This window comes from Macaca mulatta, chromosome 6 (genome assembly GCF_049350105.2).
Source record: "Macaca mulatta isolate MMU2019108-1 chromosome 6, T2T-MMU8v2.0, whole genome shotgun sequence".
Lineage (NCBI taxonomy): Eukaryota > Metazoa > Chordata > Mammalia > Primates > Cercopithecidae > Macaca > Macaca mulatta.
Window position 1 is genome coordinate 30,850,279 of NC_133411.1, and position 72,089 is coordinate 30,922,367.

The following is a 72,089-nucleotide window of genomic DNA, read 5'->3' on the forward strand; positions in this document are numbered from 1 at the left end:
ACTATGTTAGCCAGGATGGTCACAAACTCCTGACCTCGTGATCCACCCACCTCAGCCTCCCAAAGTGCTAGAATTACAGGCATGAGCCACCATGCCTGGCCCCCTTTTGTCATTTTTAATCCTGTTTATTTCTATCTTCTCTGTTTACTTCTTTATTAGTTTAGCTAGCAATCTATCTCACTTTTTTTCAAAAAATTATCTCCTGGTTTTGTCAATCTTTCGATTTTTTTTTATCATTATTATTGTTGTCAATCTCCTACAGTTCAGCTCTTGTCTTCTGATAGCTTGGGGATTTGTTTGCCCTTGAGTCTCTAGTTTTTTTATTTGTCATGTTAGGTTATTAATTTGAGATCTTTCTAATTTTTTGATGTGAGCATTTGTTACTATACATTTCCCTCTTAAGAGTGCCTTAGCTGTGTCCCAGAGATTATGGTATATTTTACCTGTGGTTTTATTAGTTTCAGAGAACTTCATGATTTCTCCTTTAATTTAATTATTTACCCAAAAGTCTTTCAGGGACAGGTTAATTGTACAGTTTTGAGTGATTTTCCTAATCCTGATTTTCAAATTTTTTTTTTTTTTTTTTTTGCTGTGGTCCAAGAGAGTGGTTGGTATGATTTCAGTTATTTTGCATTTGCTGAGGATTATTTTATGTCTGATTGTGTGATTGATTTTAGAGTATGGTCCATGTGCTAATGAGAAAAATGTATATTCTGCTGGTTTTGGATATATAGTTTTCGAGATGACTATCAGGTCCATTTGGTTTCTTGTTGAGTTCAGATCTTAAGTATCTTTGTTAATTTTCTGACTTAGTGTTCTCTTTAATGCTGTTAGTGAAGTGTTGAGGTCTCCCACTATTACTGCATGGAAATCTAAGTCTCTTTGAAGGTCTCTAAGAACTTGCTTTATAAATCTGAGTGCTCCTGTGTTGTGTGCATATATATATGATAGTTAGGTCTCCTTGTTGAATTGAACTTTTTACCATTATGTATTTCCTTCCTTTGTCTTTTTAAAATTTTTGTTGGTTTAAAGTCTGTTTTGTCTGAAATTAAGATTGCAACCCTTGCTTTTTTCTGTTTTCCATTTACTTGCTAGATTTTCTTCTGTCCCTCTATTTTGAACCTGTGGGTTTCACTGCAGGTGAGATGGGTCTCTTGAAGGCAGCATATCATTAGATGTTATTTCTTTATCCAGCTTGCCATTCTTTTTGCCTTTTGATTGGAGTATTTAGCCTATTTATATTCAATGTTAGTATCGATATTTGTGAATTTGATCCTGCCATCCTGTCAGTATATAGTTCATATCCAGGCTTGTTTGTGTGGTTGCTTCATAGTGTGACTGGTGTGGATATCTAAATGTGTTTTTGTATAAACTGGTAACAGTTTTTCCTTTTCATATTTAGTGCTTCCTTCAGGAGCTCTTATAAGGAAAGTCTGATGAAATTTCTTTCCTTTAATTATATTGGAAAAAGGGCCTCAGTCTCTTCTGGCTTTTAGAGTTTCTGCTGAAAAGTTTGCTTTTGGTCTGATAGACTTCCCTTTGTAGGTGACCTGTTCTTTCTAGCTGCCCTTAACATTTTTTATTTTATTTTGACCTTGAAGAATCTGATGATTATGTATCTTGGGGATAATCTTTTGTGAAGTATTTTTCAGGGGTTCTCAGCATTCCCTGAATTTTAATGTCAGCTTCCCTATCTAGGCTCAGGAAGGTCTCATGGATAATATCCAGAAATATGTTTTCTAAGTTTCTTCAATTTTTCCTATCTCTTTTATGGATGCCAATGAGTCACAGACTTGGTCCCTTTACATAATTCCATTTTTCTCAGAGGTTTTCTTTATTCCTTCTTCAAATACTGAGATTTTTTCTACAGATTGTTCTGTTCTGCTATTAATGCTTGTAATTGCATTATAAAATCTTTGTAGTTTATTTTTCAGCTTTATCAGGTCAGTTATGTTGTTTTCTATACTGACTATTCTGTCTGTTAACTTCTGCATCTTTTTATTGTGTTTCTTACCTTCCTTAGATTGGTTTTCAACATTCTCTTGAATTTTGATGGTCTTTATTCCTATTTCTATTACTATTCTGAAACCTATTTCTGTCACTTCAGCAATCTTAGCCCAGTTAAGAACCCTTGCTGGAGAACTAATGCTCTCATTTGGAGAAAAAGAAGACACTCTGGCTTTTTGAGTTGTCAGAGTTCTTGTGCTTTATCTTTATCATCTTTGTGGGCTTATCTTCCTTCACTCTTTGAAGTTGCTGTCCTTTGGATGGGTTTTTATTTCTTTTGATCCTATTTGATGACCTCAGGGATTTGATTGTTGTATAAGGTGGGTTTAGTTGACTGATTTCATTTGGGGAGGATTTTAAGGGACCAAGCCTCAGTTCAGGACTCCTGCAGTGCATGCTCTAACTCTGCGGGACTTGTATCACCCCTGCCCTACTTCCCTCCTGCTTAGTTCTATAGCTCCTCAATGTAATGAACCTGCTCTGCTTGAAGAGCCCATGTGCTCCGAGACTATTCCTCACAACACTCTGATGGGTGATGCCACCCAAGGTACTTTGTGGATTACTGGCAGCAGAAATCTTCCTCATTTGCACGTGCCAGTAGCAGCTACAGCTGCAGTGAACTGTGAGTGCATTCTCCTAGGCTGCAGCAGGATCCTAGTGGGTGAGGGGGTGCTGGCCTTCACACAGCCCTTCACAGCAGTGGCTGGCATTGACAGCACAGTTAGAGGGAACACACCCCTTGCTTTTCTGGTAACTGTGTGCTAGTTCATGCTGGTGGTTGTGGTTGCCCCCTCTGTGCATGTTCCCATGAATGGAGGTGGTTGATCAGGGTGGGAGCAAGATTGCTTTTCTCTATGCCTACTTTGGTCTGATGGCAGTTTTGGTGCAGGAGAAAGATGCTGGCAGAAGTAATGGGATGTGGTGGGGGAAGGGAGTCACAATGCACTCACATGCACACTGGTTGCAGTGACACAGCAGGGTGCACATGTACATTGCCCTGGTGGGAAGGGAAGCCAAGGTCTGCCTGCACACACATATGCACTGGTAAAGCAATGCAAGTGGTGGCTATGGACAAATATGTGTGGGAAAAGTTGCACAGAGGAGGCTGCATTGTGGGGAGGTTGCATTATGTGGGAAGGTGGGCTAGTGCATGTCAGCTAGGGCTTGTCTGCTGGAGCGGTCTACTGGTCAGGCACAGTCGGCCAGTGCAGGAGCTATGAAGCAGGCCTGCAGGAAGTATCGGGGGTTGCACTACAAGCAGAAACTGCCAGGCTGGATCCCCAGGAGAGGCCAGGAGATTAAGGGGTGGTTGGATCCACTGGCCCCATATCATGGATAAAATCACCCTGCAGAGCTCAAGTCCAACAATTCTCGTAAGGTTAAAGTCTCCTATGGGAGCGAGTCGAGCCTAGGGGAATAGGTAATCATGGCCATGATCCACTACAGATGCTCCTGCACCGAACCCTCTGTGCTCTCCTCCAGCTGGAGTTCTGGCTCTGCCATTTCTCTGAGCAATTCTCCTTGTGGATTCCAGAAGCCCAAGGAGAGAGTGGGCCACTACTTGCTTGTTCAATTCACCCCTTCCCCAGGAGACATACAGGGCCAGGAACCACGTCCTGCTGCATGGTAGCCCTGTGCAAGGTTCACAACTTCCTCCCTCTTTAGCCTAGCATCTGTGTCTTCGCTCCATCCACTTCATTGCCTCCCCTCAAAAGATATTCTAAGAGTGTGCCAGGCTTTCTTGTGCCCTTTCTATCAGTGGGAGATGTTTCTCCTGGTTATGTCTAGTCAGTCATCTTATCCCCCATCTATATAAACATTTTAAAGGTACTCTAACATCGTGCAATTTCTTTTTCAATTTTACATCATCTATTTTCATATAGTTTTGGCTATATGATCTACACATCAAATTCTTCTCATGATGGGTGGGTTACTCATTCCCTGCTCTTGGAAATACGTAGAAATACGTTACATATTTGATGGAACACCTATAGATGGCATTACAACATCAACTCTTACCTGGGGATTTAGACTCAAAGAATAACGGTGTGCCTTTTGACCCACTTGGCCCTATCTTTGTAGGTGATTTCATACATTTCTATGACAGAGTTCTCATATATTAATCTAGATTCTGACTACTGACTATAGCCTCTGAGATCTCTTTTTTTAATTTATGCTTTCTAGGATGATGATTTAGAGCTAATCAAAAACAATTAAAATATGCAAAAAACAAACCTGGACAAATAAGAAAATAAATATGTTCATTGTCCAAAATATCCTATTCTTTAAGCCTGTCTTAGAAAGTTGCCTCTGGCTCCTAAACATAAATCTGGGACTAATGGGTACTGCTTCCTGGATAGTCTCATAAGTAACATAGATATTGCTACATCAGAAGCATCTTGGTTTGTGGAGACAGTCTATGCCCTATCAATTTCCTAATGCTATTTGCAGACTTATATAAATTTGATGTGTGAAGTATATATAGACTTCAGAACCCGAAATCTATTTCTCTATGTGACTTGAAGTGTAACAGTGGATCTCTATGTGTAATGTTCTATCCCACCCACTACACGTCTAGTCACTAGATCTTTCCCTCTCCCAATTTTAAAATAAATTCTGGACTTTATTTTCCTTTTTATAAATTTCCTTATCTCTAATATCTATCTCAATTTTCTTATCTCTAGAAAACTTTAAATCTTCACTAATGTGTGTGTGTGCTATTATGGTACAAATTCCTAGAATTGGTGATAGTGGCACAATCTGTCAGTATCAGGTCCATGCTTTACAAGACGATGGATGTATATTGAAAATAGCTATTATTTTTACCTACAGATGCTTTATGGCCTAAGGAGAACACTTGGTCCAGGCTCAGGGCAAGTCAGAGTCCTGCACAGTAAATGCCCCAGAAGTGATCTTCATTCAGTTACAGATTTGGTGGATAAATACCACATACTTCTTCTTCCTCAGTTGGGATAAATTGAGGGTATATATTATACTGTCACCAGATTACTCTGGAGAAACTAACTTCCAGGTTCGCAAATGGTAACTGGTTTACTAATGCATACTTTACTGCTTTCTGTTTTACCCTTACCATTGTCACTTTTTCATTACCTTGCTTATCATTTATTGGACCATGTTTCAAATAAGCAAATTGCACTTAAATCTTTGTCTCAGATCTGTTTCTGAGAAAAGCCAAATCCAGAGAGTTGGAAACAAAAGAGGCGTTAGGAAGTGGACTGTGAGGATGGGATTTGGAGATCAGATCACTTATTGGCCAGATGAAAATAAAGACTCCATTGGTGGTAGTATGTGGAGTAGTTAACAGCCTTGGCATGCTGAAATATTTCACTCCTTGAATCTATAAACCATGTGAATCATGACAACATATTTATAGAAAGGTATAACCTGGCTTAATAAATATTTTAAGCATTTAAGAAATGTGGGGCCGGGTGCGGTGGTTCACGCCTATAATCCCACACTTTGGGAGGCCGAGGTGGGTGGATCACGAGGTCAGGGGTTCGAGACCAGCCTGACCAACATGGTGAAACCCCGTCTCTACTAAAAATAAAAGAATTAGCTGGGTGTGCTGGTGGGCGCCTGTAATCCCAGCTACTCAGGAGGCTGAGACAGGAGAATTGCTTGAACCCGGGAGGCGGAGGTTGCAGTGAGCCGAGATTACGCCACTGCACTCCAACCTGGGCAACAGAGTGAGACTCCATCTCAAAAAAAAAAAAAAAAAAAAGGAAATGTGGAAAATGTTCTGATAAGAATCACAGAGTTGTCTTTCTTTTGTTAACTTGCATCAAAACCATTAAGTGATGCCAGTGAACTGTCGACTCAAGGTTTTATCCACATAAGAGATGGGATCTATCACTTGGTGGGTGACAGTCCAATGACCACAACAAAGGAAGATTTAACATGAAAATTTTATTACCTGAAGCTAGTAAGGAGGGCACGAGGAATAGTTCCTAAAGCAGTGCCTTCCAGAACAGTGATGAAAACATGGCTTTTATTGGGTTGATTGGCTCAGTCATCCTATGTGGAGGTGGAGCAAAGGCAGTGCAGGTAGTCACTGATCACATGTCTACATATTTGCATGTATAGAAAATGATAAATAAGGCAGAGCGCGGTGGCTCACGCCTGTAATTCCAGCACTTTGGGAGGCCGAGATGGGCGGATCACGAGGTCAGGAGATCAAGACCATCCTGGCTAACATGGTGAAACCCCATCTCTACTAAAAATACAAAAAAATAGCCAGCGTGGTGGCGGGCACCTGTAGTCCCAGCTACTCAGGAGGGTGAGGCAGGAGAGTAGCATGAACCCAGGAGATGGAGGTTGCAGTGAGCTGAGATCACGCCACTGCATTGCAGCCTGGGCAACATAAAATGATAAATAAGCTCCTCCTTGGGCAAGGATTTTAGTATAGTAATGAGAAGAGTTCACCAAAGTTCATCTCCAACACAGGCATCTCTGGATCCAACTTTTTTTTTCTTTTGTTTTTTCTCCAGGGCTGATCTCTTTGCTGGAAATTTTTGAAATAACAAGAACTCAAGGAGCAATAGGTACAAGTAGATACTTTTTCGCAGTACATACTCAAAAACTTGGGGATCCTGGTTTACAAAAGCATGGCCTGAAAGCAAGAATGTCTCCATGCATGCATTTGAAGGGACCTGATTTATTATAGCTTGTAAGAACTGATTATATTAGTAATTGGGTTACCAAAAGAGTCTTGTATTTCAGCACCTGAAAGTCTCCTGTGATAAAATCAACATGAGAGTTAGTCGGATTACTTAAAATTTAGATTGCAAAATCAGGATGAAAATTTTTGAAAACCTTGAACTCCACAATTGCACTAAACTCTGATTAGGAAGCATTTCTCTCCTACTCTTTATTAGAAGATAGAAGCCTCTCATTGCCCAGAGATCATGGAATGACCTCAGCTTAAACAGGTGCCCTGCAAAATGGTAATAATTCTTCCGCAAATCTGCTCATATATTTACATATTACTATGACACTAATAACTAGAGTTAAACATTTATGGTCAAGGGACCACTGAGGTTGAATTTGCTCTGCTATTGAAAGAAAGAGGTTATTTACAGAATGATCTGTGAGACTTCGCCAGGAAGCACTGGCTACAACCTAGAGAAAACAGTTAGACAGATCTTGAGGGTGCTGGCCTCAGTGGGCAGAATATAAGGCTGAATAAGTTTGTTGATAATCAACTTAAAATATAATGTATTGGTATAAACACCTGGATCCAGTCTTAATTTGCTGCTGGGATGCCTCTTTGAAGCTTGCCAAATACGGACTCTAAAATTGATGAATTGTTAGAATTATTTGAGTTTATTTCAAATAAATCTAAAATTTACTTAAATAAATATTAGAATGGATTTATTATTGGAATCAGAAAATCTGTAAGGACATTAAGTTCCTCAGGAGGGCACAGAAAACTTTCTTTTCATTATGGTGATATAGAATATCCTAGTCAATTGTCATTGTTAATGTAATGTTCAATGATGACTGTCCTGTGTGTGCCGAAGTTAATGTTTGTTGGAATGTTGAGATGAAACTAAGCTTCCTAGTGTCAGTGAGAAACAGCAGAGACCAAGTAGCAGTTAGTAAAGTTTATAGGGAAGATGGACATACTTAACATAAGAATGACAACGGATTGCCTTGGTCTTGGTGAATAAACAATATTCCTAGTGGCTAGATAAATGAGGACATTGCTAGGCCTATGAAACAACAACTAAAATATCTAGAGTATATAAAGCACTATCCCAATTTCCAGATACAAAACAGTTCTCAGATTCAGAACACATACATGGAAAGGAAGTATATATTCTCTTGAGGAGCAACCTCCTGCGAGGATTGCTGCAAGGATATTAAGCATCAATTTTCCTAATCCTGCCACAAAGGGACATAAAACTATTCCAGAGGAATTGTATGCTGTCACACAAAAAACTACTCCAATTTTTCACACTCTGTTGAAGGATCTGCACTGACACTAACACAAGAGCACCCAGACACCACCATTTTCTCACTGTAAGAGAGGGGAATTATTCAGGCCAGGGGAAAGTGGAGTACTGTCCTGACTCTCTCTCACAGTAGAATGCTCATTCCTCAGTGGTTGAGTCCATAATCAGGAAGGATATACTTAGCAGCTTGAAGAACTCTCATATTGATTTCCTATTCACAAGAGTTAGCTACATTACTTTAGGAGAGACCAAATGGAAGCCCCTTGGAAACTGTCCCCCAGTCTTTCACCACAGCTAATAACAAGTTTGAAGCAATACTCCATTCTGAATAGAATGGCAGGGATTAGTGCCAGATTCAAAGACTTAATGCAGAAGTGTTGGTCCTGATCACATCTCAGTTTAATTTATTAGTTATCCTCCAGAAAAAAAAATCAAGATGAATTTTGATACATAGAAGTTGACTACCACAATGTAACCAAACCATAGCCTCAGACCAGCTGTTTTGCTGCATGTAGTATGATTAAGTAGAAAAGTTCAGTGCACCTTGTAGCATAGAGTATTCCACTATTGATTTGCAAATAAATCCCTTTCAATTCCTATTGAGGAGCAGCAGGAACATTTCACATTCCCTTGCCATAAAAAGCAGTTCATATTTATGACTGTACACCAAGAACATATTCACTCTCTGTGGTACAAAGGACATTTATCATGTAGACATTCCACGGAGGATGACGCTGGTTCACTCTATGGATGATATGTGCATTAGACTTGGTAAGTAATAAGTGGCAACTAGTCTAGGTACCCTCAGAAGATACATGAACATGAGAAACTGGGGAGAGAAGCTTACAGAAACTCAGAGAGATATCACTTTGGGTTAATTTTTCAGGGGTGGGAGTGGTTCTAGTTGTCTGGGTCATGCTGGTATGCCAAAGTCAAGTCACCGTATCTTGAAACTTCTATTATAAAAATGAGGAACAACATTTAATAGGTCTATTTAAGTTTTATAAAGAGCCCATTGAACACTGAACATTCTGGAATACAGATTGGACTCATTTAGAAAGTAACTTGATAATTTTTCATTGTTAAATAGGGGCCATTGTTCAGGCTGCAGTAAACCTGGTACTGCCTGTTGTCTCAATGGAATCATCGGATCCCACGGCGCCAGAGGTACTAGTGGTACATAGGATGCAGTGCAGGAGTTCCTCACAAGTCTTAATAGGAGAGTTCCAGCATCAACTTTAGTCACCTAGGGTTTCTGGAGCAAGATCTAATTCTAGATTGCAGATAATGCTATCTGAAATAGAGAATTACACACTATTTAAACTGCAGCTTGAGGCCTGCTTACATTTGATAATTGAACTGCAAATGTGTAAATGCCCTTGATGAGCTGCATAGTCAGGCCCAACAGGTCATCTGATTGATTGTAAATTATACCAGGTTGGGCATGGTAGCTTACACCTGTAATCCCTACACTTTAGAAGGGCAAGATGGGTGGATCACTTAAGCGCAGGAGTTAGAAATCAGCCTGGACAACACAGTGAGACCATGTTCATACAAAAAAAAAACATACAAAAAAATTAGCTGGGCATGGTGGCATGTACCTGTAGTCCTACCTCTACAAGAGGCTGAGATAGGAGGATCACTTGAGCCTGGGAGGTCAAGGCTGCAGTGAGCTATGATTGTGCCACTGCACACCAGCCTGAGGAATAGAGTGAGACCCTATTTCAAAGAAAAAAGACAAAGAAAATTTTATCAGTATCTTGGTCTTACTGCGTTGTGTGCTGCCATAACAAAATACCTGAAGCTAAATAATTCACCAAAAACAAGTTTTGTTTAGCTTATAATTTTGCTGGTTAGGAAGCATGAAAAACATGATACTGGCATCCACTTGGCTCCTAGTGAGGGCCACATGCAAGGTCATAACATGGTGGAGAAGGCCAAAGGGGAAGTGGACTCAGGTGAAGATGAAGGCAAACTGAGGGGCAGCCAAGCTTCATCATAACCCCCTGTAGTGGAAACTAATCCATCCCCGCAAAAACTAATCCAGTCTTACCACAGTGAGGACTCACTACCTCTAGAAAGGCACCAAGCCATTCATGAGAGATCCACCCCCATAACACAGAGACCTCTCACTAGGCTCGACCTCCCAATACTCTCAGATTACGGATCAAATTCTAACACGACTTTTCATGGGGACAAATAAACCATATCTAAACCCTAGCACCATTGTACAATAGAAATACTACATTTGTGAAGAGCATGGAGAATGCATACTGGATATTAGTAAATTATATGAATAGTTTAGAGCCCATTTCACAGACATTTCCTGCACTGATGTCTCTCCCTTAGCTTGTATCTATGACCTCATGAAGTTTCCCTCTGACCAGCTGACAGTGGAGGAAAAAAATCATTGATCTAATATACAGATGATGGGCTTGATATGTTGACGTAGGACAGAGAGTGGACTCCGACTCCATAGCCTGCCTCAGATCTGAACATGAAAAGCAGTGTTCAAAAGAAATTCCCCCAGAGAGCAAAGTTTTGAATAGCATGCTTGACCATCTACTATGGACAGAGTGAGAATTGTCCTGAAATAAGTTAATACAGATTCCTGAGCAGTGATTAACATCTAGGCTGGGTAGGCAAGGACCTGGAGAAAGCAAGACTTGAAGAATGAAAAAATGGGGGATTTGGCATATTTTGAATATTTGAATTTCACATTGATGTTCTCCAAAAAGTGATAACCGCAGTCATATAGGCTACTGAAAACAAACAAGCTTGCATATTGACTGTCCAGCTTAGTAGAGGTCAGCCATTTCCTGTCCTAAATGACCCAAATGGATGCACAGTAGAAGCTTGAAATGGATGACATATGGTGACAGAGATGGGACTAGGGACATGTCCACTCTGCTGCGGTATGTTGTACCTGCCGACATCCAAGACTAATACAGTTTCTCAGGCAATACTACTGACTCAGGACTCAGAAATTGCCTAACTAACACTACTTAACATTACTTCAGGCTAAAGGTGAATGAGACATGACAATGGCACATGCCTATGGGATGCTACAGTTCTATTATAAATGGTATTACCTAGAGGCTGATAAGCTAAGAACATTGGAATAAGCTTAAAACACATCCAAGTTGTTGTGAAGACATTCAGAAAGATTTGAATGCGATCCTCAGGATGAGGCATAAACTTTAAACTGATGGGCATCATGTGGTTCTGAGACCATAATAGTTAGAATACTTGAGTTTGGGAACTGAAGACTAAGAGAGGTGTAACTGTTTCCGTCATCATCTCCAATGAATCATGTGGACGATTTGTATGTCCCATACTTGTAACTGTGGGCTGTATTGGACTGGAGATTCTGGTTCCCAGGAGTAGATACTTCTACTAGGAGACAGAGAAAATTTCTCCTAACCTATAGTTATTTCCTCTAACATTTGAGTACTCATACCAATATAAGAGCAACGTTTATTCACTCTTGTTATTATGAGAAAATACATTTGCTTTTACTATGTCTACTAGGGAGGAAAAATTGTATCAGAATTCAGATATTATTGGGATGCTTCAGGATGCTTCCAAGCACAGTGAACATAAAAGGACAGTTGAAGCGACTATGTTCCAACAAGAACACGATAATTCTAGTTTACCACCGGGGGAATTGTTACATTGTTAATCATAGCATAACAAAATAATAAAATATTCTTTCAAATAAATTTTAGGGCAACTGATATGGTTTGGTTTTGTGTCCACCACCCACATCTTACCTTAAATTGTAACAATCTCCACAAGTCAAGGGTAGGGCCAGGTGAAGATAACTGAATCATGGGGGTCATTTCCCCCATACTGTTCTTGTGATAGTGAATAAGTCTCATGAAATCTGATGTTTTTATAAATGGGAGTTCCCCTGCACAAGCTCTTTTGCCTGCCACAATGTAAGACATGATTTTGCTTCTCACTCACCTTCAGCCATGATTGTGAGGCCTATCCAGCCATGTGGAACTGCGAGGCAATTAAGCCTCTTTCCTTTATAAATTCCAGAGTCTCAGTTATGTCTTTATTAGTGGCATGAGTGTAGACTAATACAGCAACTAAATGGAATTGATATGATTTAATGCTTTCTCTGAAATTTTGTTCTTTTTGGATTATTTTCCTATTAATTTAATTAATGCATGTATATATTCTCATAGAATAACAGAGTAACATAGAACGCAATATGAAAACTAGAATTTTTTGTTTCCTTTTTTTACTCTACTATTTGTGAAATTAGTTGGGGGATAGTCACCTGCTACAACTCTATTTCTAGTGCTTCCAGCAACTACTATTTTATTGTTACATAATCTATTTCACAACAAGTTGTTGAACTAAATATCTTACGTAAACTGAATCCATTGTATACTGTTTATTAATTACAAAGAATTTAGCTCACAGTTGTTTTCATAATTCACTTCATCTACACATTTTTTGTTAATTGCCCTTATGTCTTTAAATATTTTCCACTATCATCTGTTTAATAACCAACCAAAAAGAGCATACTTTTTTTTTTCTTTTAGGCATATTAAAAATGCCCCTGTCAGAATTTAAGTAAAGTGCAACAATTTATGTTTGAAATTATTGATTATTACTAATTTTATGTTTTACTTATAAAAAGGAAAACTTTCATGTGGTCTCTTAAAATAAGTTGTATTTTTTATAACTGTGCTCATTTTTTAATGTTTTATTTCTTTTAAAAATGTGTTATCCTTGAGTTTGGATATTAAGTACTATAGAGATTTCTATTTTTCTATGGTGTAGAAAAGTACAGTTTCTTCTTTTCCCATATATTTAGTCCTATTCACTATTTTGTTTTCATTTATTTCCAAATATTTAATGAACTCAGTGGGCTTGTTTCTATTTTCTAGTGCTTGAAAGATGGATAGATATTTAGAATGATGGATAGATATTTAGAATGATGGATGGATAGATAGATAGATAGATAGATATAGACAGATTCTTAGACTTGTTAAAGAAACATTTCAAAAGGGAGAGATGCATAGACATTAAATCAGGCTCTCATTTGAAAATTAGGATCAGTATTGGTCTTGAACCTCTTCCCACTTGTTTATTCGAAGAAATTTTTCTGCCAATAACTTCTTTTCTTTGCAATATTATGCATGTATTTTTCATAAGATAATTAACAGTAATTAATGGCCAAATCCACCATTTGCTTATTCAGCATTTGACATGGAAAATCTCTTTGACCTTTTTGCTGTCCACTTTGGCTTCCAGAGAGAAGATAAACATTCTCTGTTTGATCACCTGTTTTTATTTGGATTCTGTTGTTGTTTTTTTTTCTTTCCTAATCCTATTCCCCATACCTGTAGTTAGTGTTCCCAGAACTGGCACATGTCTTCTCTCTTGTGGATCTGGAGAGGCATCATTTACAAATTATTTATACCAATAGTTTATACCACTGGCCAAACACTGATGAATTCTAACTCTGTTGAGGGAGTTATGTGAAGGTGTGTGTGTCCGTGTATGTATGTGTGTTTGCATGTGTGTGCATAATTTTGTCTTCCTCTGGTAGACACAATTCTAAAAATGGTCCCCACCCTCCAACATTCCCATCTTCTGGCTTGATATAGTTTTAATATTTGTTCATGTCCAAATCTCATGTTGAATTGTAATCTCCAGTGTTGGAGGTGGGGTCTGGAGGGAGGTGTTTGGAACATGGGAGCAGATCCCTCATCAATGGATTGGGCCATCTCCATGTTGATAAGTGAGGTCTCCTTCTGATTTCACATGAGATCTGTCATTTACAAGTGTGTGGTAACTCTACTGGCTATTCTCTCTCTCTTGCTCTTTTCTTGCCACTTGATGTGCCTGCTCTTCCTTTGCCTTCTGCCATGAATGGAAGTTTCCTGAGGTCTCCTCGAAGTAGATGGCCCTATGCATCTGTACTACCTGCAGAATCATGGGCCAATTAAATATCTTTTCTTATCTATTACCCAGTTTTGAGTATTTCTTTAAAGCAGAACAGGAACAACCTAATACGTGATTATTCAGTTATACACCAACCTTGGTACTGCTGTGAAGGGGATTTTGCAGATATAATTAATGTCTAATCTGAATTGATCTTAGCATATACATTATCTGGTTTGGCACTTTCTAGTAAAATGAGCCCACAGAGCAGAAACATTTCTCTGGGTGGTGGCAGAAGAAGAAATGCAGAAAAGGCAGTCAGAGAGATGCAGCAGCAGAAGTCAAAGAGATCTAAATAATGAGAAGGTCGCAGCACATATTTCTGGCTTTCACTACTGAAAGACAACGTGAAAAGGAGTCCATAAGCCTCTAGGAGCAGAGAGGGCCACCCAGCTGATAGCCAGCATTAAAGCAGAGATCTGGGACCTGCAATCACATGGAAGTGAATTACGTCAATAGACAGAATGAGATTGGAGGCTGGGTCTTCCTCAGATCCTTCAGAGAATGGCTCAGCTGGGGACAACCTTTTGGCCACATCAGATCCAATCCAGTCACGTGGTTTCAAGATTTCTGAGCCACATAAACTGAGAGGTGATATTCTCACAAACAATACATTTGTGTTGTTTTAAGCCATTAAGTTTGTATCAATTTGCTCTTTAACACTAGAAAATGAATGAACCTGCCATAACCTCTTCCTTCTGTATTTGTCTCCTCCTACATTATCTAACTAGAAAACATAATTTTTTAAAATAAATAAGATCATGGTTAACAGCCTGCACTTTTTATTAACAGAGACTGGGGCTTGATGACTTATTCTATCTGAGACTTGGCAAACATTTCTTCATTTTCTTTATTAAAAACTTCACATATTTTAAATGGGCATAGTAACATGCTATGTTCAACATCTCTAATAAGAAAAAAATAATCCGTGTGTGTTAAGAGTTATTCATAGTACTTGCAGCAAAGTAACTACTCAATAAGTGTAAGATATTACAATTTTACCACTGAAATCTGCCTCCCGCGATTTGAAGAAAAAATAAATGCAATTAAAATTTTAAAACATGCATCACAATGCTTGGTAAACATAAAGCATTAGTACATTGCGATTAGTGTTAACATTAGTATGAATATCATCAGTTAATCATACTCTTACATGTTCTCATATCTGATTCATTCACATCAGATAGAAGCCTAATCATGTAAATAAATCTAATTTGCCAATTTAAATTAACAGAAACATACCTGCATATCAATATATTTTTATCTTTTTCTTACCATCTTTATTCTTATTCTTAATTCAGGTCATCATTGTCTCCTATTTATAATAGAATAATAATCTTAAATGAGGTATTTATTTAATGTAACTCCTCAGATACAACCACAACACCTCCATGAGAAAGTTCAACCTAATAACCAAAACTGAGTCTGCTATTTTTTTCTGCTGAAATCCTTAACATTTCTTGTCATTGTCTATAGTACAATCCTAGCCTCTAAATGTTTGACACAATTTTCTCCATGCTCTTCTTTCTCAACTTCATTTCTGTATACTCTCTACTCCCCCTACTACCATGTTCTTCCAATACTTATGTTGTAATGGTTTATTATGTTGCATTTTGTTTCTACTATTCCCTCTATCTAGATATAAATTATCTTTTTGTTTGTCTGGCTGAATTTTTATTACTGTAGCTACATTTGCAAATCATCTGAGGTGCTTTGACAAATTCTCACAGTTGGGAACATCTCAAAATAAATAACTAAGATGTCCAGGGATAGAGCAGGGTCACCGTTTTTATTGCTTCTCAGGGACTCTCACATACACAGGGTCAAGAAATACTATTATAAATAAACTGAACTATATCTCAGCATTACTCAGCTCAGTAAGGGCCATCCATTGCCTTTAGTGTCTCCATGGGCTCCACTGGATCTGCTTTTCTCAACGATTACAAAACCTAATAGCAGGAAATTAAAAATCACCTGTTTATTTCATAAAATGAATCATTTTATCATCAGTATATTCTGTAATTTCTCATGTGTTTCTGCTCACTGATCCTCTGACTTCCCTATTTTTCGGGCAAATGAGGACTCCTACTACATTTGGTTATTCATTTATAAACTAGTTCAAAAATGCTACCTGCCTTGCGGGCGGAGGGAGGTGGAGGTGTGGGGGTCAGGGGCAGGCTCCAGGCATTGGCCCTGAAAGTGGGCATACATTGTTGGGAAAAAAATAACGTGTATCTAATTGTGCTTTAGTGAACTATAATGCGTATATTTGCTCCTTTTTTACGTGCAATTAACCCCAGTAATTCTAAATGGTTTTGACATCTTAATGTTACTCATTATTATGTAATTAACATAGCCCCGGTAAAGAATACTGTGTATAATTTTGATATTTAGGGTTATTTAAATTGAAGCATTCCAATTAGGGGCACAGGTGGTATTTTATATTGTTATAATTCCGTCAACCATATTTTTCCCGGAAGAACTTTTCAATAGTCTTACAATGACATGAAGAAACTATTCATGGTCTATACTAACAAAGAGCATATTTTCCTCACTGTTGTCATCCTACCTGCACGAAGAAGCTTGAATTCAGTCTATGTAAATATTCTCAAAGAGTGAAGATATTAAAATTCAATCTTCTTGAAATTCTTTACATGATTTCACTATATAATTTGTTTAAATAGAAAAAAAAATAAGAAAACGTTGGGTTTCTTAAAGTTTGATTCACCTGCCTTTGGAGTTTTGCTATTTTTAAAAATCTCTTCAGAAGTCAACTTTTTTCCAGTTTACTTTTTTAATTTTTTTTTTAAATTGGTATTAGCATAATCACAAGAATTGCCAGAGAAAGAAATGGCTCTCAAAAAGCTTTAAGATAACTAATTTCATTATATCTGGGAGTAAAGACTTGAAAGTAACAGAAATAATCCTCTCAAAAAATCAGTTAAGCTTATAGTTCACTTATTTTCTATTGCTCACAAAAATGAGATTTTCCCCAAAGTACAAGAAGTACGATATTTTTTTGTGGACATCTAAATTTAAGTAGGTCACTACAACTGATGAATAATGTTTATCCTATAAATAAATAAAACAATTGGATTTTCCCCATGTGTTTATTAGCTAAGAAACCAAGTGTTGAGGAAAGAAAGTTTATGAACTAATACATACTAATACATTCTTTTTTTTTTTTCTTTTTTTATTTCTGTTTGAGACAGACCCTTGCTCTGTCACCCAGGCTGGAGTGCAGTGGTACAGTCCCAGCTCACTGCAGCCTCAACCTCCCAGGCTCAAGCAATCCTCCCACCTCAGCCTCTAGGGTAGCTGGGACTACAGGTGTGTGTCACTATGCCCAGCTAATTTTTGTACTTTGTGTAGATATGGGAATTTAACATGTTGCCCAGGCTGATTTTCAACTCCTGGGCTCAAGGGATCCACCCATCCTGGCCTCCCAAAGTGCTGGGATTACAGGCATGAGCTACCATGCCTGGCCTAGGAACTAATACATTCTTTATTTGTCCCTATTTATCTACCTGGCTTGAACATAATTCATAAAATACTGATAATTACATTTACAAAGCTAATGATGAACTTTATTAGGTAACACTTGGCATCTTAACAAGTAGCTGTCATCTAAAAAATATATTTACATTAATGAACTCACTAAATTCTCTCAACAAGCCAAGTACATAGATCAGAAATGTAAGGTACAAATAAATAAGGTCAAGGTCATGCACATAGAAGGTGACAGAGTTGAAATTGATTGTTTCCAGCAAGTTATTTCCCAAGGCACACTTATTTCTACTAATTTTAAGCGACCATAAAGGCTAGAATATCTTTGATGTGTTTGAAAGAACATATTTTGCAGCCATCAGGTCAATCTTACTAATTAAGCAATAACACATCACTGAATATGAAAATGTTTTTAAATATAAGACTTTCAAAATACATAAGCCTCTAGATTTTTATCAAATATTACTTTACACATGCTAAATTAAACTAAATCTAGCCTAAAGCTGCCTTCCTATGTAGTGAACTGCAACCTAATTTAAGATGCAAGCAAATTCTAACCTAAATAAGAATACATTCTTGTAACAAATAGGTGTCTTGGTCAGTGACAGGCTGCTAACTAATCAGACAATAGCTATAAAATGCAAATGCTGAGCTGTAGTAAATCAAACTGTTTCTAGATGGTATTGCCATTTTCTGTCTGTAAATGCTGCCTGTCCATTTTGTTGGGTACAGCTCTCTAAAACTCTCCTGGTTCTTAGTGCTGCCTATTCATCAGTTGTTCTTTACTCAAATAAACTCTGCTAAATTTAATTTATCTACAGTTTTTCTTGTTGTACACGTCTTACCCGGGTCAAATAGGCTCAATGAATCTGGGAAGTGTTTTTAATTATAGACAACATCTTATGGGTAATGTGTGCATAATCTCTTCCTCCTATTTTTAACACAATCATAAATATTTATGCACTTAATGAATGCTTCAAAATTTCTGAAAACAAAATGGTAAAACAAAAAAATGATGAAAGATTTTTAAGGCAGTTCTTTCAGTAATTGATAAAACTGATGATTAATGAATCTCAGAGAAAATACAAAACATGTGAGAACTATCAATAAAACTAGAAAAACTGGCATTTAGAGAACACTACAAATAACAGTTACAGACAGAATCCACATTTTTTTTTCTAATACAAATTGCCATTCACCAAGATAGACCAGTTTCTAGGCCAAGTAACAGAACTTATTAAACTTCAGTCTCTCCTCTGATCACAGATTTAGTTAGTTAAGATGCATACTAACATCTAGTAAATCTCAACTATTTAGAATTAAACAACATATCTATGTAAACAGTGAATCAAAAATAAAACATTTTCAAAAAAATGTTTAGAGAAATTAGAAAACATTTCAAGTTTAATAATAAAAATATAGCGTATCTGAATTTGTGTGATAGGGATACAGCATTACTTAAAAGCAGTTCTTTTTATGAAAGTTCTATATTGGAAAGCAAAAATATTTCAAAGCAATGATACATGTTTTTACATTAAAAAGATATTTTAGGCCAGGCGCAGTGGCTCATACCTGTAATCCCAGCACTTTGGCAGGCTGAGGCAGGCAGATCACGAGGTCAGGAGATGGAGACCATCCTGGCCAACATGGTGAAACTCTGTCTTTACTAAAAATACAAAAAAATTTGCTGGGTGTGGTGGCATGTGCCTGTAATCCCAGCTACTTAGGAGGCTGAAGCAGGAAAATCTCTTGAACCAGGGAGTCGAAGGTTGCGGTGAGCTGAGATCATGCCACTGCATTCCAGCCTGGCAAAAGAGCGAGACTCCCATTTCAAAAATAAATAAATAAATAAATAAATAAATAAATAAATAAAGTGCAATTTAACCCATGGTAAATACAAGGAAAGAAGTAACAATGAAAAGTAATATATGAAATTTAAAAAAAAAAAAAGGACAAAGACTAAAAGTACAAGAAAAAACAAAAAAGAGCAAAGTGTAGTTATTTGAAAAGATTAGTAAAGTTAGTAAATTATAAGCCTTCAAAACTATTAAAGTGAAAAAATATACATGCACACAGATTACTAATAATAGGAAGGAATGGAGACATCATTACTGTAGCTTGAGGCGGCCCAGTTGGAGCTTGAGGAAGGTCTGGTCCCCAAGAAGATGACTATCAGACCCCTGGAGAGCTGGCTTACCTCTTTGATATCTCCTGTCCAGACTGGATACTGGGACTGCAGAGATTGTGACTCCAGCTCATTTGTGTCCCCTTAGCCAGGTAATGGAGGGAGAGGCCTAGCAGGAGGCCTGAGGGAGTCTAGGATGCACCCTGTAGGCATGTAATGTGAAAATGTACTGAAAATCCATGGTGGGACAATGAGCCACCACAAATACCACAAACTGGTCATGAGGGCTTAGTTCCTGGGGCAGTAGGGCCAGGAAGAATGCCTTAGATGGTAGCAGATTAGGTTCCAGAGAAACCTGAGGTACATGTGGCTGAAGGCAGATCAAAGAGTTCCCAGGGGCTGGCAGACACCCGAGATCTACTTGAAAAGTAAGTGTGACTAGTGTTCCACACCACCTTGCATCCTGTTGCTGCTGGTGATCTATTGTAATAAATGTGCAAAGAGTTTAAAAAAAAATTAAAAAGAGAAAATTACAGACCAATGTCTTTTTTGATTACAGATAAAAAATCCTCAACACAATACTAATATTCATATATAGCAATATATCTAAAAATAACATAAAGCTTAAAAATAGTTGAAAATATACCTAGTGATATAATAGTATATTTTAATATTTGAAAATCAGTGTTACTTAGCACATTAACAATAAAGAAAAAGTATCTCATAAAGTCATCTCAACAGTGCAAAGAAAGTATTTGCAATATTCAAAATCTATTCATAATTTAAAAAATCATCCAACTGGGAATAGAATAAACACTTCTCAATTTAATAAAAGTCATTTATAAAAATTCTGGAGCTAAAATCAGATTTAATGGCAAGACTGAATACTTTCTAAGATTTGCAACAAAGCAAAGATGTCCCACTCTAAAACTATCTTCAAATCATCTAAGTATCTATGTTAAGAAACAGAAAAATCTAAAAACATAAATAAGTGATTTTTGGCAGATTCACAAAATGCAAGATTTATATATAAAAGGAATATGCATTTTTAAATATCAGGGATAAAAAATGGAATATAAAATTAAAACAAAGACATTCTTTACAGTAGTATCAAAAACAAAATACTTAGGAATGATTGCTAGAAATTAAGGAAAATTAAATAAGTGATCAAGTTTTTAAGTTGGAAGACTTCATAACTTATTGCAATCCTGATCAAAATCTCAGCAAGAAATTTGTAAAGGTGACAAAAGCTTATATAATTTAATGTAAACGCAAATGGCCTAGAATAGTCACAACTACTTAGAAAAAGAATTTAAAAGTTTACAGACACTTAACTATTTGATTTCAAGATATATAATGAGGCTTGATTACATATAAACTTCATTATATGTCTTGCAATGAAATAGTTGAGTAATCTTAATTGATTAAGAGTAATCAAGGCAGTATGATATAAGCATGGGGGCATTTTATTGTTTTCAAATTATATTGCAATGTATTTCATTTAAAAATCAAAATTAAGGTTTATGATATGTTACTACAGTTATAACTTCTTTTTTATATTATCACGAACATTCCCAACATTTGAAATATTAGAAATACTATATTTTAATTCAATTGCATATATTTGCTCAAACGAATGGTCTATGGAGTTTCTCTTAAATATCTCTTTGCCCACCACTCGTCATGCTTCTCTAAAGTAACATTTAAAATGAGTTATATAAACACAACAGACAATGTTGTCTCCCTTTTTTCTAACATTCATTAGTAACTCACGCCGCCTTCCATATATACTTATTCACCAATGACATGCTGGTTGGGTAGTGAAATAAATGGTCTTGAGCACCACATACTGCAGAGAACACAGGGGGACAGTGAAGATAGCAAAATATTCCTATAACAGGGGCGACTTCAAGAACAGCTAAAATTATGGCCAGAGCAATATCCAACTTATTTTGGCCCAGGGCAATGAATAATTCACTTCTTAAAGGAAAATATAAAATGTTACTGTAACTTGTATGGTGTGTCATAGTGAAGTAAAAACAGCCCAATATATTAGGCCATAGAAGATGTTAACAGGGAAGGACTGAGTCATGAAATTAGTCTAACTTCTCCTTGTGTCTAACTATTTTTCATGTAAATTTGTAGCGTTTATGTCATTTTCTCAAATCCGGGGAATGAGTCCCTCAAATTTCCAAATGCTGCTGCCATCAGATTGGTACACAAAAGCTGTTTTGCTCCAGGTCCCTTCCTACTATCCTCATTCATTCCACCACTGCAGGTTCTGACCATCTGGCAGGCTGCTTCTGAACATTGTCAGTGTGAGTGCTGTCACATCGCACATCCCCGGGAGATATCTTTAATAATTGCTCATCCTAAGCAATAATAACACCTCTTGAGGCCAATAACAAGTTGTTTATATATCTATACTGCCCCCAGCATTATCTAGGCATTTAAATTGAAAAATTAAATAAGCTTTCTAAAGCTAGCTATTAACCACTGCTCAATACACCAGTAACTTTTAGGTATGTAGGCCAGATAGTACTAATGTAACCTACAAGAGACTTTCCCAAGTTATTTTGTTTGGTGGACACTATTCAAAAAAGGTGACCTACTGCTTCTGATGCAGATATAAATTATGTAGAAATGTCTGGGCATCTTTGCATAACAGGTTTCCTCTTAAAATGCAAAGATGTCTTTTGAGCAATAATATTGTTCAGTAATGAGCACATATTTCATAGAATTGTAACAGTGAAAATTAGAATTCAAATATGAAGCTAAAGTGTCCTGAATTTTTTCATGCAGTTTCATTCTGTAGAATAAAGCAAACCATTATATTTTGTCTCATGTGACCTTCTAAAAGTTCTATTAATTCAATATTCTATAAAGATTGGAAAGTTGTACTATCAAAACTATGAGCTTGGAGGATGTATACTTTAAAGAAAATTTTTAAAAACATGCTCGCAGAAAAAAATAGTGTCATTTTCATACGGTTATGGAGAAGCTATGTCACATTTGAGAAATCATTGGTTATATCAGTGTCTGAGTCCATTTTGTGCTGCTATAACAGAATACCTGAGATTGGGTAATTTATAATGAACAGAAATTAATTTTCTCATAGTTCTGGAGGTTGGGAAGTCCTATAGCAAGGTGCTGGCATATGGTGAAGGCCTTTTTATGTGTGTCATCACATAGCAGACGGGAGAAGAGCAGAGAGCCCACTCTTGAAAGCCCTTTTTATAATGGCATTAATCTATTCATTAAAGCAGAGCCTTCATAACCTAAACACATTCCATTAGGCCCTACCTCCCAATACTCTGTTGCTTTAGTGGTTAAATTTCAACATGAGTTTTTGAAAGGACAAATATTTAAACCATAACAAGCCATATACTATCTTACCTAAAAGCTCTGATCCCCTAGGTGTAACTCATGCGATATCACAACATAAAAAGGTATGTGTGTGTGTGTGTGTGTGTGTGTGGTATTTGAAAAAATAGCAGAATCAAGAATGTCATTCTTATTTTCCCCTTACCCTTCTCTCTGAGCCAGGTCATAAAACCTAGAAAGACTTTTTCTGATCTTTCTGAAAAACACTTCACAAGATCCTCATTTCAGAGGTATCCACCCTACACATGAATGAAAGGAATGTTCTTATCAAAAACATCAGAAAACAGAGAAGAATCTGAAGAAACAGACCTAAGTCCCCCAAGTTAATCACTAATCATACTTTTTTTATCCAATCAAACTTCTACACAATTATCTACTTTTAAAAATAAATATAGCATGAAATACATAGACTTCCCTATTTCTTTTGCGTTTTCAGTTCTAAAGGCTCCATGTAGTGTAAAACGTATATTAAATAAATGTGTGTGCTTTACTGTTGTTTGTCTGTCTTTTGTTATAAGGATGTTAACCATGGACCTAGCAATGGGTCAGAAACGAAATAATTTCTCAAACCTAAATGCCTAAACTCAAACCTACAAACATAAATGTCAATAGTTTGCTACTTGCTTTTCCTTCAGTTGCAAAATTCATTATCTGTGAAATGAGCTTCAGGCCACCGAGAGGCTGCTTTTTGTATCTTTCTCTTTCAAAACCCACCACATGCATAAACACACACACAATTCAATGTAGGCAGCATCTGCATAGCTATCAAAAACTTCTTCAGGTTCTAGTCTCCAATTGCTGAAGGCAGGTTAAATACAAGTGATGATGGCCATGTGCATAATGTAAAAATATCTTTCTAATGAGCTCACTAGAGTGAAAAATTTTACTTCATGAAATATTACATTTTTCACACAAGGAGGAGCATGTATAGGTTTACCCATTTACTTTTCATAAAATATTTCAAATTAGTGATTGAATAGGAATATTTTTCAATATTGAATAATAAATTTTTACCAGTTAACTTATGTGCTCTTTGCTGAATTATGAATGACAAAGAATAATATGCCAATGTTATGTTGCAGCATTAAGCTCCTCCTTTTGGTGGCCAATCTTAATTCCATTAATACTAGGCTTTATAACTCTTCATCAACAAAACAATCAGAAGTCTTGGTGACGGCATTAGGCAATACGGTTTTCTGACCAGCCACGTTACCATAATTATGTGTTGACTACATTGCCTAATACGCCAATTCCCTAAAAAATTTACCTACAGTTACTTTTTGTGTAGCTAAACATAGCCACTCTAATCATTAAAAAATGTCTAAAATCATCAGGAACTTATTTGACTTATCATTTGCAAAATTATTCTGACCTGATAATATGAAACACAATATGTAAAATTTAAGAAAAAACTCCTCAGTAATATTTACAGGCAGTTTGATTTGTGAAAGTGTAGCTCAGAAAACTAATCTGAGCTGGATGCAGAGAATTTGTCATAATTCACATGAGATAATACTTAGATCTGTGGAGCCACTGTTATATTTATTGGGTAGAATAGACACAATAAAGAAATGGTGAAATACAGGCATATGAAAGAATATGTGCATTTATTGAACAATAAATAAAAAATCAGTAAAGAAACGAGGGAGCAGTTTTTACAGAAATAAAAGATGGACCAGTCATAAACCTAGGCAGAAAAGTATCAAGAAAGGAGATATGCCTCACATGGTAGAAAAACTAACTTTGCAGGGAAAGGATTTGAAAAAGTCATTATGGTGAGTGTTTCCATTTTCCAAAGCCGTTCTATTACAGAGCATAAGATAAATCCATCAGTGCATGCTAATAATATCTTACCATCTGTCTAGTTAGGCCAAATACAAATTCAGATAATCACATTTCTTTAATGGTTCTGTTTGCAAATTTGAAGAAAGCAAAGTTTTGTACACTTTGCTAATCATTCTATACTATTATCGGTCATCATCTACACACACTTATTTAGAGAGTAATCATAATATAAATATAAACATTTATATAGTGCTTACCATGGTTATATATGAAATCATTCAATCTTCCCATCAACTCTATGATGTACATATGTTTTCCCCATTTTATTGATCAGAAAATTAATGTCAGATAATCCCAGACTACCTGTATGCTTTGGAAGAAAGATTCAAACCCAGGAAGTCTGGCTCCCAGAGTCCATGTTCTTAATTAACATGTTATACTTGATTTTCTAATTGAATAGACCTTACGACCTTTTGAAACAAATTCATTTCAAGAGAGACCAGATGTATAGTAGCCTGTTGTCAAAATAAAATTTTACTTATGGTGCAAAAATTTTGGAAAAGAATTGCAAGACAAAATTTTGCACAACTAATGATCAATTCCTAAACTCACCGCCTGATCTTTACAATGAAATTTGAAATTTGAAATGGAACAAATAAGTGGTATTTTCTGATTACTTAATTAAACATTATTTTCCATATCCATGTATCTAAACAATGAAAATGTCTTAGATGTGATAAAATAAAGTATAATTTTCTAAATACCTAAATTTTTTTCCTCATGGGAACAAAGACATTTTAAATTCATATTTCAAATATAATACAAGAACGGTAATGAAAAACTAGGAAGAATTCAGAAAATGACTATTATCCTACAATATAATATGTTTCCAATTATTATTTAAAAGCTGTGAAGTTCAAAATGAAGATCATTTTATGCTGTATTTCAAACACTGAGTTATAAGTATAAAAATTCCTTTCACTAATTATATTGCCGTACTTACACTCATCAATTATCTATTTTTCAGGGACATTGGGGGACTACATGTTAAAAATTTTAATTATAGTTATGCTACCAGAAGTATAATTATAGTTAGCCCACTCAATAACCTGGTGTTTTATTACAAGGCTCACAAATGTTTTAAGAAATTAATACACCTGAATTTCAAGGTCACAGCAAATGTACGATTATTATTACAACACAATTTATATGATAATGTAATATTAATACAATAACATGAGAGCATACTTAATTTAATTTATAGATATAATTCTAAGAAGACAATTAAATTTGAATCATATAAAATAGTAATAATTTATACATATGCATACACATATCTCTAGGTAAAGCTTTTTCATCTTGTTATTTTAGCTAACATTTAATGTATGACTTTATGTTTATACATTTACTTCTAATTCATTAGTGTATATTTTTGAATCATTGTAAGTAAAATTTGCATGTTGTATACATTTTAAATCTAATAATGGTCAATAATTTCTATATAGGTACTTAATCCTAACTCCAACTTCAGAACATTGCTTGAAAAAGATATCAATGCCACTTGGAAATCAAGGAAAGACTCAATCCTGAAAGACTGATTAAACTACTCATTAAATTTGAGGGAATATTCAGTATCTCTTCTGGTTGAAAATGTTTATTGATGCATAGCTGATATTTTCAGAAAAAAAAATGGATAGTTTTCTAAATTTGTGAAAGATTTTGAAGGGTAAGACCATAAAATTATATCAAGCTTAAAGTAATCCAAATTCCCTGTTTGGGTTTTTTCAACAGTTGTAGAACATTTATTTTTCTTTCTTTCTCTTTTCTTTTAAGAGTATGTAGAGATCAGATAGGATGAATCTTTAGGAAGCCACACTCCTAATGATTTACCTTTTGTTTGTGTCATGCTAATTTCCAGAGCTGGTGAGGAACAGAGAATAAAGCCAGTGCTTTGTCAAATTCACTTGACACACCAGATTTTGTTTTCCTACTTTTTATTTTCTTAGGAGTTGACCATTCCTAAAGTTAAGTAACAAACAATGAGAAACCAAAAAGAAAAATCTTTCCAGAAGCTAATTTTTTCTTGTCAACTCACATTCCCTTTTGGCAGATTTAGGCAGTAATTGTGTGTCCCAAATCTGCTGCTTTTTCTTCGCTTCCTTATATTTTATTCCCCAGTTTGTATTTTCTGCTAGTGAATCAAGTCAACAGAATGATCCTGCACCCATTAACTCGACATTTACATTAGGTATATCTCCTAATGCTTTCCCTCCCTCCTACCCCCTCCCCACAATAGGACCTGGTGTGTGATGTTCCCCTTCCTGTGTCCAAGTGATCTCATTGTTCAATTCCCACCTATGAGTGAGAACATGCAGTATCTGGTTTTCTGTTCTTGTGATAGTTTGCTGAGAATGATGGTTTCCAGCTGCATCAATGTCCCTACAAAGGACACAAACTCATCTTTTTTTATGGCTGCATAGTATCCCATGGTGTATATGTGCCACATTTTCTTAATCCAGTCTGTCACTGATGGACATTTGGGTTGATTCCAAGTCTTTGCTATTATGAATAGTGCTGCAATAAACATACGTGCGCATGTGTCCTTATAGCAGCATGATTTATAATCCTTTGGGTATATACCCAGTAATGGGATGGCTGGGTCAAATGGTATTTCTAGTTCTAGATCCTTGAGGAATCGCCACACTGTCTTCCACAATGGTTGAACTAGTTTAGAGTCCCAGCAACAATGTAAAAGTGTTCCTATTTCTCCACATCCTCTCCAGCACCTGTTGTTTCCTGACTTTTTAATGATTGCCATTCTAACTGGTGTGAGATGGTATCTCATTGTGGTTTTGATTTGCATTTCTCTGATGGCGAGTGATGATGAGCATTTTTTCATGAGTCTGTTGGCTGTATGAATGTCTTCTTTTGAGAAGTGTCTGTTCATATCCTTTGCCCACTTTTTGATGAGGTTGTTTGTTTTTTTCTTGTTAATTTGATTGAGTTCTTTATAGGTTCTGGATATTAGCCCTTTGTCAGATGAGTAGATTGCAAAAATTTTCTTCCATTCTGTAGGTTGCCTGTTCACTCTGATGGTAGTTTCTTTTGCTGTGCAGAAGCTCTTTCTTGTTGAATTGAATATTTTATCATTATATAATACTTTGCTTGATCTTTTCTTTTTTTTATTTTTTTTAATTGTTGTTGGTTTATAGTCTGTTTTACCTGATACAAGAATAGTGAGTCCGATTTTTTTTTCATTTATAATTCTTGTTTCTTTCTTTCTTTCTTTCTTAAGTTCTAGGGTACATGTGCACGACATGCAGATTTGTTACATACATATACATGTGCCATGTTGGTTTGCTGCTCCCATCAACTTGCCATTTATATTAGGACTTTCTCCTAATTCTATACCACCCCAGCCCACCTCCCAAGAGGCCCTGGTGTGTGATGTTCCCCGCCCTGTGTCCAAGGGTACTCATTGTTCAATTTCCACTTATGAGTGAAAACATGTGGTGTTTGATTTTCTGTCCTTGTGATCATTTGCTGAGAATAATGGTTTCCAGCTTCATCCATGTCCCTGCAAAGGACATGAACTCATCCTTTTTTATGGCTGCATGGTAATCCGTGGTGTATATGTGCCATATTTTCTTAATCCAGTCTGTAATTGATGGACATCTGGATTGGTTCCACATCTTTGCTATTGTGAATAGTGCCACAATAAACATACATGTGCCTGTGTCTTCATAGTAGCATGATTTATAATCCTTTGAGTATATACCCAGTAATGGGATCACTGGGTCAAATGGTATTTCTAGTTCTAGATCCTTGAGGAATCATCACACTGCTTTCTACGATAGTTGAACTAATTTACACTCTCACCACCAGTGTAAAAGTGTTCCTATTTCTCCACAACCTCTCCAGCATCTGTTGTTTCCTGACTTTTTAATGATTGTCATTCTAACTGGCATGAGATGGTATATCACTGTGGTTTTGATTTGCACTTCTCTGATGACCATTGATGATGGGAATTTTTTCATGTGACTTTTGGCTACATAAATGTCTTCTTTTGAGAAATATCTGTTCATATCCTTTGCCCACTTTTCGATGGGATTGTTTGTTTCTTTTGTTGTTGTAAATTTGTTTAAGGTTTTTGTAGATTCTGGATATTAGCCCTTTGTGAGATGGGTAGATTGCAAAAATTTTCTCCCATTCTGTGGGTTGCCTGTTCATTTTGATGGCAGTTTATTTTGCTGTGCAGAAGCTCTTTAGTTTAATTAGATCCCATTTGTCTATTTTGGCTTTTGTTGCCTTGCTTTTGGAGTTTTAGTCATGAAGGCTTTGCACATGCCTATATCCTGAATGGTATTGCCTAGGTTTTCTTCTAGGTTTTTATGGTTTTAGGTCTTATGTTTAAGTCTTTAATCCAACTTGAATTAATTTTTGTATAAGTTGTATGATGCTAGTTTGTATAAATTGTATAAGTTTGTATAAGTTGTCCTGATGCTGCACAGAGCAATAGGGCCCTGGGCCCAGCCTACAAAGCCATTTTTCCCGCCTAGGGCTCCTGGCATCTGATGAGAGGGGCTACCATGAAGGTCTGTGACATGCCCTGGGGACATTTTCCCCATTGTTATGGCTATTAACATTCAGTTCCTTGTTACTTAGGGAAATTTCAGCAGTCAGCTTGAATTCCTCACTGGAAAATGGGTTTTTCATTTCTACTGTATGGTCAGGCTGCAAATTTTCTAAACCTTTATGCTCTGCTTATTTTTTAAACATAAATCCCAATTTCAGAACATCTCTTTTAGAATGCATATAACTGAACATTTTCAGAATAAACTAGGACACATATTAAATGCTTTGCTGCTTAGAAATTTCTTCAGCCAGATACTCTAAACCATCTCTCTCAAGTTTAAGGTTCCACAGTTCTCTAGGATAGGGGCAAAATGCCACCAGTCTCTTTGCTGAAGCATAGCATGAGTGACCTTTACTACAGTTCCCAATAAGTTTCTCATCTCTATCTGAGACAACCTCAGCCTGGACTTCATTGTTTATATCACTATCAATATTTTGATCAAAACCATTCAACAAGTCTTTAGGAAGTTCCAAACTTTCTCACATTTTTCTGTCTTCTTCTGAGTCCTCAAAATTGTTCTTACCTCTGCCTGTTACCCAGTTCCAAAGCTGTTTCCATATTTTCAGGTTATCTTTATAGCAGTGCCCCACTCCCAGTGAGAGGTGACAATGTGCTAGCAGCCCTCACTCTCAGCGCCTCCTCTGCCTCAGCGTCCACTCTGGCGGCGCTTAAACAGCCCTTCAGCCCACCACCTCCCTCTGCTTGCCGGGAGCCGTGGAGGGAGAGGCACAGGCTGGAACTGGGGCTGCGCAGGGCGCTCGCCGGCCAGTGTGAGTTCAGGCAGGCACCTGCGTGGGCTCTACGGCCCGGCACACCGAGTGACTAGCCGGCGCCGCCTACCCAGGGAAGTGAGGGGTTTAGCATTCAGGCCAGCAGCTGCGGAGGTTGCACTGGGTCCCCCAGCAGTGCCGGCTGGCCAGCGCTGCTGCACTCAAAATTCTCAGGGGGCCTTAGCTGTCTCCTGGCGGGGCAGGGCTTGGGACCTGCAGCTCGCCATGTCTGAGCTCCCCCTCTGCGGTGGGCTCCCCTGTGGCCTAAGCCTCCCCCACGGGCGCCACCCCCTGCTCCGTGGCAGCCGGTCCAATCGTCCAATGGACAGCCCAAGGGCTGAGGAGTGCAGGCCAGCTGGGGACTGGGGACTGGGGACTCCGGGGCAGCTCCTCAGGGGCAGCTCCACAGGCAGCCCTGGTGCAGGTTCCACTGGGTGAAGCCAGCTGGGCTCCTGAACTGGATGGGGACTTGGAGAACTTTTATATCTAGCTGGAGGATCGTATGTGCACCAAGCAGCACTCTGTGTCTAGCTCAGGGTTTATAAATACGCCAATCAGTACTCTGTGTCTAGCTCAGGGTTAGTAAATACACCAATCAGTACTCTGTATCTAGCTAACCTAGTGGAGACTTGGAGGACTAGCACTTTGTGACTCTGTGTCTAGCTCAAGGAGTGTAAACGCACCAATCAGCACTCTGTGTCTAGCTCAGGGTTTGTAAATACACCAATCAGTACTCTGTGTCTAGCTCAAGGTTTGTAAATACACCAATTGGCACTCTGTATCTAGTTAACTCTGTATCTAGCTAACTAGCACTCTGGGACTATGTGTCTAGCTTGAAGATTGTAAATGCACCAATCAGCACTCTGTCAAAATGGACCAATCAGCTCTCTGTAAAGTGGACCAAGCAGCTATCTGTAAAGTGGACCAATCAACTCTCTGTAAAATGGACCAATTAGCAGGATGTGGATGGGGCCAGATAAGGGAATAAAAGTAGGCTGCCCAGCCAGCCAGCGGCAACCATCTTGGGTCTCCTTCCACACTGTGGAAACTTTGTTCTTTCACTCTTTGCAATAAATCTTGCTGCTGCTCACCTTTTGGGTCCACGCTGCCTTTAAGAGCTGTAATACTCACCACGAAAGTCTGCAGCTTCACTCCTGACAATGAGACCATGAACCCACCAAAAGGAAGACGCTCAAGACGCATCTGAACTTCTGAAGGAACAAACTCTGGACACACCATCTTTAAGAGCTGTAATACTCAGGGTGAGGGTCCGCGGCTTCATTCTGGAAGTCAGTGACACCAAGAATTGGACACATTAGTGCCAATTCTTTTTTATTAATCCAATCTCACATTGCTGTAAATATACTATGTGAGACTGGGTAATTTATAAAGCACTGAGGTTTAATTGACTCAGAGTTTCCTATGGCTTGGGAGGCCTCAGGAAACTTACAGTCATGGCATAAAGCAAAGGGGAAGCAAGGCACATCTTACTTACATGGCAGCAGGGGAAAGGGGGGGGCTGGCGGGGGGGGTAGCGGGGGGGCGGTGGCGGGGGCGGAAGCACCAGACACCTATGAAACAAGATCTCAAAAGAACTCACTCACTATCACAAGAACAGCAAAGAGAAAATCTGACCCAATGATCCAATCACCTCCACTAGGTCCCTTTCTCAACATGTAGAGATTATAATTGAGATGAGATTTGGGTGGTGAAACAGAGCCAAACCATAATACAGTCCATCTCAATATTAAATGATTGTGAATAATTTAGATTGTGAAATGTAAGTTTTTTTCCTATGAGGTTAGGAAGATTGAGAAATGTCTCCTCCTTCTACTCCTCAGCATAACAGATATTCTTTAATAGAAAAACAGTTTCTCAAACTATGATTGTGTACTTTTTACCTGTCATGTCACCAAAATTTTAGTCATTTGTGTATTTTCTAACTTTGAATTCCTGGAACATCTTGATATCTGATGCTTCAGAAATCCCAAGTAAGATTCTTCCACTATCCTCTTACTTTCCATCCTACATTCATAAAGGAGATAGCAAGAAAAGGTTTTGAATGCACTTTAAGCCTGCTTTTTTACAATATGTTTAAAAATTTAAATTTACTTTAAATTCACGTTTGTTTTCTAATACTGCCATAGTGAATTTTCACAAATGTAGCAGTTTAAAAAACATGAAAATGTGTTACCTTACAGCATTATAGATCACACATCTGATGTGGTTTTCATTGGCTAAAGTCAGAGTTTGCAGGGCTGTATTTCTTTCTAAGGAGTTTTTGAAAAAAAAAAAAAAATCTGCCTGCTTGTATTATACAGGTTCCAGAGCCCTTCCTCTCCTTTATTTTTAAAGCCAGCAATATTACATCACTCTCTACCCATTTCCACGGTAGAACTGATATGTACAGTTTAAAAACAAACAAACAAACAAAACATAGAATTTGACCTCTCTAGTTCTAAAGCTTAAAACTTGTATTTTTCTTATCTGAGTCACTTTCTTGAAAAACTGACCCTTGGGCATTCCAGATAGTATCAAGGAATTGAAACTAACCAGATCACCAAACAGACAACTTATTTTCCTTATCTCTCTCTAATTTCTTTCTATCCACATGTAACTACATTTCTTCCCTGCTATATGAACCTCCAAACTTAGTAAATTAGGGACACAGATTTGAGAATGAATCCCTGTCTCCCTGTGGATGTTATACAAATAAAGATCTTCTTCCCTGGCAATACTCATTGTCTCAGTGATTGGCCTTCTGTGCAGTTAGCAACAGGACCTAGACCTAACCCCTGGTATTTTTGTTGTGCTTTTTCCATTGTCAAATTTTCCTTTGAGTCTCTGCTTCTGCTCCCTAATTTCACTTTTAAGGATCCTTATAATTATATAGTGCCCACTGAAAAATCCAGGATAATATCTGTATTTCAAGGTCAATGAATTATCAAACTTAAACTCATCTATAATCTTAATCACCTTTGCCATACAAGTGAAAGTATTCACAAAATATAGGCTTTTGCATGTAGATCTTACAAGGAGGTCATTATTATTCCTACTACACTTTAATTTTGAAATATAACTAATTTGTGCAAATCCACAAGAATTACATATGAATTATATAATCTTAACATGATGTTATGCAATAATATTGTTTTCTACTGATAGATAATTTCAGTTAATCCCTATTAGGTTTAGATTTCTATTTTTTCACATTGACAGAATTGGTCAATTATTTTATCATGGTATAATGTAAAAATTTTTGTGAGTTGTATGTTATGTAATAGTAAATCTAGTTTTTCTGCTTTTATTATTTTTGATTGACACATAAACTTTTATCTATTAGGCACAATGTAAAATACTGATAAATGTATACAATTTTTGATGGCCAAATCAAAGCAATTAACATTCCTTTCACCTAAAACGTTTATTATTTATTTATGCTGGGAACATTCAAAATCTGCTTTTATCTATATGAAAATATATAATTAATTACTGATTAAAGGCAACCTACAGTGCCACAGAACACTTAAACTTATTCTTCCTAGTTAATTATAATTTTGTATTCCGTCACCAAACTCTGAGTAACTATGTCCATCCCACTATCTAGTAACCACTGTTCTATTCTCTACTTCTGTGAGATCAACTTATTTAGCTTCCATCTATGGAATAGATTAGCAGTGTTTGTCTTTCTGTGCATGGTCTATTTTATTTCATATAATGTTCTACAAATTCATCAATGATGTCACAATGACAGAAATTCATTTTTAATATGGCTGAATAGTATTCCAGTATGAGTATATGCCACATTTTCTTTATTCATTTATCTATTGATGGATACCTAGTTTGATTCTATATTTTGGTTATTATGAATAGTGCTGTAATAAACATGAAAGTATAGGTATCTCTTTGGCATATTGGTTTTACTTCCTTTGGATATATAACCAAATGAAGGATTGCTGGGTCATATGAGAGCTCTATTTTTAGTGTCTTAAAGAACTTTCATACTGCTTATCATAATGGCTGTACTAATTTAGATTCCCACCAACAGCAAATAAGAGTTTCCCTTTCTCTGCATCCTTTCCAACATTTGTTATTTTTTGACTCCTTGATAATAGCCACTCTAATTGTTGTGAAATAAAATCTCATTGTGTATTGGATTTTCATTTCCCTATTAATTAATGATGTTGAGCAGTTTTCCATACATGTGTTGGATATTTGTATGTCATTTGAGAAATATTTATTGAACTAGTTTTCTCCTTTAAAAAATCAGGTTATTTGTTTTTTGCAGTTGGGTTGTTTGACACTGTTGTATATTGTGGATATTAATCCTTTTCGGATGAATAGTTTAAGATTTTCTCCCTATCTGCTAATTGTCTTCACTCTATTGGCTATTGACTCTGTTGTAGAAAAGCTTTTTATTTTTATTTTATTTAAGTCTATTTTTGAGATGGAGTCTTGCTCTGTCGTCTAGGCTGGAGTGCAGTGATGCAATCTCGGCTCACTGCAACCTCTGCTTCCCGGGCTCAAGCGATTCTCCTGCCTCAGCCTCCTGAGTAGCTGGGATCACAGGCACGTGCCACCATGTCAGGCTAATTTTTTGCACTTTTAGTGGAGAAGGAGTTTCACTAGGTTAGCCAGGATGGGTCTCCATCTCCTGACCTTGTGATCTGCCCGCCTTGGCCTACCAAAGTGCTGGGATTACAGGCATGAGCCACCATGCCCGTCTGAAAAAGCTTTTTAATTTGACGTGATATAATTTGTCTATTTTTTATTTTGTTGTCTATACTTTTGAGGTATTCTTCATAAAAACTTTGCCCAGACTAGTATTTTCAATCATTTCCCCTGTGTTTTCTTACTAGTGGTTTCACAGTTTTGAGTTTTACATTCAAAAATTTAATCCATATTGGGCTTTTTAAATGCTGAGAGATAGTGATGTAGTTTCATTCTTCTGCATATAGATATTCAATTTTTCCAGAACCATTTATTGAAGATACTGAGCTTTCTCAAATAAATATTCTTGGTACCTTTGTCAAAAATCAATTGGCTGCAAACATACGCATGTATTTCTGGGTTCTCTATTCTGTTCTATTGGTCTATGCGCCTGTTTTTATGCTAGTACCATGCTGCTTAGGTTACCATAGCTTTGTAGTATATTTTGAAGTCAGGTAGTGTGATGCTTTCAGCTTTGTTCTTTTTGTTCAGTATTGCTTTGGATATTCAGGTTTTTTTGTTGCTTTATATACATTTTGAAATGTTTTTGTTATTTTTTGTAAGATTGTCATTGCTATAGAGATTGCACTGAATCTGTAGATTACTTTAGGTAGTATGGTCAGTTTTACAATATTGCTTCTTCCAATCTATAAATATGGGATATCTTTCAATTTTTTTGTGTGATCTTCAATTCCTTTGATCAGTGTTTTATAGTATATCTTGTAGAAATCTTTCACCTACTGAGTTAAACTTATTTCTAAGTATTGTATTTTCTGTTCGTATTATAAATGGGATTGCTTTTCATTTCTATTTCTGCAAATTTGTCATTAAAGAAATATTAGTGATTTTTGTTTGTTTGTTTGAGATTGAGTCTCACTCTGTTGCCCAGACTGGAGTGCAGTGGTGCGATCTCAGCTCACTACAGCCTCCACCTCCTGGCTTCCAGTCATACTCCTGCCTCAGCCTCCCGAGTAGCTGGGTCTACAGGCACGTACCACCATGCCTGAATAATTTTTTTATTTTTTAGTAGAGATGAGGTTTCACTATGTTGGCCAGACTGGTCTCGAATTTCTAACCTTGTGATCTTCCCACCTCAGCCTCCCAAAGTGCTGGGATTACAGGTGTGAACCACCACGCCCAGCCCTAATAATTTTTGTATGCTGATTTTGTGTCTCTTAACTTTACTGAATTTGTAAGTTTAAAAGTTTTTTCAGTGGACCTTTTAGGGTTTTCTATATATAATATTATGTCATTTACAAACAGAAAAAAAAAATAAGCTTCCTCCTTTTCAAATTGAATTACCTTTATTTCTTTAACTTGCCTAATTGCTTTAACTGGAACTTCTAGTACTGTTTAGTGATTGGTGTGAGTGGGCATACTTGTCTTTTTTCAGTTCTTAGAGAAAAAGCTTTCAGCTTTTACCCATTCTGCATAAAGTTAGCTATGTATTTGCCCTATATGTCTTTTATTGTATTGAGGCATATACCTTCTATATCTATATTTTGAGAGTTTATCACAAATAAATGTTGAACTGTATCCAATGATTTTTCTAAATCTTTTGAGATGATCATATGGTATTTATCCCTCATTTCATTGATGTGATATATCCCATCTCAATACTTTTATTCATTTGTGTATTTATAAACATTCTTGTATCCATGGAATAAATCCCACTTGATTGTGGTAAATTTTATTGTGATGCTGGATCTTGTTTGCTAATATTTTGTTGAATATTTTTGCATTTATATTTATTTGAGAAATTGACTGATAGTTGTGTTATGGATTGTGTGTGCATATGCGCATTTGAGTCCTTATCTGGTTTTAGTGTTCGAGCATGGTTGGGTTTGTAGAAGAAGTTTGGAAAAATTCCCTTCTTCTCAGTTTTCTGGAAGAATTTGAGAAGAATTGATATGCGTTCTTCTTTCGATGCTGGGTAAAATTCAGGAGCTGAGCTGTTGGGTCCTGGGTTTTTCCTTGATAGGAACATTTGCATTACTGATTCAATCTTGTTACTTATAATAGATCTGTTATGGTTTCATATTTCTTCTTAGTTGAAATTCAGTGGATAGTATGTGCTTAGAAATGTATCCATTTCTACTAGATTTTCCAATTTGCTTGTATACAGTTAGTCATAATAGACTCTAATAAGTCTTCCTATCTCTATGAAATAAGTTGTAATGTCTCTTTTTGTTTCTGATTGCTTATTAGGGTATACTTTTTTTCTTATTTAGTTTAGGTAATGGTTTCTTAATTTTCTTTATCTTTTAAAAACAACTTTTTGTTTAATTGATAATGTGTATTGTGTTTTCAGTCTCCATTTCTTTAATTTTTGATCCAATTATTATGATTTATTTCTTCTACTACTTTTTTCAGCTGGTTTGTTCTTGCTTTTCTAGTTTATTGAGATATATCATTAGCTTGTTTATTTGAAATCTTTCGACTTTTTTTGATGTAGGCATTGATTGCTATAAACTTCCCTATTAATGCTGCTTTTACTGTATCTCATGGTTTTTGATATGTTGACTTTATATTTTTATTTGTTTGAAGAAATTTTCAACTTCTCTTTTTAATTTCTTCTTTGAGCTGTTGATCATTCAGGAGTGTGATGTTTAATTTTCATGAATTCACACACTTTTAAAAGTTTCTCTTGTTATTTATTTCTGGCTTTATTCAATAGTGATCAGAAAAGCCACGGTATAATTTCATTTCTCAGTTAAAATTAGTTTTATGGCTGAACATGTGGAAAATGTTTCATGTATTTATGAAAATAATATGTATTCTGCAACTGTTGGATGAAAAGTTTCATGTCTGGCTCTTAGGTTCATTTGTTCTAAAGTGCAGTTTAAGTCTAATGTTTGTTAATTTTGTCTGGATGATGTGTCCGATGCTGAGAGTGCGAAGTTGGTTGAAGTCTCCCACTGTTATTGTATTGGAGTCTCTCTCCCTTTATATTTAATAATATTTGGATTATGTACATAGGTGTTCTGCTCTTAGGTGCATATATATTTATAATTGTTATATCATCTTGAGGCATTAATCCCTTTTTGATTATATAAAGACCTTCATTGTCCCTTCTTACTGTCTTTTACTTAAAGTCTATTTTATCTTAGATAAGTTTAACTAATTCTGCTCATTCTTGGATTCTGTTTTGTGGAATAATTTTTCTATAATTTCACTCAATCTATATATGTGTACTACATAGACTGATGTAGTTGGGTAATTTTATTTATCTGTTTATCTAGTCTGTATATTTTAAGTGGGATATTTAATTTAATTACATTTAAGATTATTATTGATAAGTTAGGATTTATTTTTGTCCTTTTGTTAATTATCTTCTTATTGTCTTGTATATCTTTGGCCCTTTCTGTCTTATTTTTCTTTGTGGCTTGGTGGCTTTCTGTATTGATAAGGTTTGATTCTTTTCTCTTTCTCTTTGTGTACCTGCTTTACCATGAGTTTTATAGTTTTGTGTTTTTTTGTGATGGTGATTTTTATTTTCTCACATCCAGATGTAGGACTTCTTTGAGCATTTCTTGTAAGGCTGGTCTAGTGGGGATAAATTACCTCTTTTTTGTCTGAGAAAGATTTTATTCTCCCTCATATCTGAAGTATAGATGTTGATAAGGTTTGATTCTTTTCTCTTTTTTTGTGTGTATCTGCTTTACCAGTGAGTTTTATAGTTTTGTATGTTTTTGTGATGGTGATTATTATTTTCTCACATCCAGATTTAAGACTTCTTTGAGCATTTCTTCTAAGACTGGTCTAGTGGGGATAAATTACCTGTTTTTGCTTCTCTGAGAAAGACTTTATTCTCCTTCATTTCTGAAGTATAAATGTCCTCGGTATAGTATTCATGGCTAATATTTTTTTTTTCCTTCAGTGCTTTGAATATAGCTTCTCATTTTTGCCTGGCTTGAAAAACTTATATTGATAATTCTGATGTTAGTCTAATGGGAATTACTATATGTCACTTGATGCTTTTATCTTGATTTTAAAAAATCCATCTTTGACTTTGACTTTTGACAATTAAACTATAGTATTCCTTGTAGAAGAATTTTTTGGATTTAATCTATTTAAGAACTTTTGAGCTTCCTGTATCTGAATGTTCAGAAATCCTTTTGCTTCATCAAGTCAGCTGTTGAAGCTTTCCTTCTCTTTTCATTTTCTTAATTGACTTCTCTAGCTGCCATTTTCCTGTTTGTTTTTTACAATATCTATTTCCTCGTTAAATTTCTTATTCATGTTGTGAATTAGTTTTCTGATTATGATGAACTAAGTGTCCGTATTTCCTTGTATTTTGTTTCGTTCCTATAAGATTATTATTTTGAATTACTCTTTATTTTTTGAGATGGGGTCTTTCTCTTTCACACAGGCTGCAGTGAAGTGGGGTGACCATAGCTCACTGAAGTCTCAACCTCCTGGGCCCAAGCAATCCTCCTCCCTGAGATTCTTGAGTAGTTTGGAAAAAAAATGTGAACCACCACATGCAGCTATTTAAAAAAAAATTTTGTAGAGAATGGGTCTCTCTATTCTTCCTCGGCTGGTTTTGAACTCCTAGACTCAAGTGATCCTCCCATCTCAGCCTCCCAAAATGCTGAGATTACAGGTGTGAGCCATCACACCTGGTCTACTTTGAGTTTTGTTATTGGCAACTCATATTTCCTTTTCATTGTGGTGTGTAACTATAGAGTTCTTGTGTTGCTTTTGTAGTGTTTTGTTTTTTTAATTTTTTAATGTTTGTTGTATTTCCGCATTGATGTCTGTTCCTCTGGTGAAACAATTGCCTTTTCCAAACTTTCTATGGTGACTTTTATAGAGAATTACTTTCATCTGCTTTTGAATCTTAGGAGGCTCGTTAGGATGGGTGTGGTGACTGCTTCTGGATAGATGCAGGGACATAATCTCCATGAAGTTTCTTCAGCTGTGTGAAGTGTCAGCAATAGCTGTGGGTATGTAAGTGGCCTAGGTTGCAGAAGTTTGCAGCAGTGGACCTAAGCTGCTATTGTCTTAAATTGCAAAAACTTTTGAAACCTATACAATTTTTTACACAATTGGGAGATTTAGCTGAAAAGATTCCTCTTGGTGTCAGGTCTGACATGACCTAAAAGTAGCTGCAGTCGTTCCATGTACAGGTGCTTGGAGCAGCTGTGGGATCAGGATCCTAGGTTCAGAGTCTCACAAACCTATTGTGTCACTTGGTTCTTGGGCAGGTTTTCTTTCTGTGGTAGAGTGGATGTACATTGCACACAGAGCCAGAATCTGTGACTCTGAGAAATCTTCTTGCAGCTCAGGCCCAGGGAGGCTGAGTTGTAGCTGTGATCCTTGAGTGTAGGGCACAGGACTAGTTTGACTCCAGGAAAGAAGAGGTGCTCTGGAGGTTTGGGCCTGTAGTGCAGGGTATGAATGCAACTCAGGAACCAGAGCCAATGGACTCAGTGGCAATTCAGGTTCCAGGAGTTAAGGCACATAGAGTGGTGACTCTAGACCCTGGGATGGTGGGGTTGAGTTGTATCCCAGACTCTGTGAAGTCATATTCGTTGGAAGAAAGTATCCCAGAATAATGGAGCACAGCTTCTGTCTGGACACTGGGGGCAGGGGAGGGATAAGAAACAGTACAGTGATGACTCCACTCCCCACAGAGAGGGGTGACTCAGCTCAGATTCTAGATGGCTATTCCCACTTCACAGAAGCATGGTACTAGAGTAGTTTGGGCTGTCAGACAGAGTATCTCAGCTCAGCCACTGCTCTGTTTTTCTGAAATATAGGGTACTATGTCAGCTCAGTCCTGGGATGTGTAGCTACTTAGCTTAGCAAGGCACCATTTCCTCCGTGGGCAATGTTCCTTTTTGACTCATGCCCAGAAGATGTGACTGTTCTCTGGGTGGCCCAACCAGCATTTCCCTGATATGCAAGGCTCCACTTTATCTTAGGTTCTGGGGTCCATGGCTGCTCTGGGCAGCCAACACACCTTTTCCTGGGAGGCAGAGAAGTGGTTCAACTTAGGCATCAGTGAGGCATGACTGTTCTGAGTATCCTAGGTACTGTTTTCCCAGGAGACAGGGTATCACTTTTGCTCAGGCACAGACTGCCATAATCACAACACCTCTAAGGCACCATTCTCCTGGGATGGCTGGTGTTATTTCAGTTCCAGCACAGTTGGGCAGGGTACAGCATGATGGGGAGAAGGTTTTGGAGCAGTTCTGCAAAGGCCTCATATCAGGATGCCATATCCAAGTTCAGTTCAGTTCAGCTCCCTAGGGGCAAAGCGTAACAGTGACTGCGAAGGGAATATGGAGTAACCCTTTCAAGGCACCACTTCTCTGGGAGAGTGTGTGCAGCTTTAGCTTGGGCTCCAAGAGTCAAGGCAGAGATATGACAAGAGAGATAGAGTGGTTCTTCCAGAGCACCATTTCCCCAGAAGGAAAGTCTACATAGGAATTATTTAATCATAATATTACATTGAGCAAAATATTGTTTTTAAATTGGTTTAAACAGATAAATAAAATAACATTCAATAATTCTGAAAAGTTTATATTTCTTATGAAAATAAAGCTAATCCTAAAAGCTCAAATAGCACACCTACATAATTATAAGATTTTACTGTAGTTTTACTTAATTATTCATAATTTTCAGAGTTTCTCACTTCTCTTAAATATGTAAACGCTTCCTTTTTTTGAATTCAGTAAGTTGAAGGTATAACATTAAGAAGAAATGTATTTATTGAGAATAGGCTTAGCCTCAAAAATATGTAGCAGTAGTAAAATAGTTCATTGTATTTTAAATTTTAGTCATATATTGTTTAAATGTTTTTCTCTATTCAGAAAAAGCTAGTAGTTTGTAAAGGAAAACACTGTGTGCTTATTTTTTATTGCTTAACAAGTCTTAATTTATGGTAAGTGATAAGTCACAAACCATGTTAAAATCTAGCATCAATATTGCAGTATTTAACAAAATTACAAAGAAGAAAAGATAACTCTATTTGGCATTGCTGTTGTGCTTTCAGCATGTGTTAATAAAATGTAATCTAAAAGACAATTAATTACATGATTAACAAAAGGGTATGTTAAACACACACACACTCACACAAACACCGACACATACACCAGAATTGTTTTCCAGGAGTAAGAAATTGGAGAAAAGAGTAGCATATATTAAGGTGAATTCAAATTGCATTATGTTCCCTGTTGCTCTGAAGTTAGATTAATTACATCTCCTAATTTTGTTGGCATTTTTTTTTTTTTACTTCTAATGAAAATACCTATGCTAATTAGATACTTTTAAAGAATTCTGAACCAAAAGGAGGTAAAAACTGACAACATATAATGGAATAAAACAAATATGAAAACTTTCTACCCTTCTGTAGTCCTTTACAATGCTATTTGTCTAAACTGTTGACTTCCCTTAAAGTAAATATTATATATGTATTTACGACATTTTTTAAGTTGAAGTAACCATAAAAGATGTAAAGCATGACAGCATATTATTGTCAAAAGCTGCATACCTACAGCCATCTAATTTTCAGCCAAGACAACAAAATTAAGCAATGGAGAAAGAGCCCCCTAGTCAATAAATGGTGACGGGATAGCTGGCTAGTCATATGCAGAAGAATGAAACTGGATTCCTATTGTTTATCATATGTGAATATAACTCAAGATGGATTAAAAATTTAATTTGTAAGACCTCAAACTGTAAGAATCCTAGAAGAAAACCCAGGAAACACCTTTCTGGACAGTAGCCTCGGGGAAAAAAAATATGACAATGTCTTCTAAAGCAATTGGAAAAAAAACACAATTGTGACCTAATTAAACTAAAGAGCTACTGCACAGCAAAATAAACCATCAACAGAGTAAACAATCTACAGAATAAAAGGAAATATTTGCAAACTATACATCTGACAAAGGTATAATATCCAGAATGTATAAAGAATTTCAACAATTCCACAAGCAAAAAACAAATAACTGCATTAAAAAATGGACAGAAGACATGAACACACACTTCTCAAAAGAAGACATACAAGCAGCCAACATACATGAAATAATGCTCTTTATTGCTAATCATCAGATAAATGCAAATATTACATCTCTCCAGTTGGAATGGCTATCATTTAAAGTTTTTAAAAAACAGTAGATGATGTCAAGGCTACAGAGAAAAGGAAATACTAAACACACTGTTGATGAGAATGTAAATTAGTTCAGACACTGTGGAAAGCAGTTTGGAGATTCCTCAGATAACTTAAAACAGAACTACCATTTGACCTGACAATACCATTACTAGGTATATGCCCACCAAAAATAATTGTTTTTCCACCAAAATGTCACATACACTCATCATTCTTATGTTCATTCCAGCACTATTCACAATAGAAGGGACATGGAATCAATCTACATGCCCATCAGTGGTGGACTGAATAAAAAATGTGGTACCTATATGCTGTGAAATACTATGTAGCCATTAAAAATAACAAAATAATGTCCTGTGCAGCAATAGGGATGCAGCTGGAGACCAGGATCCTAAGCAAATTAACACAGGAACAAAAAGCCAAATACCAAATGTTCTCACTTATAAGTGGGGAATAAACATTGGGTACGAGTGGAAATAAGGATAGCAAAACAACAGACACTTGGGACTAACAGAAAGGGTCGGAAAATAGGAAGGCAATGGTTTAAAAATAAACTGCTGTGTACCATGTTCACTATCTGGGTGACAGGATCATTTGTATCCCAAACCTCAGCATCATGTGATATACTTATGTGACCAGCATTCACACATACCCCCTGAATCTGAAATAAATGATGAAATTGTATTAAAAAATTTAAAATGGTATTCCAAAGCTTAATTTAATGTGTCAACTTGGCTAGGCCATCCGAGATATATATTCAAATACCAGTCTAAATATTGCTCTGAAAGTATTTTTTTAGATGAGATTAACATGAAAATCAGTAATTTTTGAGTAAAGCAGATTATTTTCCAAAATATGGTAGGGCTCATCCAGTCAGCTGATTATATTAAAAGAGTGAGATCCCTGAAGGAAATAATTCTGCCTGCAGATTGCCTTTAGTCTTGAGACTGCAAATCAACTTTTTTCTAGATCTCTTGCTTGCTAGCCTACCCTGCCAATTTTTTATACATTAAAAAATATTTTTCTCAAATATTATAGTTCTGCTATTTCCAGAAACTCTAGAGGATTGTACTTCCAAGTTCTCTTAAAGTTGATCATGGTCATGAAACAGATCATCAAATGGCACTTGAGCAAAATCCTTATTCAATTAAATATGAGTGGAAGTTTAAAGGCCAAAGCACAACTCACTCAGGCATTGTGAACTATGTGTGCAGACAGATAAATTCATCCTTGGTCTCTGGGTGTCTCTGGTTCTATTACTGACTTATACTGGATATATAAAATGAGTAAGAAAAACTTTTTTGGTTAGTCACTGGGATTTTTGGTTTGTATATTACTTTAGCATATCCTATCTCATTTTGAATGCTATAGTTTATGACACTAGTTTAAACTACTGAAGTTAAAATGTTCTCCCTATTTCAGAGGATAGAAGGATCTTACAGTGGCAGACATCCATTAGTAAGAATTAATTTCTAGAGGTGAAGTGAATACAGTAACCAAAGAGTCAGCAGAGTCAGCATGGTCAAAATAGTCTACATGGGAAATGTTCGGTCACTCATAGTTGATCATGAAGTCTCTGGAACCAAAAGTTACGAATGCCAATTAAGTTTCGATTTGGCTTATGTGATCTCAAATCTTCAGGTTTACAAAACATATCTTGAGCCACCATAATACTTCTGTGACTCCTAAGCCAACTCCAAGACCTATGTAAATCAAAGCACCTAAAGTCAATTGAGAAAATTATAGTTTTGACATTCCTGAAGAAAAAACACACAATCATATTATACTACAAATATATATTGATATTATTTTTCTTAGTCATCACCAATGGAATCTTGGCATTATCAACATCACTGGATATGGGAAAAAATAAAAACAAAAAAAACACTAATACTTTCAGGAAATAGTAGACCTGAATCTAAGCTATTATAAATTCTCATGAACAAAAGACATTTTTTTTAACCTACAAGTAAGTATGAAAAATTATGGAAGTTGTTAAGAAATAATTACAGTTTTGATCTATGCTTCAAAGTAAACTACATATACCCTCATTTTAATTTCTTAGGATTTTATAAAATTTAAACACATATTTTATATATATATATTTCATTTTGGAATGTATTAATGTTTTGGAAGAACAATCAAGGGGAAACCCCAACAGTCTGTTCACTATAACAAAGATAAAAACAAATCAAAACAAACACCACCATCACCATCACACACACAACTCACACCCCTCAAATATATTATTCTTGGTAGAACTGCAGAGATTTGTCCCTATTAAAACCTTGAAAGACATAAAAGCAATGGTTGCTAACACATCCTCACTTAATTATCTACTTCAATTGGCTCAATAGACAGATGGGACTTGGAGAATGACAGTAAACAATCATCAGTTTAATTGGGTGGTGAATCTCGTTACAGCTGCTGTCCAGATGTGGTCTCCCTAACGGAGAAAATTAATAAGGTTGCTTGTATCTTGTATATCCATTGATGAGATCAGATTTTTCCTCTCGTCATAAAAATTACTAATGAGAGAAGGAAATGTTTTTGTAAGGCAGTAGTGTAAGTACATATTTTACTCTACTCTTTATTTTATTTTTATTTTTTGGTCCCAAGATGGCCGAATAAGAACAGCTACAGTTTACTCTACTCTTAGAGAATGCATCACCACTTCATTTCTGTTCCAAAACTGAGTTTCCAGGGAAAAAAAAAAAAAAAAAACCTTTCACCATCTCAGATAATATTCATCTCTTCAAAATTTTGATGACATCATCACTGGACAACCTGGAGAGCAACTGTCCAGCTGTTCTACGTTTGTAAGGCTATGGCGAAAACAAGTGTCACAAAAGACAGAGATGCTTCTCTGAATAAATAGCCCACTAGATCTTTAAAGTTTCTTGGGCATCCAGTGGTCAAGGCTTGAAATATTACTTTTTAATTGATGAACAGAATGGTGTACTTTATCTGTTCTGGCACTGATTACACTAAACTTTAGTGGGACAATTACATTTTGAAGAAAAATATATCCTATTTAGATTTACTTCTTTTACCCATTTGTTGAGTATGGGAAAGACAGGTCCAGCTCTGAATGCATTCAGAGGATGAGAATAAATTCTGACTTCTCTCACAGTGGTGAAAGCATTTGACTATATGGACCTAATGGTTATGGATACACAATATCCATTTGTTTATGAAAAATTACACATGGTATTGAGCCCACGACAATCCATAAAATTGTAAATAAAGACTCATTTTAGGTCAATACCTTGTCTTTTCTTGGGTTTTAGTACCTGGTTTTCTATGGGTAAGCAATGTGAACCTTAAGTAAACATGAAATTCATTGTATCAATTTCAAACTTACCTTGAGCCACCCAGTAATTAAATTAAGTACTATTAGTTTTAATGCAAATTAAAGGTGTGCAAAAATGGCTAAGCCCAGGCATCTGAAGATGTATGTATGCTGCATAAGCAGACTCTTTACTTTCCTGCTGTGACTTTTGGTAAACATTTGCCACAATAGAAATTATTTTATACTAGTTGACTAATGAAGGGAAAACAACAATTCAAGTTTGATAAACAAAAAAGCTTCACTTAATTTATTCCAATTAGTCAGAAATATTGTGCTACCAATTTATAACCCAGCTTGTTAAAATCTTCAGAGGGCATCAAATATATCAAATACATTCAGTGGACTTATATTTAAGCAGTATATCTTATTGTACTCAGCTTGAAATATAAGGTTACCAGATTAAAACAGCAAATACATTCAAAGAAGTGACTGAAGATTTAATTTACTGAAGGATTGTTGAGTTTAAAGGTTGAGGAAATCTCAGAACATTTATTTATTACCAAGAGCCCAGTTTCAGTTCCATTGCTATTTCCAGCCTATGGATCATAGCCATTATATTGTTCAATAATATCAAGACCACTCATAACTTTTGTATAATTATATATTTATTAATATATGTATATATTTATTATGGCAGATATTTTATATATATTCATTTATTTAGATATATATTTATTAAGTTAAATATAATATATAATTAAATATTTATAGATGTATCATTTATATATTTATATAAATATCTATTTATACATTTTTGGTCCCTGATAATGGTAGAGGATAAATGAATAACTTTTATGGTCTAACTCCGCTCTAAATTTTGCGACTCCATATCTCCATCCCTCTATCTTTTTAAATATCTTTTTTTTAGAGCAACCCAAAGAAGTTCAAAAATTTAAATTTTATTTTGTTATATTGCCTTAAGGTCTATGTTTACATCAACTAACCAGACAAATGTAGTCTTTCCCAGGCGCTTGAAATAACACACAGAAACCAGAAACACCCTTTATTTTACCCTAACACACATTGTTGTAATTATTCCACAAGCTTATTATTTAATATGTACATTATAGAAAAGGTATAATTTGAAATAAATTATGCTAATGACTGTGTCATAAATTTAGGCAAATAATCAGCAATTTAAATCCTGGGGACATAGGAAAATGGAAACAATAATTGTAAGAAGACAATTTTAAAAATTTGAAAACAGCAAGTTGTACAATAAAACAATAAACAGCAGAAATTAACTTTATGAAACTCAATAAAATTGGAGCTGGAATCAAAAAATGGGAGGAACTGAAAAAGTAAATCACAAAATTTCAATTTCACGAGTAAAAAGTTTATTCCTCCTCATTTCACTGACATTAAAAACATTAAAAACGACCCTCTTATAATCATTATCAGTAAGTTTAAACCAGTCAATTAAATAAAATTAAATACAGTGGACAAATCCATAAAAAAGATAGAGCACAACATAGACACACACACAAATGCACAATCTTGTTGTAAATATTTGTATAAATTATTATGTTTTTAAGGTTCTTTTTTCACTTGACTATTTTATGTCTCTCTGTATATTGTAGTATTCCCACATTTTAAATTTTTCATGACTTATGGAATAATATGCGTGGTGTCTACTTTCTGTTATTTCAATGTCACCTGAGGAATATTTATATAGGTCGTGAATGATACCCTACTAAGTTTTTAATGTAGGTAATCTAGTTTTGAAGAAATATATACAAAAAGAGTTTTCTAAATATTAGAAATAAGGGTTTTTTTTTTTCTTTTTTCAGGTAACATAGGAATCCTAGCTAATAATGAGAAAATGAAAGATATTTTCCAATTCATTGCAATTTAAGTCCTATCTTGAGTTTGGAAAGGCCACAAATCTGGAAAAATAATTTAAGCAATAGAATAAGTAACTTAGAAGTATTTATTTGATTATAACTCAAAGAATAAAAGGGATATTTATGAGTTTACATTAATAAAAACTACACTGTTAAGTAGACGAGAATGTATATTTCTTAAAATAATTTTAAGTAGCAAATGTTAAAGAAATTTAGAAAATAGCAAATTACCAAAACAACACAGTAGTAATTGCTGCAGCTTCTCTGATAAATTACTACAGTTAATGATATTACTGTGTTGGTTTAACATATGTCTTCAAATTATGTGATACTCCTTCAGTGAAGAGTTATAGCTTAATTCCCCCTCCTTCGGTGTAGATTGGTCTTAGTGACTAACTTCCAAATAACAGAGTATGGGAAGAGAAACATAGTAACCTTACAGTGAAGAAACAGACAGATATTGCCTTAAACAGGTAATCAAAGTTAATATCACTAGCAATAAGTTGTGTCAGTATCACACATCTGATAATAATCATTCAATCAGAATAATACTTTACCTTGATATTTCTTCCTAAGAATCCATACCCTCAGTCTATTCAAGCAAAAACATTGGAAAAATCCACACTGGAGAACAGTCTACACATTTCCTCATCAGTACTCCTCAAAATGCAGTTATGAAAGACAAGAACAGATGTAGAAATTGTCAAAAAATAGAATACATCATGGATTCGATCCTAGAACAGAAAAAGATCATTGGTGAAGAAACTGGAGAAATCCTAAATGAAGTTTCTAATTTTTTTCGTAGATTGTCTCAATGTTAATTTCTTAGGAAAAGTGTAAGTCAATACTCAGTATTATCCTTGCAACACTTTCATAAATCAAAAATATTTCAAAAAATAAAAACTAAGTGAAAAAATACATGATTTTATTAAAGATCCAGGATTCATTCAGAAAATACACTTGGCCAAGATTTATGAAAGCCCTGCCAAAACAGTGAAGGGATACCCTCTTTTTCATGTTATCAAAATCAAATCTCCCATCTCCCACGTTGTCATCCAAGTTACCCATTTGGTCTTCTCTCTCATGCGGGTTAGCCTTTATGTTAGGAAGTGTGCTGCTGATAAAGACATACCCAAGACTGGGTAATTTACATAGGAAATGGAGTTTAATGGACTACAATTTCACATGGCTGGGAAGTTCTCAAAATCATGACGGAAGGCAAGGAGTAGCAAGTCACATCCTACATGGCTGGGGCAGGCAAAGAGAAAAGAGCTTGTTCATGGAAATTCCCATTTTCGAAATCATCAAGTCTCATGAGACTTACTCACTTTCATGTGAAGAGCAGAAAAAACACCCACCCCCATCATTCAATCACCTCCCACTGGGTTCCTCCCATGACACGTGGGAACTGTGGGAGTTGCAATTTAAGATGAGATTGGGTGGAAACACAGCCAAACTATATCAGTAAGTGTCCAAGTTAATAATGTTATCATCTGAATTATGTTTGTGTCAGCATTCCATTTATTACACAAGTTATAGAAAGAAGACAGTAAGTTCTGCTATCACACACTATTTTTGAGAATGAGATTTTATTCAAATGTAATGGATGTACTAGGGAACAACTGGAGCATAAAGTGAAATCATGTTTACTTATCTGCAAATTCAAGAGATACCCTAGGTGAAAACAGAAAACTTCATCTAGGTGACTCATAGGAATATACAAGCACACGTATACATCAAACATATACTATTTACCATAGCAGTGTGTGTTATGAGCCACCCACTTCTGCTGTTACAACTGTCTATCCAATTTCGGATAAACTTCCTTCCACCACCCCAAAATGACTCACCCATTTCAATTCTTCCACTTTTCACATCCACAAGCAAATTTCAAGTATTTTTTTAGGTCTATAGTTATATTTCTTGTGTTTTTAAAAATGTACTTCTTAACTATTTAATATGTGTGGAACCATTCTGCTATTTTTATTATGTTACAATAATTTGCTTTTTTAAATGTATCACTGACAAAGTTGTTGAGTATTGTGCCCTTAAATCCCATTTTCCCAAAACCTCATGGTTTTATGACATGATTTTTGATAGCACATTGATTTCTATACACATGGATTTTGCATTACAGAAAAACTGACTGAATTGCTATTAATATATAAAATGAAGTGGTATAGAAAGTGAGTAAAAAGAGAGAGGATGAAGCAGAACAAATGAGTGGAGAGGGAAAGAGAGGAGAGTAACATAGAAAGAAACCTCTAGGCTCTCTGGTGGGGAATTTAGTATGCATTAGCTTTTAGAGATAAAGAAAAGAATAACTTAAGGATTGAGGGATACATCGTCCATAGGAAGAGAGTAGTGTGGATGCATTTGTGGTGGGATAAAAAGTACGATTCATATGTGTGAGTGGAAATGAGTACTGTAGAAAGATGAGCCCCTGGTTAGCTTTGTTCTATCCACAGAGCATTACATTCATCTAGAGTGTAATTATTAAGCTGTGCTAAGATTTTAAATTTAGATCTCTTTGTTTATCTATTGACTATAAACTTTTTGAAGTAATAACATTTAATTGAATTTGTATATTCCATGTATAATCTCAATGCCTTTTTAAGATCATGTCTGATGCATAGGGTATCAATAGATGTATGTTAAGCATATTAATAAAATGATATAGGAAAACAATGTTGAAGATTTTTGAAATGTAAGTTTTGGAAGTCATGAAGGTAACATTAAATGTTCAGTTCAATCATCTATAATGACAGATCAACTGACATATATTAAATTTTTCTAATGTGGCTCACAGTGTTCAACAAGACAAAGTTAAAAAAAAAGTAGGAAAACAAGATTTCTTCTAGAGTAGCAGAGAATAAAACATGCTAGGGAAGTTGGATAAACTCTCAAATGGACTTTGATTCGTGTATCCACTTGGTACATCAGGACACTGATATGGGTTGAATTGTGTTCCTCTCAAATTCATATGCATAAAACCCTAACCCCCATATCTCAAAAGATGGCCTTATTTTCAGATAGAAACTTTACAGACATAATCAAGTTAAATGAGGTTATTAGGGTGGCCCCTAATCCAATATGACTTGTGTTCATATAAGAAGGAAAAACTTGGACAGACATATATTGACAGAACAGTTAGTGAAGAGACATAGGGGGAAGTCAGTCATCTGTAAGCCAAGGAGAGAGGCCTAGACCAAACCTTTCTTTCATAGTCCTCAGAGGAAACCAATTCTGCCAATACCTTAATTTTGAACTACTAGTCTCCAGAATTGTGCAAAAATATATTTTAGTTGTGTAGCCTCAGAGTTTATAGTCCTTCATTATGGCAGACCTAGAAAACCAGTGCAAACACTCTGTCAGATACTATATGTTTTTTTCCAAGTTACATTCCAACCCTCTCTAGATCTTAACAGTTTTACACAGAGCTAAGAACCTAGAAGTTATATTTTGGAGACATCCTTGACAGCTGATTTCTACTTAGTTGCTGTGACTAGGAGTCTCCTGATGGAAATTTAGAAGGGAAGATAAAAGAAAACAGATCATTTCTTGCTCTGACTGTGATAGAAACATCAACAGCAGATTTTGGCACCTCCAGGAATCTGTGGGCTCCAATATCCTTATCAGCAGTGGCAACAGGAAAGGCTCCGGCCACACAAAGCTGCAAGTAAAGGCTTGTGGGCTAGGGTGATCGCAGCTTCTACATATCTGTGAAATATGTTTTCTCTCTTTTGCAACTTCAGGGCTTCCAAATAGGTTGTTGACCAAATCCTTCTATGCTTAAAATGTCCAGAGGGTTTTCATTTCTCCTGCTTATACACTGATTGGTGCAGAATAGTCTCCTTGTGTAGTGAATAGAATAGAGACCATCACCAACAAAGAAGCACCTTCGAGAAGGGAAATTGGCACATAGGCAAGAAGGTATACAAGGTTACAGTTTGTTTTAGCAACAGAATATAATAAATTCAGTTTTTTTAAGAAGGATCTTTGCTCTTGTCACCCAGGCTGGAGTGCAATGGCACAATCTCAGCTCATTGCAACCTCCGCTTCCCGGGTTCAGGCAATTCTCCTGGGAGTTTGGTTTGTGTCCTCATGTCCCTTTCCCCTTAACTTGTTTTCATAACTCTTCTTCAAGTTTGAACTTCTATTTTATTTTATTTTTTTTAAACTGAGTCTGGCTCTGTTGCGCAGGCTGGAGTGCAGTAGCTTCATCTCAGCTCACTGCAAACTTGGCCTCCCAGGTTCAAGCAATTCTCCTGCCTCAGCCCCCTGAATAGCTGGCATTACAGGCATGTGCCACCACTCCCGGATAATTTTTGTGTTTTTAGTAGAGACGGGGTTTTGCCATGTTGGCCAGGCTGGTCTTGAACTCCTGACCCCAGGTGATCCACCCGCCTCGGCCTCCAAAAGTGCTGGGATTATGGGCATGAGCCACTACACCTGGCCAATAAATTCATTTTCAATAGCAGCCTATGTTTAATAAATGTGTTTAATAGTGAGATTGGTAATACAGGAGTAAGCCACAACAGAAAGGCCAGCGTAAATAGATCAAGGATTTTGATATTTCAGTGACTGTAGTTTGTATTATTTTTTCATATTTGTCAACCCTTTTACTGTTATAAAATCTCAGTGAGGAAGGCCAGGCAGGTATTATTATCTCCATGTTACAGATGAGCAAATAATAAGCCAGTTGAATTTAACCAGTTATACTGCTAATTCAGTATTTGTTATTAACTGTTGTTCTTCATTTTTCACAATTAAAAATTAACAATTATTTGTACTTTTAGTAGTAGTTGTCACTACTCCTTGTCTTATATCGACTTGGTTCTGAATATCATTTCCTATAAAAATCACCCATCAACCTTTAATCCAATTCATTTTCCCAATAATAGGCTTTAAATGATATTACAGTTTATTTTCATATGCATTTGCATAAATATTTCAAAGAATCATTTTAATGCTCTAATAATTTACATTTGCGAAGATACATTTTAACATAACATAAACCATATAAACATTTTCTTCCTGAAGTGAAGTGACATGTTTTGATGATATATCCAGGTTGTATATCAAATAATGTTCCAATCAGGCAAAGAAGTAGAAAAAAATAGTTGAAACATGTTAATCTTCAATCTCGTTTGTATTTTTTCTTGAATTTTTTAAGCCTTAAATTTACACAGACATTGGACAGTAAATTCAAATGTAAAATGTCTTAGTATTAATAAATTATATATGTAAAGAATAGAAAATTTCTTTTATGCTGGTAATTTATTTGTAGGATATTAGTCTTTCCATAAATATGTTCATTATAAATTGATTTGTAGTAGCTTTCAAGAAATGCTGTGGAAGCTAAAAGTTGCTCTGTGTTACAAACTTTAATTCACCACAGGTGAATGTACTTTAGGAAGATACAGATAGTTGAAAATACATCCTTGAAAATCAGAGACCATGAAATATATACATGGGCAACACTCAATCTTATAAGAATTGAAGGGATAGAAAATGTGTAAGAAAAAGCAGGAATTATATTTCTATAATTATGGGTATGCCTGTAAAAGTAACCTATCCCACCTTATATGTCCCTTTTAGAAATAATATGTGTACCTGGAAACATATTTGATTTCCTGAGAAGAAGTTAAACTGATAGAAAAAGTAATAAGAAGACTAGAGTTATGGTCATAGTTTAAGAGGACATGTAATTTATTAATAAAAATGGGTATTGTGAAATGATACCAGCCATGGCAATAAATATTCTAAAACTAATTTATATGTATAAATAGTTTTTCTATTTCTGAATACTAAGAATTAGGAAAGAAAATTTTGGGTTTCAGTGGGCGATGAAACTTTGTCCATTGGGAGGAAACACTGAATTTATATTCTGGATGAGTCACTAATTGGGTAAACTCAATTGAGCCATTTAAACTCTGTAAACTAAATTTCTTATTTATAAAATATAGGATATAATAGAACCTCATGAATATTTGTATTCATAAATGAAATCCTGTATTAACATATTTAGATTTAGATTTAGCAAGTGCTTAATAAATATTTGCTATTAGCTTTTTTTCAAAATACCTTTATATCTATTTATAAAAAGAGTTATATATGGTGAAAATTGCTTGAAGGAAAAAGCACAGTGATGCTGGAAATGATAAAGCACCAATTTTAGCATGCTTCATTAGATTTAGTTTATTTTGTCCCTAAAGTCAGCCTTAAAAAATTAGAAATTCTGACCTCAATTATTAACTTTTCTTTACAAATTTAAATTCATTTGCACTTACTACAATTTGAAAATGTTATTAACTATTTTACAATAAAGTCAGAGGAAAAGCCTGTATATAAATTTAAAGAGTGATTAGAATATATATAATTTAACTTTTATTATTCTATTTCTTTTTTTCCTTTTTTTATTATACTTTAAGTTATGAGATATATGTGCAGAACATGCAGGTTTGTTACATAGGTATACAAGTGCCATGGTCATTTGCTGCACCCATCAACCCACCATCTACATTAGGTATTTCTCCTAAAGCTATCCTTCTCCTAGGCTCCCTCCCACCGATAAGGCCCCAGTGTGTGACATTCCCCTCCCTGTGTCCATGTGTTCTCATTGTTCAACTCCCACTTATGAGTGAGAACATGCGGTGTTTGATTTTTGGTGCAATACTAATTGTATTTTTCTTCTTTATTTTTTGTTCTGTTTGACACCAAAATTAACTAAATGTAATTAATTTGGAAGTAAAATTAATATTCTATTAGAAGATGGTGGGTTGGTGGACAATCACTGAACTGTGTAAGGCAGATTAGAGTAGTCTGAGGCTATGGGAGGGGATGTTAAAATTTTCAATAAGGAAGTGAGGCTAGGTCTCGATGAGAAGATACTACTCTTAAATGTTATTTTAGTAGTGGTATGTGTTCAGAATGTGAACCAAATGGATTTCTGGTAGAAGAACATCATAGCAGAAGAGAAAACCCAGTACAGAGAACTCGATGCAGAATTGTGCCTGAACTATCTGGGAAATATAGACAAGTTCAATTTGACAGAACAAGCAATAGACGAAAAGGAAGTAAAGTAAGATAGACCACTGGGAGCTAGAGGAGAGAGTGGGTGCAAGTCAGGCAGAGCCTCTGGTCTCTCACTGCCAGGATACAAGATATTGTTACAGTTAAAGCACAGATACTGGAAAAAGACTGCTTGGATTCAAATCCTATGCTACCATGCTTAGCCAGGTAATCTGGATCCACAAACTGATTTTCTTTGTCCTTTAGATACTCTATTTGTAAAACTGTGATAATAATATTGCCGACACCATAGAAATTTTTGTAAGTATTATTTTGCGGAGTGAAATGGGAAGCTGTGGATTTTGAGCAGAGTAGTGTATCATCTGACTTACGTTAAAAGTTTACTATGACTAGAGTGAGGAAAGCATGAAAAAGCAAAAACAAGAAGGGCACTGAAGGGAGCTATTACGATAATTCAGCTGAGACAGAATGAGTGTCTTGTTCTAGAAGTGGAAGTGTTGGGAAATTTTAGATTTTACACATATTTTGAAGAAATACAAATGAAAGATCATGACAGGTTGGCTATGGAATATGAGAGAAAGGCAAGAGTTAAAGATAACTGCAAGGTTTTTCAACTGATCAATAGAAGCTGGGATCAATTGAAATGGGGGAAGACTGGAAGATGGGAAAATGAGAAGAAAGAAAACCAGTGATTTTTGAAGGTGGAAAATTTGAGATTTTTACCAAATAGTGATTGAAGAGCTGAAAATAGCTATTAAATGGTAAGTTAGAAATGTGTGACTCATGTTTAGAAGGTAAAATACTGCTTGCAATATAAATTTTAAAATGTCCACATAAAGATGATATTTAATACCATAAAATTACATGAGTTCACCAAAATAGTAAATGTAGATGCACACACACATGCACACAAACATACAGTTTATATATAGTTTGAGTATCCCTTATCCTAAATACTTGAGACCAGAAGTGTTTTAAATTTTGGATATTCTTTTTCACTGGATATTAAACACTTACAATATTCAATATCCATAATGCAAAAATCTGAAATCCAAAATGCTCCAATGAGCATTATATCAGCTCTCAAAAAGTTTTGGATTTTGGAGCATTTTGAATTTTAGGTTTTTGGATTACAGATACTCAACACACACACACACACATTTACGTATGCATAAAATTTGTATATGTGTGTATTTGTACAAGTATGCATACTTGTGCGCATACGTACTTGAATATAATTGAATTGACATGTTTTACAATATGTATCACCTGCAAGAAAAATGTGGGCACTCTAGTGTTTTCTGTTAAGAATCAGGCAATGTCTTCAAATACACAAATGTATTCTAATGCAACCCTGTCATGAGGTACATTATCTGGCAAGTGGTAGATACTTTTATAATAGAAAAAGCCAGCATCTATTTCTGAATCATGGCTTATGGCAAGAAAGGACAAATTGAACAAGAAGTCAATAGAGCGAAGCTGAACACAAAATCTCTCCTTCTGTGAAACATTGACCTGCCATGGATGTCACATTCAGATTCTTGAGTAGCTTCAAAGTGTCACTCTGAACCAGCCGCACCATCAACTGGAAAGACTGCCTCACAAGTCAACCATACCACTAATAATGTATTTCTAAAGAGATGCATGAAGGTAGGAAAAGCCACCATCTGTTTTTTTGGTTTATTGCAAATAATTTGCTTGGCGACATACTGGGACTACCATGTCAAACAAAAAGATATAATGTAAGACACTTGAGAAGATATCCACTTGGAAGACAGGTGAGAAGATACAGCAAAATCATGAAGAGTTTATTTTAATGACCGGGAAAATCTACCTAGTGCAGCGAACTAACAACCAATGCAAGTGTAAGTTTCAAGGACTGACTAGCACATGAACAAATATGATAGCACTGAAAACTGAGATTTTCAAAAAGGATATTGAAAAAGGAAAGACACACACATGCACACACACATACAAAAACACATTGTGGTCGGCCTTTGAAAGTCATTTTTCTTGAGGAACATGTATCACTAATGAGAAACACAAATACACAGTTATCTCTTTGTAATACTGCTTATAATGTGTAGTGAACTAGAGTAATATAATTACAGTTATTTATTTTTTCTGAAAAAAAACTAAATATTCTGGATAAATTTTTAATTTAAACAAATTGCACTGTACTTTACAAAAAATGTTGGATCATTGTAGATGCCAGAAGTGAAGAATATTCTGAGACCTAGACAGAGAGGTAAATAAGTTAATAAAGCAGTAGCCATGTGAAGTTATTGAAATAGTAATGGTTAGAGTAGTGAGCTTTCATGCCTACAAAAATCCTAAAGAATTGGTACCAGCAAAGACCTCTAGTATTAGTGATAAAAGAATGAATTGAATCTCTCACCAGATAAAATGAAATTTACCTGGCCATGTGTGTGGGAAGAAATTCTCAACAGAAAGCAAAAGAATAGCCCTGCAACTTTGACGTGTTTGAACACAGACTTACACTGTCCTCACAATGTGGGGATACCACAAGCTGAGAAGCTGGCAATTAAAAAATGATCCTGGTGTGGTGAAAACCCTTGGGGGGTCTACGATTCAAATGAAAAAATTATCCGGAGGAACGTGTTAGTTCATGTAGGATTTACAAAGGGGAAAATCAAAAGATGCCATATTAAGATGAGATCATAAGCTCAAAATAAAAAAATTACAACATTCATAGTAAGTGAAAGTCAACAGTCAAATGTACCAGGAGACCTCAAGCTATTGGCCTTAAACTCAAAGTCAACGCCAATGTTATGCCAAGAGCATAACATTTTAGAATGACAAAAAGAAAAAAAACATTAACACACACAAGCACACTTGCGCATAGCCTAAGTCTCGTTAAAAGGATTGAAGAGATAACAGAGTGTCTTTTCACGAAATGCAATGAACTTGAGAAGACTTATCTTAGTTTGTCAGTGGAAAAGCCAAGATGGTAGTTAATATACCCCAATACATTTTCCAGAAACCATAGTAATTGGTGACAGTAAACTTTGAAAGGTGAAGGAAGGTAACCTTAAAACCAGAAGGGCTAGTTAAAGGCCTAATTTAGAATAAATTCTACCTAACGCTTTCTCTTTCTCTTTACTCCATGCATACAGGAGATAGCAGTTTCTCTGCTTGAAAGAAGATAGGAATACTATTCCGTTATGAAAAGGAATGAAATAATGGCATTTGCAGCAACCTGGATGGAACTGAAGACCATTATTTTAAGTGAAGTAATTCAGAAATGGAAAACTAAACATCGTATGTTGTTACTATAAGTGGGAGCTAAACTAAGAGGATGAGAAGGCATAAGAATCATACGATGGATTCTGGGGACTTGGAAGAAAGGGTGGGAGGAGGGTGAGGGATAAAAGACTACAAATTGGGACAGTGTATTCTTCTCGGGTGATCAATGCACCAAAATCGCACAAATCAACACTAAATAACTGACTCATGCAACCAAACACTTCCTTTAGAGAAGATAGGATTATACTCTAGAGAGCATCAAACAAAAATTATCTGGCCTGAGATGAAAACCTGAATGTTGGGAGAACATCCTGTTCACAGGGAGATTAAGGGCTAGCCAAATATTTCTACTATTTGATGGTCTAATTGTTAACATTTTATTTAAATGAGTGATGAGAAATGGGCATTATCTTCTCTAAAATGTATGACAAACCCAAGATCAAATTAAAAAAAAAAAAGAAAAATATCATCAGCAGTGATTTTCACAATGATAAGTGGCAGAAAGATCATCATCATCCTACAGTAAAGAACGCAATGAGCAAGTATCCCCACATGCATTTACTTGAATTTGTTGTTTTAGTACCCCTGTCTTGTACACGAGAGAATAGATCAAGAGCACCAGGAAGCAATTGGGGAAAAAAAGAAGCAACTTCATATAATTAACTTATGCATGTAAAATAAATATTACTTTACAGACTTATAGAACACTGCATCTGTTAAAAAGAATCAGATATAATATATATTTCACATATTTTCTCACACAACATTTAATGGAAAAGGTGAAGGCAGATAGGCTTGTCTTGCTGCTGAGCTCAAAGTGAAAGCATTCATTTTTTTAATCATAAATACAGTCTTAGATGCCCTAAGGTGCCCTCTGTTAGGTTAAGGAAGCTCCTTTCCTGTGGAAGTTATACCACATAGGTATTAATATAGCCACTCTGGGCCACTTTAGGTTAGTGTTCACATACTATGTCATTTCCCAATATATTAGTTTCAGCTTGAGTATATCTATGTATTTGAATTGTGTTTCTTGTAAGCAATATATAATATGGCCTTACTTGTTCATTATGTCTGGCATCTTTGCCTTTCAGTTGAAAAGCTTCATTCAAACATATACAATTAAGAATTGATATGTCTGATTTAAGTCTTTCATCTTGCCATTTGGATTTCATTTATCTGATTTTTTTAAATGTTTTTCTTTATTTGTCTTCACTGTTTTCTTTGTTGTGAATATACCATATATTGATTTAACTATTTATGTTTCTTTTCGTTATGCTATGCATTTTAATATGCAAATGTTATTCTATTTCATAATCATTTTAGCAACTTTAGATGAGTAAAACAGGTTTATTTTCTTCCAAGTTTTGTGTACTTGTTGTTTTATATTTTACTTTCTTTTGCAATATAAACTCTCTATTTTACTTAATTTAAAATAATATTAAGCCATTAATAATTTTACAACTCTACATATGAAAGAATACTAAAAAATTGTGTTTTTACATTTTTGTAGGTATATTCTTTTAATGGAGCTTTTACTTACATAGTGTACAGCTGGTTGTTAGTTTTTCCCTTCATCTTGAGGAACTTTTTAACTAATTTTTGTCATAAATTTATTGGATGAAATACTGTGAGGTTTTGATTGGAAATATTTTTGAAACCTGCTGAAATTTAAAGCAATACCTTTTCTGAATATAAAATTTTAGGTTGAAATTCTGATTTCTTTCTGCCATTTTGAAATTCTATTTTCTTTTCATCTTTATTTTTTTTCCTGATCAGAAGTCACTAGTCATTTATTTTGTTGTACCACTACAAAAAGATACATGCACATGTACTGAGTACTCTTTTATTGCCCCTTGAGATTTTCTCTTTTTCTTTGGTTTAAATCACTTAATTTATAATATACAAATAGTACATCTATTTGTATATTACACAAATAGTACATCTATTTGTATATTACACAAATAGTACATCTATTTGTATATTACACAAATAGTACATCTATTTGTATATTATAAATTGCTTGGAGTTTTACTAAAGTTCGTGTATATATAATTAATATATTTCATCTACTGGGAATATTCCCATTCCTTATATCTTCCAATGATTGTCTTCTTCTTTTTTTAAATATATTCTTCTGGGACACTAGTTACATAGAGCTTAGATAATGTGATATTATAGCACATATAGAGACATATTTTATTTTATTTTTCAACTTTCATTTTAGAACCGGAGTACATGTGGAAGTTTTTACAAAGATATATAGTGTGATGCTGAAATTTGGAGTACAACTAAATCCATCATCCAGGTAGTGAGCATAGTACTCAATATGTAGTTTTTAAGCCCTTGCCTCCCTCTCTTACTCATCCTTCTAAGAGTCCTCAGTGGACTATTGTTCCCGTCTTTATGTCCATGTGTACCCAATGTTTAGCTTCCACTCATAAGCGAGAACATTAAGTATTTAAGGTTTTCTGTTTCTATGTTAATTTGCTTAAAATAATGGTATCCAGCTACATACATATTGCTGCAAAGGGTATGATTTTCATTATTTTTAATGGCTGAGTAGTTGTCCATGGTATATAGATACCATATTTTCTTTATTCCATCCACCCTTGATGGGCACCTGTGTTGATTACGTGTCTTTTCTATTGTGAATAGTGTTGTGATGAACATTCAAGTGAATGTGACTTTTGGCTAGAATAATTATTTTCCTTTGGGTATATACCCAGTAATGGGATTGCTGGATTGAATGGTAGTTCTGATTTAAGTTATTTGAGAAATCTTCAAACTGCTGTTCATAGTAGTTAAACTAATTTACATTCCAACCAACAGTGTATTAGTGTTCTCTTTTCTCCGCAGCTTTGCCAACATTTGTTATTTTTTGACTTTGTTTGTTTGTTTGTTTTTAGATGTAGTCTTGCTCTGTTGCCCTGGCTGGAGTGCAGCGGCACGATCTCGGCTCGCTGCTAGCTCCACCTCCTGGGTTCATGCCATTTTCCTGCCTCAGCCTCCTGATTAGCTGGGATTACAGGCACCGGCCACCATGCCTGGCTAATTTTTTTAGGTTTTTAGTAGAGATGGAGTTTCATCGTGTTAGCCAGTTTGGTCTCGATCTCCTGACCTCGTGATCCACCCGCCTCAGCCTCCCAAAGTGCTGGGATTACAAGAGTGAGCCACCACACCCGGCCTATTTTTTGACTTTTTAACCAAAACCATTCTAACTAGTGTGAGATGGTACTGCCTAGATACATTTACAGATTCAACATTATGCCTATCAAATTACCAATGTCATTTTTCACAGAATTAGGAAAAAAATAATAACTATTCTAAAATTTATATGGAATCAGAAGGAGCCCAAATAGTCAAAGCAATCCTAACAAGAATCAAGCCAGATACATCACATTTCTTGACTTTAAACTATATTACAAGGCTACAGTAATCAAAAGAGCATGGTTCTGGTGCAAACGTATACATAGAGATCAATCAAAGAGAAGATAATTCAGAAATAAAGCTGCACGTATACAGCCATTTGATCATCAAATTAAGCAATAGGGAAAGAAATCCTATACAATAAATGATGCTGTGATAACTATCTATATGCAGTATAATGAAACTGCAGTCCTACCTATCATCTTATACAAAAATAAATTCAAGATGAATTAAGACTTAAATGTAAAACCTCAAACTATAAGAATCCTAGGAGAAACATCTGTATTAACTAATTATATTAATCCATTTGACCATGCTTTAAGACCTGTATTGTGTAATTTTCTCTGAAATTTTCAAATTATGTTTACTACTTTTTATTAAAAAACAAAAACGTATAATAAAAGTTATGGAATAACTAAGGAAACCCAAAAAGTGTTCAACTAAAAGCATATTTTAAAAATCTTTCAAACTCTATTTGTGTACATCTATTATTTCATATACTTTGTTTCACCTGTTGGAAATCAATTTCATTTTTAAATCCACATTGGCCCACATCAATAACTCCTGAATTGAAATCTCCACTGTATTAAAGGGCACAAATAATAAGGGTCATCTTAAAGTGCTAATTCAATTACTTAAATATTTAATGGTATATGCTGTGCCTGTTTCTCACCTCTGCATCAATAATTTGTGAGCAAGTGGTAGTGTCACCCTATTCTAATGTGGACAGGCAAATATTAAACCATAAAGTTATAATTAAGATAAAAAAGAAAGTTTCCAAAATTGCATGGGGAAAGGGAGTTTTTACAGGAAAAAAATTTGAAAATGTAAATATAATTTGTCATTCAACCGTGATTATAGATTTTGTTTTCATTGCAAGGTACCTTTTCAATGTTTCCTTAGACCTTTTATTAATGTGGAAAACTACATTAATGAATGACTAGCCATCAGTGTTTTTAATTTTACAAAATGGATACCTTAGTGAATAAAAATTATTTTCATTTTCCTACTAAGAATTTTTAAGAGAAATAAAGGGAATAAATACGTAAAAAAAAAAAAAAAACTTGTTAAATAAGTTTAAAAATTAGTCTTTAACATTGTTATCCTCTTTTCATTTAAAAGTAAATGAGGATAAATATATATATATGTGTGTGTGTGTGTGTGTGTGTGTGTGTGTGTGTGTGCGTGTGTATATATATATATATATATTAGTATTGTCTATAGTAACTTTGGTAATAAGCCTATACTATATATTGTCTACATACATGAACATACAAATTTAATTATCTATCTTCATTAGGTGTTAGCTTTCACAATTAATTTCATTTTATTAATTATTATATTATTTGTTTTAATAGATCTGAAATATATCAAAGTAACAGAATTCCCTTTTTTTTAAATTAAAATACCAAGATGTTGATCCAGGAACTATTATAAATATTTTTAAAAGATAGCATATTAGGTATTCATAAATATTTATTCCTGTGTTAGAAAACAAAATAAAAAGGTGCAAGGTAAATGCAGAAAAAATATTTTTAAACAACTTAATCTACAATTAAGATGTAATTTACGTATCATAAAATTTACCCCTTTAAAGTGTATAATCCAGTGATTTTTAGCATGATCAAAAAGTTGTACAACCATTACTACAGTTTTAGAGCATTAATACCTGGCAAAGAAACTCCACAACCATTAATAGTCATTTCTTATTTATGTCCTCACTATAAACTGGACCAGGGCAATCACTTATCAACTTTCTGTTGCTATGTATTTGTCTATTCTGTCTTTTTAAAAATTAATCTTATCTAACTATAATTATGTATTCTTTGACCAAGATGTCCTCATGTCCCCTTCCCCTTAACTTGTTTTCATCACTCTTCTTCAAGCTTGAACAATTATTTTATTTTATTTTATTTTATTTTATTTTATTTTGGTGGAGTCTGGCTCTGTCGCTCAGGATGGAGTGCAGTGGCCTGATCTCAGCTCATTGGAACCTTGGTCTCCCGGGTTCAAGAGATTCTCCTGCCTCAGCCTTCCAAGTAGTTGGGATTATAGGTGTGCGACACCACACCTAGCTAATTTTTGTATTTTTAGTGGAGACGTGGTTTCACCATGTTGGCTAGACTGGTCTTAAACTCCTGACCTCAGGTGATCCACCCACCTTGGCCTCCCAAAGTGCTAGGATTATAATTCTACAGGCATGAGCCACCATGCCTGGCTTCAAGCTTGAACTTTGAAAGGAATAATGTGGCATTGCATATCTGGTGTCAAAAAAATGAAGTTGATTGCATAAAGCACAGTGCATTAGACAATTTGTGATGGCAGCTTCCCCTCCTGTTTGTAGGGAGCAAATATTACAGTATCATATGAAAGGTAGTAGTAGATTGATCCCAAAGGCACCAATGTTCAAATACATGTAAACATGGCACTTGATCCTCTTTTTTTTTTTTTTCCTACCAAAATTGACTTGTTTGAAATACATGTGTATTTTCAGGTTGAGTAGTTTAAATTGTGTTTTCAGAAGCTGTTGCTGTAACCTCTGCAGTTATTGTTTTATGGAGTAGCTACACACTTGGAAGAATCTTATTCCCGATGTGGAAATACCATATTCATACCAAACCAGAGAATTTTCAGAGAAATCTTCAGCAGCTAAAATCCATAATAAGGTATCTGCAGAAAATCATTTTCAAAACATACTACTTTATTTTACAGTATTTAGTAGATAAACAAAATGGGAAGTGTTGCCACCCACAGAGTACATTAAATACTAGGTAGTTGGTACCAATTTGTCTTATAGCTGTACTTCAAAGTGCCTTAATTTATCATTTAAAATTTTATTTAAACTATACTGCCACAGTCTTTTAACTTATTTTATTCTTACCTGATAACCAGAGGGAAACTGTATGTTGGTGTCACTAATCGCATTTAACTAAACACACAAACAAACAAACAAAACCCTCCAAAGACTCATGAAGTTTTATTAGTCTACTATGATGGGAGAAGGAAAACTGGAATGCAAAGTCTATGTTCATTTCAAGGTAACTATCTACTGCTGTTCCGCTCTCTGTCTTAGAAACTCAGTAAGAACTAGTGCTTAGTTTTGAGAAATATTTGGGTGAAATGTCTACAAAACTTTAAAAATCTATTATGTTAATTGCTTGTATTGATTTTGTCATGTAATATGCTTAGAATCATCTATAATTAAATATATGAGAGCACTTTTGTATATTTTTATATTTTACTTATTTTCTCCTAGGATTTTTCTCTTTGAGAGCACGAACTTATTCAATAAAAAAGTCCATCATCTCAACATTAAACGCTAATTATTCTGTGCATCTTCAGCAAACAAAATATAATGCATGATACTAATGTAAGGGATACTGCTTGTTAGTATGAGAATAAATAATGTCACAGATAAGTAACAATAACAACAGTGTTTATAGAGTGCTAATAATGTGCCAGAATACTTCTGTGTGACACACACACACACACACACACACACACACACACATTATATATATATATATATACATATATATATATATATATATAAACTCTACATTCTTAAAAAAAATTAGAGTGATCCTACTGGTATCCATCTTCTAGAATTGAGAAATCAGAGTCCAGATAAAAACAAAAGCCATCTGCCCCGTGCTCTTATCTTGACCTTCATACTTACCTGCATGTTTTGTCCAATTCCTAAATCTGTTTCTCTCCAATTTGCAAGTGGATTGAAGCAAGACTTCTCTGTACCTCTATAAAAATTAGCAATTTCTGGCCAGGCACAGTGGCTCACGCCTGTAATCCCAGCACTTTGGGAGACCAAAGGGGACAGATCACTTGAGATCAGGAGTTTGAGACCAGCCTAGCCAACATGGTGAAACCACGTCTCCACAAATATACAAAAATTAGCCAGGCATAGTGGTGGGCACCTGTAATACCAGCTACTCTGGAGGCTGAGACAGGAGAATTGCTTGAACCTCTGCCTCTGGGAGGCAGAGGTTACAGTGAACAGAGATCATGCCACTGCACTCCACCCTGGGCAACAGAGCGAGACTCCATCACAAGAAAAAAAAAATGCAATTTCTTTTTACTTACATCCAAACGTATCATATTTTCTGTCATTTGGCTATATCACTCTAGGCTCCTTGACCTTATTTATATTTGCAGCCCTAGTTCATGCTTGGGAAAGAGCATACTCAATTAACTGTGATTGAACCATAAATGATAGTATGAATGTTCAAATTTTATAGAAAATCTTCTAGGTCTGAGCATGATATAGATACTATGAAAGCAGCATTTAGCAAAAACTATCAAAATTTCACACAGACATGGTGATTATATTTGTTACTAAGCACTTAGATACATTAATATGGTCTTGAAGGATGACATTTTATCTCAAGTTATTTTAGTTTTCTGGTAATTGAGGTTTAAAGTAGACTATACTCTTTTCATAATGATGTAAATGTCATTGCATTTCATTCTCAAAAAGCCTAAACTTAGATCTAAGATTGTCAAAGTGGTTCAAAATAAATCTTGCTTCATATTGTTTAATTATGTTGAGTCATTTCTGCTTTTAATTAACATGTTTATCAAATATTAAACAAAGTTATTCTGCTATTCTTACTTGCTTTCTCTGTCTGTCAGTATTCTGCTTCCACTCTAAATATCTAATCCTTCATGATTTCAGTTTAATCATAGACTGAGATAGTTAAAAATATAATATTTCTTTGCATGATCAAAGCCATTTGAAAGAAGCCCAGGAATCATAAATCATCATCCAGCTCAGTCTCATAATTTATTTAACAGAATTAATTTTACCACTGTGAAGGAAACCAAATGATTTATTGAAAAATTACATGGGCATCTTCTAAATAATCTCAATGTACTTTTGTGGTTCAACTCATCACAAATTCCTCTACAATTAAAAAATAATATGACTTCTTTATTTTAGGGAGCTTACTGGAAGTCACAGGCATTTAAGATGATGGTACAATACAATATGTTGAACATTAGAGTAAGATTACAGATAATTCCACAAATATGCAGTTCCGTTAATACAGACACACAAATGAGAGACATCAGTACCAATTAGAGACATGACGGGGAGAAAAGGAGAAGAGACAGTGGTATAAATGAGAAAGAACACGAAAATTAAGTATATGAGAAAAGAAATGATGTGGTGAGTTCTAAATTTTTCTATCTAGGTAGAGAAATCTAGGAGTTGAAAAACATGTCAGAATCTCAAGGATTGTTTTACCCAGGAAGTATATTTGGAAATGTAATTGACATCAGCAATAAATTACAAGGGACACGGGCAAATTGAATGAAACAACCAGTTAATGGCTAGAAAAGGGAATGCTAGGGAACCCTAGTATTTAAGAAACATGAAGAGGAATGCTTGAAAACGTCTAAGAAGAAAAAGTCAGCCAGGTGCGATGGCTCACTCCTGAAATCCCAGCACTTTGAGGGGCCGAGGTGGGCGGATCACAAGATCAGGAGTTTGAGAGCAGCCTGACCAACATGGTGAAACTCCATCTCTACTAAAAATACAAAAATTGACTGGGCCTGCTGGCGCGTGTCTGTAATCCTTGCTACTCAGGAGGCTGAAGCAGGAGAATCTCTTGAACCTGGTAGGCAGAGGGTGCAGCGAGCCGAGAGCGCGCCACTGCACTCCAGTCTGGGAGGAAGAGCGAGACTCCATCTCAAAAACAAAAAAACAAACAAACAAACAAAAAAAGTCAGAACGCTCTTGAAATTATTTCATGGGCATAAAGTTTCCAAGTTATCAAAGAACTGAAAAGTGAAAAGTTTTGCTGATGTCAAACCATTTACATAAGAATTGAAAAGTTTTGGGGATTAAAATAAGAACTTTCTTAAGAATTTTGGAAATAAAAATAATTCAGTAGATTATCTTAATATGGTTATTTTGTACATTATTTTATATGGTCATGTCAATAGAATTTTAATCCAATTTTATTCTACTAATTTAAGGAGCAAATTGAAAGACACAGAATGTAAATATAAACTACTCTCTCAAAACAAAGGATGAGAAGAAAGAAAGGATGAAAGGATGATAATTGACCATTGTCAGTTTCTTTACTTGGCAACAATAACCTATTTTTTATGCATATTGTTTCTCTTGAATCCAGTATCTTAAAGTTTCCTCCTTAATTTAAATTTTCCACTATAAAGCCCATTCACAGAGACTCTGCACTTCTTTTCCTCCAAGGAGACTCGATATTTCCATATTTGTCCTCGTTGTAGAGTGTGTTTTTCTCATGTAATCCCTCTTTCAGAGGTTTTTCAATATAAAAATCAAATGAGCTCCCAGTGTAATCCTTGGTGAACATGTAGGTAAATAACCATTCAAAACAGCAGGCAACAAATATTGATTACATTACATTTAAATTCCTGTATATATAATCTGATTTCCTATTTCATATCCCTAAATATGAAAATATATAATATATAAATATAAAATACAGAAGTTGCAAATGTATAAATGTCAAGTTAAATAATAAGCAAAATGTAATCTAAAAACTGAAGAAATTCCCTTTAAATTTCCTGCCCAAAATATCCTATTTGATAAATTTCCTAGTTAGGAATTTAACTGAATTATTATTCTTTTAAATATTGTAGTTTTCCTACATAACATTTAGATGATTGTCTTTCATTTCTGAATTATGTTTCTTAATCTTTAAAATACATTTTGTTTAAAAAATAATTAACTTTCCATATACAATTTATATTCCTTTTTTCAGAGAAAAGTTTGAAAAGTGTCAGGATATCAAATTATAGCAAAAATTTAATGTATTAATAATTTTGGTTTTGCTTTTCTTATAGTGTCTCTCTTATTTTTTTAAAAAAAACACCCATTGTTTTCTGCCCGATAAAGTAGTAGCTCTATTTTATCTACAAATGAAGAGAGGGATTCTGAAATTGTAAAGTTTTTGTGTTTTCTAAAAGTCAAATGGATGCAATTAAAAACGATTTGGAAGCTTAATTTATAATATCCCTGACCTTTTCAGTCCTTAGTTTTTAAAGACTGAATATTGTGCATGCTGGGGTGATGGTCATGGATTTTTTTTTAAACCACAAACCAAACAGGTCAGATCTTTTTAGGCTTTCACACTTTTTCTGTACCTATTTATTGTTCCTACATTGCATCTTACTTTAATTTTTTCTGTAAGTTACACAAGAAAGTCTTTGAAAAATTGAAGGGTGAGAGCTGGGGTGAGGGATAAAAGATTGCATGTTGGATACAGTGTTTGCTGCTCAGGTACAACAAAATTTCAGAAATCACCACTTAGGAACTTATCCATGTAACCAGAACCACGTGTACCCCCGAACTATTAAAATAAAATAAAAATAAAACAAAAATTGATCTCTCTAATGTCTACCTCTTACTCTCACTAACTCTTGTTATTTCACTCATCCATCAGTTTAAGCCCGTGATTACGTCCCCTCTGGTTTCTTTCTTTCTCTCTTATTTTCTAAATCAGCTTTTTCTACCAGAACTCTCTGCAACAATGTAAATATACTTCATCAGCATTATTCAGTATGATGACAACTAGTCATGTGTGACTCTTAAACACTGAAAATGTGGCTAGCAAGGCTGAAGAGCTGAATTTTTAAAATTTTATTTCAGTTAATTACATTTTAAATAACATCATGTGGCTAACGGCTATGACACTGGACAACGAAGTATGACGTCCTCTCATTCTTTCTCATTCTCTCCCTCTTCTATGCCTTGGTTTCTATTTCCTCTTGTCTCTGTCTGTATCTAAATTCTGACTCTAGCTACTTTTGCAGACCTTAGGGTTACTTGCTTAATGCAACTGAAAGGCAAAAACTGTATTTCAAGTGCAACCACAAGGCACTGGATCTTTTTCGTAACATTAAGTTTTCCTTGAGCATCCTGAGGAATTGCTGACTGAAACTGTTTGAGTCTTTTGCTAGTTCCATTGTGATAAGCTCTGAGAGGTTTTGTCATACATACACATTTTTCTTTTGGTTATTACTCTTGAACCTCACAAAATCAGAACCTTTCAGGGCACTTTCAAGTTCATGATTCCTGAAGTGAATTTCTTGAAAGCAAATACATCTTATAAATGACTTTAACCTTATTCAGTGTAAGACTACTCATTGTTTTCATTTATTATTATTTTCTTTTTACCCTTGCCAACAGTGTTCTTCACATCATTTGACCAAGTCATTCATGGATCTTAAACATTTTGCGTTTTCTTATATTTCAGAGTATACATGTATTAAAATATATTTTGAGCCTATTCTTATAAACCTTAGGACATTTTCAAAATTTGATATGTCTGATATTTTAAAGATCAGTCTAAACTTTGAATTAAGCAACAGAATCCAGTGTAAAATTTTAGGCAGTGAGTAAAATCATCAAGATGGAGGAATAGGAGTTTCAGCACTCATGTCTTCATGAAAATATCAATTTGAATAAATACTGGTTTGCAAAAATAGCTTCACAGGAGCTGAGAAATTCAGGTGGGAGAGATTACAGTACCTGAGTGGAACACAGAAATAGGAAGAGATGTCTTGAAGATGATAGGAAAAACAGTTTTACATTATTCATGTCACACTTTCCCCAAGCCCATTTGGTAGAGCAGGAAGAGAGTTATCTTCCATGTGGGGGAAATAGATTGAAGTTAGCAGCTGAAGCCACTGCAAGCCCTTGCATCAGACCTGTCTCAGTGTTCATTGCAATAGACTGGCCCCTGGATCAAGCTGGCATCCATAATCCCAGGCTTCATGCTGGTCCCTGTGGCCCTAGGTTCCAAGACCATCTGATACCAAGCAAAGCACTGTGGCCCCTAGCTCGAGGCCCACCTCCATAACTCCAGGCACTAGGGTGGCCCCTGCAGACACAGGCCCAAGGCACACTCTTAAGTCCCCAGGCACTAAGTCAGCCCTTCTCAGGATTCTAGCACCATAACAACCTTAGAATCCCATGAATTGACTTGCCATAATCTCTGGAGGGGCTAATTGTTAAGTGTTTTATTTACCAAATCTAGTCTGTTAATATTGGAAAATGTGTTTAGTTCTTCAAATCCACAAACACCTATAAAAATAATAAGGATTATGCATAATCGTGGAAACATAACAACACTGAAGGAACAAAATAAGGCATCAGTAGCCAACCTTAACAAAATGAAGATCTACAAAATGCCTGAGAAAGAATTCAAAATAATCTTCTTAAGGAAGTTCAATTAGGTATAAGAGAAGAGAGGTATACAACTAAATTAACTCAGGAATATAATACAGAAACAAAATGAGAAGTTCAATAAGGAGATTTAAAAACATAACAAAGAACTACACAGAACTTCTGGAGCTGAAGAACACAAAGACTGAAAAGAAAACTTCCATTTCAACAGCAACAGCAGACTCATTCAAGTAAAGAGAATAAGCAAACAAAAAGAGAGATCATTTGAATTTACCCAGAGGAGAAAAAAATAGAATGATAAAGTATGCAGAAAGCCTATGAGACTTTTGAGTCACTACAAAGTAAACCAACATGTGCAATATGAGATTCCTGAAGTAGTAGAGATAGAGAAAGGGCAGAAAGCTTATTCCAAAGAATCATAACAGAAAACTCCCCAAGTATGAAAAGAAAAACCAGCATTCATAAGAATACCAAATAGATTAAACAGAAACAGATCTTCAGTAAGTCACATTATAATCATACTCTCAAAAGTAAAAGACAAAGAAAAATGTGAAAGCAGGAAGAGAAAAAGCGAATGTTACATAGAAAGGAATCTCATTATAAGACCTGTCATCAGAAATGATGCAGGCCAGAAGAGAAAAAAATAATATATTCAAAGTGTTGAAAAGCAGTAAATAGAAAAGTATGAATATTACACCAGACAAAGCTGTCCTTCAGAAATGAAAGAAAGATAAGCACTTTTCCTGACAAGCAAAGGCTTGGGGAATTCATCACCACCAGACCTGCCTTACAAGAAATAATAAAGGAAATAGTTAAAGTTGAAGAGAAAGTATTGTTGTTTCTCCTTATCCATGAAGGATACCTTCCAAGACCAGGCACCGGATGGCAACCACAGTGGAAAAATATATTGTTGATATAAAAAAGACAAAGAGAAGGGAATCAAAACATACTATTTTGAAAATCCCATCAGATCACAAATGCAGGCACCAG